The sequence below is a fragment of the Eschrichtius robustus genome, chromosome X (genome assembly GCF_028021215.1).
Source record: "Eschrichtius robustus isolate mEscRob2 chromosome X, mEscRob2.pri, whole genome shotgun sequence".
Taxonomy (NCBI): domain Eukaryota; kingdom Metazoa; phylum Chordata; class Mammalia; order Artiodactyla; family Eschrichtiidae; genus Eschrichtius; species Eschrichtius robustus.
In genome coordinates this window covers 110,665,970-110,738,058 of record NC_090845.1, presented here as the reverse complement: position 1 = coordinate 110,738,058, position 72,089 = coordinate 110,665,970, and positions in this window count along the sequence as shown.

The window sequence follows — 72,089 nt, the reverse complement described above, 5'->3', positions numbered from 1 at the left end:
ACAGAAATGCATCACATTCCCATTCCTAAAACAGTTACTTGACCACGGAAATAAAACCACGATAACTGAGTTAGAGTAATCACGATTCACCCACTCTATCTGGAAAGGGGCCAAACCTTCCCTGAAGGAAATGATCTCTTAGAGAAGGGTGGACAATGTTGGGGTCCATCTAGAAGGAAGAAAGAATGGCTTTTGGTTAGTAAAATCTGTCCAAGGCTTTCTATAGTGCCTGTCCAAGGATTATATGATTAGATGTGTGTTTTGAAATATCAGTCTGGCTGCAGTGCAGAGAACTGTTTGGAGGGGGGGGGTGGTGGGAGGTAGCAGAATGGAAAGAAAATAGATCATTTATTTAACTATTACAGTATTGTAGGCTAGAGAAGATGGTATATTGGACCAGAATGCAGGGCATGGAGAAGAGTGGATGGGTAAAATCTGTTGAATTTGATGATGGATTAAGTATGGGATATGAGTGAATGGGAGGTATTAAGGATGATTCCTAGTTTTCTGGTCTGTGCAACTGGATGGAACACTGAAAGAACACATTTATTGAGGAAAATAATGAGTTTTACCTTGGACATGTTGAGTTTGAGCTTCCACTGAGCTAGCCAATTGGATATATCTGTCAGATGACTGGATATATGAATCTTAAGCTCATATCGGGGATCTAAATCTGGAATAATATATCAAATTATTTATATGGATGGATGGATAGATAGATGGATAAATGAGTCAAACTCAGATGAGAAGTTTGGAATTCTCTGATATCAAATGATCAGAAAAAGATTATGGAGCCTAGAAAGGAGACTGAGAAGGAGCAGTCAGATCTATGGGAGAAAAAGAAAAATAAATAAATAAAAATGGACAGACATGATGTCAAGAAAGAGAAAGGAGTTTTTTGAGACATAGGGCCTAGTTGAAGAAAACATTCCAAATTCTGTTAAGAATACAGAAGAATTTGATGATTATGAAGTGCCATTTCCAGAGAGTGCAGTAAAATGTTTTTGAAAGTAGAAGAGTGAAGAGCTCAGGCAGAGATGTACATGCACATTAGGCATGGAAGTGCAGTAGAGGATTGATGTTTGGGTGGATCACACATTAAACATTGACAACAAGAAAGTGTGGCAGAAAGATTGATGCACTGCTGCAAATTTATGGAATTGTTACCTCTTCATATGCAAAAAAAAAAAACCCCAAAACAAAAAACTTTAGGATACTCATTTAAGGACAAGGGATTAAGCCATTGGTTTATAGTAAACAACCTCTACTGCCACAATCTAATTCCTTCCTGGCTTAGGGTTCTTCAAATAAGTATACATGAGTTCCAATTATGTTGCCCTATTGAGCAGATATAATATGTAGAAGAAGTTGGGTGCTTTATTCAAGAGATCTATAACTGTAAATGTTAAGAAGCCTTGAATATGTGGTTAAATTATTAAGGTGCTTAGTCATTCTTTGCTTTCTGTTATGAAGTAATATTTAGCCTTGGTCAAAAAACTTCAATCTAAAGAAAACTTAATTTACACATTGAAAAAATAGAAAACATTTTCAACATCTCCCCAGAGATTTGGAAAAGCTGGATTTTTTATTAATTCACTTTGCTTAAAGATAAATATTTACACAAAATATTTGTAAAAAACTTCAGTTAAACTTGAAATGTGTGTACCATTTCTGAAGTTACAGTATTCAGTTATTTTACTAAACAAATATTTATTAAGCATCTACCATGTGAAAAACACTTTTCTATGCACTATGATTACAAATAAAGTCACAATATAGTCCATGCCCAAAAGGAGAGCATTTGAAAAATCATACCTGTACATAAACAGTTACAAGGAGTTGAAAGAAGTTGTTATGATGCAATAAGGTGAAATAAATTGCCCATTTATACAACCACTTATATTTTACCTCATGCAATATATAATTTATTTCAGGAGGAGAGGAGAATTTGAATTTGAATTATTCTCTGTGGTTAGCTTTAGTCATCAACTGTTAGCACCAAGCTGTCTACATATCAACCAACAAAGATGTATTAAAAGACTCTTAAGTCTCTGAATCTCTTCCTCTACATTAAACCGAAGGAGGTCAGGCATTTCCAATTCACTCATAGGCCATCTTTTGATCCATGATTCAGCCAACCAACCAAACATGCAGAGCCCTTTCTAACTCCTGGAGCTGCAACATTAAATGCAAAAATCTCTGCTTAGTGATCCCATATCAGTAAATTCAGCCTGATCCAACTTTATGTTCCTTCCAACACTATCCTACACCCTTAGTGTAGGATATCCCTTCCCACACATGTTCCTGGATTTCTTTCTGTATAAATTAGAAAATTCAAGTATTTCTTTTGGAAGGTATCACTCATGGGTCACACTATGTTCCTAACCATTAGGGACCTTCTGGAACTTGAGTCTAATTATAAGTTCAGAAGCAAAGAGGGATGGTGGGGGTAGATCCTGAGAAGAACCAGTATTGTCTTGCATGGCAACTGCCTTCGAGGAGGCCATTAACATTTCCTCAGGAAATGTAGGTTTAACCCTCTCAGAGGGAAGTAGAAAGGCCATACCACTGTGGGTGGGGAGGCCACTATCACTGGGGCTGGAGATGCCACTGACATTTCAGGTAGGGAGGATACTTCCACTGGCAAAGAAGACTCATCAGAATTTAGGGGCTCAATGTCTCCAGCTCCATCAGGCTCTTCCCACACTTCCCCGTCTCAATTAATAGGATCTCATTCTTTGCCAATCAATGTTTTCCCTTTAACAGTAGACACTTTGCAGGACTGAGTTCAACTTGCATTTAATTCAATCACAGGATGAGTTTCTGCATTTCATCTTCAGCAATTTCAGCCCAGCAAGCTACAGGAGATAAGGGTCTTCTTCAGGGCACACATAGATGCTCTTAGATCATTTATGTAGCATTTGAGCTGAGAATTAGAATCCCTGAGCTCATTCTTTTCCTTCACCACTTTGTCCAGAGACATTAGGAGCAACCAACCAATGTCATTATATTCCTTGTTTTTCCAAAAATGTTCAAAAGTATCATATATAGAGTCACTTAGCTCTTTGCTTCTTTGGTTGATTAGGAGTATCCAATGAAGATAGATTGTGAATTCTATAAACAGTGCACTCCATGGACTATCAGTGTTCTCTTTTCTACCGGAAACAGACTCATTAGTGTTTTTCAATCTAATCAGATTAGAGACCCAATTCCAGAAACCAAATCAGAGAAACTCATCCTTAAAATTCTGTTCCAGAACCAGTTTTTGTACCAAAATCTGTTTGTCAGGGTTCTCTAGAGGAACAGAACCAATAGGATATATAATATATATAGTTGATCCTTGAACAATACAGCTTTCAATTGCACAGATCCACTTATACATGGATTTTTTTCAATAGTAAATACAGTACTACCCAATCTGTGGTTGACTGAATCTGTGGATGTGAAACTGCGGATACAGAGGGCCGACTATGGGACCCTCAGGGTCCCTGCAGATTTTTATATCCATGGTGGGTCTTGGAACCAATCCCCCAGGGACACTGAGGGGGATCTCTATCTATCTATCTATCTATCTATCTATCTATCTATAATCTATCTATCCTTTGATTATATATATATACTGTCTTCCGAAAAACAACATATATATATATTCAAACAAAGACAGCAAATTTGCCTTCCTCCACTTTTCTATTCTATTCAGATCATCAACAGATTGGATGATGCCCACAGTCATTGCTGAGGGCAATCTTCTTTATTCAGACTACTGATTCAAATGACAATCTCTTCCAGAAACATCCTCATGGACACACTCAGAAATAAAGTTTTATCAGCTTTCTGGGAGTCCCTTAGTCCAGGCAAGTTGACACATAAAATTAACTATCACAGGCTGGGACATCTCACCTCATCTTCTCCTGCCCTCTGGGATCTACATCATTAGCTCCCTGGTTCTTAGGCTTTTGGACTAGGACTGAATTAAACCACTGGCTTTCCTGGGTCTTCAGCTTGCAGGTGACAGATCATGGGATTTCTCAAACTCCATAATTGTGTGAGCCAATTCCTCATTATAAATCTCCTTTTATATCCTATTGTTTCTGTTTCTCTGGAGAACCCTGACTAATACATCTATTATTTTTCCTTTGTTATTCATGCACTTGGTGTCATATTTAAGAATCCATTGCCAAATCTGAGATCTTGAAGACTTATTGTATGTTTTCTTCTAAGAATTTTATAGTTTTAGGTTTCATATTGTTGACTGAAAAAAAAAGGCACAACCTAAAAGTTGATAATCATATTTTATTTGGTGGACTTACTTGAGACTTAAGCCTGGGTTAGAGACTATCAGATAGTTCTGAGGGACTGTTCCGAAGAGGTAACGGAGGAGCCAAGATATATAGGAGATCAGTAAAAAAAAAAAAAAAGAAAAGAAAAGAAAAGAAAAGAAAAGAAGAAAAACCCAGGGGGCCAGAACACCAAAAGACTACTGTTAATTAAAGAAAACCAGACATCTCAAGTTAATGAATTTAGTGCTTTTCTATGTATAGGAAGACGCAAGAGTCTGGGTTTACTGAAATTATTCCTTTGATATTACACCTTAACTATCTAGAGCCAGTACCCTGGGTTTTTTTGTTGTTTTTTTTCCATTCTGAATCCCCTCAGGGTACACCATTGGTGGCTGCGGAGGCTGACAGCTTGGTGGTAGGCAACCTGTTTTCCTCCATCCGGAATTCCCCTCAGGGTGCATCATCAGGGGCAGCTGCAGTGGCTGGTGGCTTGATAGCCACAGTATCCTTTGTTTACTGAAATAGCAGGTGACCCTCTTTGTCCACAATATTTAGGTCTCTGTCCACTTTTAGTTAAATTTTGTAAGTGGTGTGATGTGATGGTCCAAATTCAATCTTTACGATATGGTCATTCGCTTCTCAAAGTACCATTTGTTGAAAATTCTACTCTTTCTTCACTGAATGGTCTTGGCACCTTTGTTGAAAGACAGTTGGTAACACACCATTGTAAAGCAATTATACTCCAATAAAGATGTGAAAAAAAAAAAAAAGAAAGTTAACGCAGACACATGATTTTAATACTGGACTGTCAATTCTTTTCCATTAATCTTTATGTCTATGTTTATACCAGCACCACATTGTCTTGATTACTGTTTCTTTGTAGCATGTGTTGAAATCGGGAAGTGTGTCTTCCAACTTTACTCTTTTTCAGGCTTGTTTACCTATTTTGATCCCTTGCAGTTCCATATGAATTTACAATCATTTTGTCAATTTTTACAAAGTTTATGCATATTGTAACATGTATCAGTATTTCATTCCTTTTTATTATCGAATAATATACCACTGCATAAATATATCACTTTTGTTTATACATTCATCCATTGATGGACATTGGGTTGTTTTTTACCTTTGGTTATTGTGAATAGTGCTGCAAAGAGTATTCATATCTAAGCATTTGTTTGAATACATATTTTCAATTGTTTTGGCTGTTTATCTTTTGTTATGGAGTTAAAAATGTTCTTTTTGTATTCAAGATACTTGGCCCTTATCAGAGACATATGAATTACAAATATTTTCTCCCATTTTGTGGGTTATTTTGTCCTGTACACAACATACAGTCAGTTCTTGCTTTGGTATCCACTCTTACTACCTCTGTCCTTTATTGAATTGTTTGAACTATTCATATTAATATTATTAATGATATAGTTTGATTTACATCTTTCATTTTAATGTATTTTTCTATATGCATTATCTCTTATTTTTTGTTTATCTATTCCTCTTTTATTGCTTTCTCTTGTATCAAAGAAATATTTTCTAGTGTAAATTTTTCTTTAATTTTCTCTCTGTTCTTTGGATTGCATAATACCTACTGATCTGTCTTCAAGTTCTCCCATTCTTCTGCCAATTACAATTGTAGATGAACCTGTCTAATGTATTTTTCCTTTTAGTTACTGTGATTTTTCAAATGTAGAATTTTCTTTTGGTTCTTTTTTAAAAATAATTTCTATTTTATTATTGATATCTTAAATTAGATGAGACTCTGACTTCATAACTTTATTTTTTAAAGAAATTTTCTTTAGTTCTTTGGGCATACTTACAGTGGTACTTTAAAGTATTTGTTAAATCTGACATCACATTCCTCACATCGACAGTTTTTGTCACTTGCTTTCTTCTCCGTATATATGGATCACATATTCTTATTTCCTTTCATGTCTCATAATTTTTAAGCATGGACATACAAGGTAATGTGCTGTAGTAATTCTGTATACTGATTCCATGCCCCGCCCCCCACCCCCATCCCCCACTATGGGTCTTTTTTCAAAAAAATTTTTTTTGGTTTGCTTAATTGTTTTTTTGACTTGGATAGACTATTTCTGTGAAATCAATTTCCCTTCAGTGTGAGGCCTTTTGTTCCTCAGCCTTGGGTGTGTGCAGTCAAGCTGAATAACAGTGGAGTTCCTTGGGCTCTCTTTGATTGTCCCTTTCTGTGGCCATACCCAGATATTAAGGCTGGCTGATTTCACTATTGTTTTCAACAATACCCTGGGGCATAAATTGCTGAGCAGACCCATCAATTCAAATTCAATCTCTCTGGAAGTGACAATTCCTTAAGTCCGTGTCTGAGATATGTTCTGACCCCTGGATGGTTCTTGCCAGCTGTCTCCTAGGTTTTCTCCTGCAATCTAGTTGGCCTATAGTTTAGCCTATATTTCCAATGCAACTACCAACATCCTTCCAATTACCTTTCACTAAAACCAACACTGTTTTTGAGAATGTCCTTCACGCTTCTCCACATTCTGTTGCAAATGAAGTCATTTCCTTTGGGAGAAGACTGAAGCTCTCTGTCCTTATGGCCATCTGCTTCCCCAGACAAAATCTCTTAATTGGCTCTGGAGATGAGTTTGGGGATAATGGTGCTCTTCTCTCTGAGTGACACCCCCAAATTAAGAGCACTAGTTGGAGAGTGGCAGTAGCAGGAGCTGAGTCAGGGATGATCTTGTATTCCCAGTATTTCCAGTGGTGTTGTTGAAGAGCCTTCCAATGCATAAATGGGGGCTGAGTTAAAGGAGGGAGCTCCTATCTCTCAACCACACTCACCAATACTTAGCCTGAGCCACAGGTATCTGGGGGCAGGGTGAGAAATGCTGACTCCCTACCCTTCCTGGGAAGGTAGCCCTCTGGGAATGAAGGGTAGAAGGAGCCCTGTGTTCTTGGCTGCACTAATCTGGAGTGAAGTTTTCATCTCAAAACACTGAGGAGGGGGAGGAAAGGGGCAGGTCTCAGTTCAAATATCGTAGAATGCTTCCTAGGTGAGCTAAGTTTGGGGCTTATAATATGATTTATCCTAGGCACAACTGTCTTCCTGGGAGGAAGAAAACCCAGAAGAACTTTGGGTAGCTGTAAGAGCTAGCAAGACAATGTAAAATCAAGAGAAGGACAAAACCTTAAAATATTCAATTTTAAAATATTTAATATTTAACCACTGGGTCATTTTTGAGTGTTACAGCAGCATAGGAGGTTAGGTGAGGGGTGTCACTGAAAAAGCAGAGGGTATCTCAAACAGTCTTGAAGTGCTTGGAAGATAGAGTCCCTTTGGAAGCAGAAGCTTGCAAAGATACATCATACATTGGATATCACCACTGAGATTATTGAAACCTGAGGTGGATTGAGTCTAATTAAAGCTGCAATCCAGTCTTTACCCAGATCAGTCCTTGATTTCATTGACGTGATCTGCATCTTAGTTTTTTTGCTTAACAAATGAAAGGGTGAACCCTCTGGGAGACCTCCAGTCTCTACAGATATTGAAATTAACAGACAAGGACTAAAGTAATCATTCATATGTCAAAGATAATAAAGGAAAGATTAACAAAATGGATGAAAATATGAACATTATCATTAGATACTGGGATCTAAAAAAAGTCAAATGGACATTTTAGAAGTTAACAAAGTAATATTGGTAATTAAAAACTCAGATGGGTTTAACAGCAGACTGGACATAGATAAAAACAGAATTCATTATCCCAAAGAAAGGTGAATAGAATGTATCCCAACTAAAGTATATACAGAAAAACAAGCAGACAGAACAGAGCATAAGAAATAGGTGGGACACCATTAATGGTGTAATGTGCATGTAATTAGAGTGACAGAATGGGAGGAGAGAGAGCCTGGGCCAGAAGCAATATGGAGAGACATAATGGTTGAAAATTTGCCAAACTAATTAAAGATATCAACACACAAATTCCAGAAACTCCACGGACCCAAAGAAAGATGAATTCACAGAAAATGACACCAATTTTAAAGTGCTGGAAACCACAAAGAGCTAATGTTAAAAGCAGGCATAAATAAGAACAATTAATTACCTTCAAAGAAGCAATAATAGGACTGATGACTGACTTTTTTAAAAGAAACTGTAGAGTCAGAAGACAATGGGATTGTATATCTAAGTTGCTAAAAGATTTCTTAAAATTCCAACCTAGAATTCTTTATCCATATAAAATTTACTTCAAAAATAAGAGCAAAATAAAGACAAACAAAAGCTGAAATACTAGAATCAGAAAAACTGCATTACCTGATAAACCAAAGGCAGTTTTTCAGGCTGAAGAAAAATGATTGAAGTTGGAAGGAATTTTGAAAGGGATGAAAAGCAGCTTAAAAAGATTTAAGAAAATGTTTTCCATCAACGTCACTTCTATGCAACATTGTACTGAAGTTCATAGCCACGGCAGTAAGGAAGGCCAGGGAAAGAAATAAAGGGAGTGAAGATTAAAAGGAATGGAATAAAACTATCTTTATTCATAGATACTATGATTTCATATGTATACAAATAATGAGAATTAAGAAATGGATCTAGTAAAGTTGCTGGTAAACAGTCAATACACGGTATTAGTTGTATTTCTATATACCTGAAGCCAAAAATGGAAAAATAAAATTGGAAAAAAACCCACTATTTATAGTAGCATTTAAAAAAATCAAATCCCAGAAATAAATCTAATTAGATATGAGCAAAATCTCCATACTGATATCAACAGTTTATTGATGAGATAAAATTAAAGCAAACCAGAAAAATAGAAAAGCTAACCTTTTTCATGTATGGTAAACTCTGTACTTTAAGATTTCACCTCTTCCCAAATTGATCTCTTTATATAACACAATCTGAATTACAATACAAGGAGGGTGTCCAGTGATATTCTCTTCCTTTTATCTGGTTATACGAATGTGTTCATTTTATAATAACGCATCAAGGTGTACATACATAACTTGTGTTCTGTTATATATGTGTGTTAACTGATGAGACCTGTTCACTAAAACACATAAACTATCAAAAAAAAAAAATACAAGGAGATTTTTTTGGTGGAAATCGGCAAATTAGTTATCAAGTATATATGGGAAAGCAAAAGGCCTAGACAAAACAAGAACAAAGTTGGAGGTTTACTGAATGAACTCACATAATAAATATAATCCCTATTAAAGGATACTTTAAAAATGGCTAATTTAAGCTTACTATCAATGTGATAATTATCAATGTGATAAAAGTCAGAATATTGTATACATCTAGTAGGGTACTGAATCTGAAGGGCCCTGAGGAAACTTTTTGGAGTGCTGGGGATGTTCTATAACTTGATTTGGGTGGTGGATTCACGGTTGTATACATATGAAAAAAATAACAAAGATTTCTTATTAAAATTAGTATACTTTACCTAATAAATGTATGCTACACCTGAGTAAAAAAGTATAAAAAACAAATCTGATGTCAGTTAACACATATTTATTGGAATTTGATATTATACTAAGCTAAGAAGAAGCTACAAATGATATGCAGTAGAGCTTATGTTCTAGCCAAAATTTTTTAATATAATTACAAGATAAAATTGGAAAAAAATGCCTAAAAATTACCTAAAGTAATTCAAATTCGTTATCCCTTGGATTAAATTTACTAGAAAACACTAGTTTGAATGATACCCTCTTCTCACCTAAAATTTTCCTCATCAGTAACAGGAGTTTTTAACTCTCCTTAGGGAATTTAATTTCTCATTAGAGAAATCTCTAGGTTACAATGGTGTTTATAATTATCAGTTAATCAAGAGCAATGTTTTTTGAGAAAGTTCACTAATCATTATCCTCTTTCTGCTAATGTCTCTACAGAACTAGCTAATACAGTATTAACACTTTAAGCAATCTTTAGCTATCCCAGAAAATCACTCTGTATCTTCTTCTGATATCACCTAGGAATGGGGATCCAGGTTAGACTGGTGCATTCTAAATATAACTAAAATTTGTTACGTGTCTCACTTTTAACAATATCCACACAATAGAAATTCAGAAGGCCGTGACAATGTCCAACCTTCAAGTCTATCCTCCCCCTTACTCCCATCTGTTGAATTCTTCACAGTGCTTATATGCTAGTAAGAAAAGGGGGGGAGGAAGTAATAAGACAAGTGAATAAAATGATTGATATTCTGGAAGAGACCACAGTCTAGTGGAAAAAATAGATGAATAAGAAAGAATTTTCATGCAGTTTAGAAATTGTTATAATTTTGATATGCCCATAGTACAGTAGCAATAGGAACAGTAACTATTTCTATCGTGGGCAAGGTGTGAGATATTTACTTATTTTGGAAACTTTGCAACTAGCTACTCCTATCAGGTTTCATTTCTCTGTTGTTCCTGATAATAATTTAACAAATTAAACCTTTTCTCTCATCTACTCTCTTTAATCTTGCCAACTTTCGAGTGCTTCTTCCCTTGGAGGGGTATAAGACTGGAGGTGGAGAAGCCAGTTAAGAGATAAGATGACGGTCTAAACTAAGGCAGTAAGGTCAGAGAGGAGACAATTTTTTAACTGATATTTAGAAGTATAAATTGATGACGGTAAATGGGAATGTGAGAGGTAAAGGTAAGGAAGAGGTCAAGGCTGACTATCACGTTTCTAGCTTTAGCATATTTGGGGACTCACAGATCCCTTTGAGAATTTTATGAAACTTGTAGAGCTTTTCTCCCAAGGAAGGAAAATCGATGTACACAGAATTTCACAAGCAATATAAAAAGGTTCAGATTTCTCTGGTCTAGTAGGCATAGTGGGATCATTGGTTCGAGTGTATGGAGCTGTTTTGAAATCCTGAAAAATCTTGATTGATTGAATTTACAAACTCTCATTTAATTAAAATTTATAGAACTAGCCAATAAATCATTCTAAAATATGAATATACATTAAAATGGCTGTTTGCAAATAATACATACTTGGGGTCAATAATTATGACTATGCCAAATTTGAATGAATAAAAAAATCCTAGCCATTCTAACATTTTGGTTTACATTCTACACAGAGACATAAAATATTTTTCTCATACCTAACTAATATTTACTGTTTATTGAATTCCTATTTGCTATTTATTGTAGTCCTAGGTATATTAGATACAACCTCTCAGGAGCACAAAGATTAGTAGAAGATATAATATAAAGCACGCAAATAACTAGAAAATAAAGATCAATATGGTAAATATCATACAAGTGTGGCCATCATAGTTGTTTGGGAATGAAGAGACAGAATCACATACCTGTTTAGTGTCTTAACAGTTTTATATAAGGCCTCAAATGGATGTGTATGGCCATTTTGCCTGTTTTAAATTACAAGTTTTTAGAGGTCAGAGACACTAGATTGCTTCATGTGTCTAATAAAACAAATACTTTTGGAAATGGTAGTGAGGCTTTTTTAAATCTCAAATGTAAGATTATTTACATAGAGGTGTGAGATTCAATTAACTTTTATTCTGTATATTCATTCCTTGCCTGGGATGTCTACTCAAGAAATAAGATGTGTGATAGTGTTTAATTAAAAATGCACATAAAATCATTATTAGTATAATTAAAAGAAGTAGAAAGCAAAGAGACTTTCCGTAAAAAAGTTAAATGGATATGTTTATGCAAACATATCTGTGATGACATTAAGGAAGATATGAGGTATTGAGAAAAATGTATCCCCTCCATTTAATCTATCGGATTGTCAGTCTCTTCCTTCCATATAATAGTACAGACTTGCAACATGATAATTTCTTTTCAATAACCAGCACCTCTGTTTTTTCTCTGTCCTGGTACTTATGGAATGAGAACATCAGTTGGCTGAATGACAAAGAGACAAGCATGAGGAACTGAAAGCATACAACACTTCTAAATACATACTAAATACTCTTTGTAAACCACGTAAACTTGATTTTCTTCCATGTTTTCTATTTTTATCTTTAAATGAGAATAGTGACATTTTACTCATTTAACAATGGTTCTTTACAGAAGTAGAATTCAGATGACCCTATTAACGGGTCAAGATAAGCAACCAAGTGGTTACTACTGTCTTGATTTCCCAGAATACATGTGAGTTTCACTAGCTTATAATTCCTAAAGAGTGAAGATTTTATAGTACGCATGACTGCATATGATATATATTTATTTTTTATATTTTTACCTCTATAGAAAATAAATAATAATTAAAAGCATGAAACAATATGGGCTTGAGAGCTTTGTTGTCCCTAAAACAATATGTGTCGCCCTGGGCTGGTCACAGAAATACATTTACACTTTTATACCTAATGTGAGGTAAAATTTAGAGGGTTTGGAAGTAGATGTAGAAATGGAAAAGGAAAATCACATTATAAAAACAAAATTGGTATGACTTGACAAGATATTAGATATAATGAGTGAAGCAGAGTCACATTTCAAAAAGCTCTCCCCATTCCCACCCCAGCTCATGTCTACACCTTAGTTCTTTAAGATGTGTAGCAGTCAGGATACACTAGGTTATGTTGTAACAGCAATACCAAAATCTCAGTTCTTTAACACTAAACTAGTTTATTTCTTACTCATGCAAATTCTGCTGCAGGTCCCCATGACTTTTCAGGGCAATATTCTCCCTGTGGTGGCTAAGTATTTCAGGTTGCTTCTTTCTATTTTATGGCACAACCGTTTCAACATGATGCTTCAGGGTCCATTTTGGCAGGTGAAGAGAGCATGACACACTGGCTCTTAAGTGTGTCAGCCCTGAAGTGATACATATTACCACCAGTCACAGTCAATTAACCAGCATTAGTCACGTGGCCCCATCCAATTTTCAAGGCTGGGAAATATAGTCTGCTATATGACTAGTAAGCTCAGAGAAGTGGAAATAATGGTGAGCATTAGTAATGTTTAGCTAGAATATAAGGAATTTGGTGGTTCTACACCAAGAACTTGAGTGAAATAAGATCTTGGGTTGGCCAAAAAATTCGTTCGGGTTTTCTGTACCAGCCTACAGAAAACCCAAACGAATTTTTGGGCCAAACCAATAATTACTTCAAAGGGGAAAAAAGATTAAACAATAGATGAAAACAAAATACAAAAGATGTGTAAGGGGATTAAAATGCGGGATACTATATTTTAATAATTTAAGGTAATCAACATTACTATGACACAAAATTTTCTAAGGAAAATGTACAGTGATGATAATTTTGAGTTTTGTCACTGAAAGTGCCATATCAACTTAAGTTGAACATGCCCTTAGGCACAATAATCCTTAAGATTCTTTTGTAAATGTCAATCTTCCTGGTAAATATTTTCTCATGTAAAAATATCAGTATGATTATTTTGACTGTTGCATGATATATTAGCTATATTAGAAATGGAATAGAGCAACTCTTGGATAAACCCTGTGACAATCATCAGATATCAAGAAAGTGAACTTAAACTTCCTGCTTCCTAGTGTCTTCCTCTCAACATTTGTCTCACTATTACAAATCAAAGAATTATGTGAATATCCTCAAATACACTTTCAAATGTTAAATTAACATTCATGGAAGAGGATATTTGCAGAGTATTTTGAGTTACTCAAGCTAAATAATTGCCAATCAACTACATTTTTAAAATTAAAAAGCTAATGAATCTTATGATGCCAGAGCAAAATGAAATATTTGATTCTTTATTTACACTTTTTAATTAAACATTGTCCACCACTTTAAATATGTAGCTTTCTGTGTACCACCCAACAATATCAATAAAAATAATTCCCTCAACAAAGCTAGTAACTGCGCTGTCAAAGATAGGGTAATTGGAACTAAATAAGAGAACTGTGTTTGTTTTGCTACAATTTAATGAATTGCATCGTATATTCTTTAATGCTACCCTAAAAAATGTGAGATAGAAGTGGAAACACAATACCAATTTAAATTATTTTGGACCTTTTCTACATATACCTTCATATAGGTTTTGCATTTATGATCATTCTCATTTATTCCTCTTTCTTTCTTCTTTTGTTTGCACAAAACAAAACAAATACTGGGCATCATCAACCCATATAGGAGCCTTGGAAGTTTTAGTAGCAAAAAAGGCACCAGTGAAAAGCATAGTGGAAAGAACAAGCCAAAGGAAGAGAAATAACAGAATAAAAATAATGATAATTCCATTAAAGGAAAAATAATAGAAAAATAGCACAAAAATAGGATAAATGAAAAAACAAATAATAAGATATATTTAATCTCACATACATAAATATTTACCTTGGAAATGAATGAGCTCTCTGTTTGAGTGAAAATAATCCCAGGTGGAATCAGTGAACTACAGAAAAGAACATAAAGTACCAAAAAAGAATAAATACGTAGTATAAAAATTCCATAGACCACTGAAAGTGACAAAATCAACAATGTCTTGTGGGGTTTATAACATACATAGAAGAAAACTATATAACAACAATAGCACAATGAGTACTGAATGGAGCCAAACTGTTCTAAGTTTCTTGCATTGTTCATTAAGAGGTAATCATTTAAGGTAGGCTATAATAAATTAAGCATGCATATTGTCATCTCTAGATTAACCACTAAAACTATTTTAAAAACTTATATAGCTAAAAATCTAATAGAGAAGGTAAAATGGAATAAATTAAAATAATTGAGTAATTTAAAAAAAAGTAGGAGGATCAACCAAGATGGCGGAGTAGAAAGACGTGCTCTCACTTCCTCTTGCGAGAGCACCAGAATCACAACTGGCTGCTGGACAATCATCGACAGGAAGACACTGGAACTCACCAAGGAGGATACCCCACGTCCAAGGACAGAGGAGAAGCCACAGTGAGATGGTAGGAGGGGCGCAATCAGAATAAAATCAAATCCCATAACTGCTGGGTGGGTGACCCACAGACTGGCGAACACTTATACCACAGAAGTCCACCCACTGGAGTGAATGAAGCTTCTGAGCCCCACGTCAGGCTTCCCAACCTGAGGGTCCGGCAACGGGAGGAGGAATTCCTAGAGAATCAGACTTTGAAGCCTAGTGGGAATTGATTGCAGGACTTTGACAGGACTGGGGGAAACAGAGACCCCACTCTTGGAGGGCACACACAAAGTAGTGTGCGCATCGGGACCCAGGGGAAGGAGCAGTAACCCTGGGGGAGACTGAACCAGACCTACCTGCTGGTGTTGGGGGGTCTCCTGCAGAGGCGGGGGGTGGCTCTGTTTCACCCTGGGGACAAGGACACTGTCAGCGGAGGTTCTGGGAAGTGCTCCTTGGCGTGAGCCCTCCCAGAGTCTGCCATTAACCCCATCAAAGAGCCCAGGTAGGCTCCAGTGTTGGGTTGCCTCAGGCAAAACAACCAACAGGGAGGGAACCCAGCCACACCCATCAACAGTCAAGTGGATTAAAGTGTTACGGAGCTCTGTCCACCACAGCAACAGTCAGCTCTACCCACCACCAGAGCCTCCCATCAAGCCTCTTAGATAGCCTCAACCACCAGAGGACAGACAGCAGAAGCAAGAAAAACTACAATCCTGCAGCCTGCGGACCAAAACCCACAGTTACAGAAAGACAGACAAGATGAAAAGGCAGAGGGCTATATATCAGATGAAGGAACAAGAAAAAACCCCAGAAAAACAACTAAATGAAGTGGAGATAGGCAACCTTCCAGAAAAAGAATTCAGAATAATGATAGTGAAGATGATCCAGGACCTCGGAATAAGAATGGAGGCAAAGATTGAGAAGATGCAAGAAATGATTAACAAAGACCTAGAAGAATTAAAGAACAAACAAACAGAGATGACCAATACAATAACTGAAATGAAAACTACACTAGAAGGAATCAATAGCAGAATAACTGAGGCAGAAGAACGGATAAGTGACCTGGAAGACAGAATGGTGGAATTCACTGCTGCGGAACAGACTAAAGAAAAAAGAATGAAAAGAAGTGAAGACAGCCTAAGAGACCTCTGGGACAACATTAAACGCAACAACATTCGCATTATAGGGGTCCCAGAAGGAGAAGAGAGAGAGAAAGGGCCAGAGAAAATATTTGAAGAGATTATAGTCGAAAACTTCCCTAACATGGCAAGGGAAATAGCCACCCAAGTCCAGGAAGCGCAGAGAGTCCCATACAGGATCAACCCAAGGAGAAACACGCCAAGACACATAGTAATCAAAATGGCAAAAATTAAAGACAAAGAAAAATTATTGAAAGCAGCAAGGGAAAAACAACAAATAACATACAAGGGAACTCCCATAAGGTTAACAGCTGATTTCTCAGCAGAAACTCTGCAAGCCAGAAGGGAGTGGCATGATATACTTAAAGTGATGAAAGGGAAGAACCTACAACCAAGATTACTCTACCTGGCAAGGATCTCATTTAGATTTGATGGAGAAATCAAAAGCTTTACAGGCAAGCAAAAGCTAAGAGAATTCAGCACCACCAAACCAGCTCTACAACAAATGCTAAAGGAACTTCTCTAAGTGGGAAACACAAGAGAAGAAAAGGACCTACAAAAACAAACCCAAAACAATTGAGAAAATGGTCATAGGAACATACATATCGATAATTACCTTAAACGTGAATGGATTAAATGCTCCAACCAAAAGACACAGGCTTGCTGAATGGATACAAAAACAAGACCCATATATATGCTGTCTACAAGAGACCCACTTTAGACCTAGGGACACATACAGACTGAAAGTGAGGGGATGGAAAAAGATATTCCATGCAAATGGAAATCAAAAGAAAGCTGGAGTAGCTATACTCATATCAGATAAAATAGACTTTAAAGTAAAGAATGTTACAAGAGACAAAGAAGGACACTACGTAATGATCAAGGGATCAATCCAAGAAGAAGATATAACAATTATAAATATATATGCACCCAACATAGGAGCACCTCAATACATAAGGCAACTGCTAACAGCCATAAAAGAGGAAATTGACAGTAACACAATCATAGTGGGGGACTTTAACACCTCACTTACACCAATGGACAGATCATCCAAAATGAAAATAAATAAGGAAACAGAAGCTTTAAATGACACAATAGACCAGATAGATTTAACTGATATTTATAGGACATTCCATCCAAAAACAGCAGATTACACGTTCTTCTCAAGTGCGCACGGAACATTCTGCAGGATAGATCACATCTTGGGTCACAAATCAAGCCTTGGTAAATTTAACAAAATTGAAATCATATCAAGCATCTTTTCTGACCACAATGCTATGAGATTAGAAATGAATTACAGGGAAAAAAACGTAAAAAAGACAAACACATGGAGGCTAAACAATACGTTACTAAATAACCCAGAGATCACTGAAGAAATCAAAAAATACCTAGAGACAAATGACAATGAAAACACGACGACCCAAAACCTATGGGATGCAGCAAAAGCAGTTCTAAGAGGGAACTTTATAGCTATACAAGCCTACCTAAAGAAACAAGAAAAATCTCAAGTAAACAATCTAACCTTACACCTAAAGAAACTAGAGAAAGAAGAACAAACAAAACCCAAAGTTAGCAGAAGGAAAGAAATCATAAAGATCAGAGCAGAAATAAATGAAATAGAAACTAAGAAAACAATAGCAAAGATCAATAAAACTAAAAGCTGGTTCTTTGAGAAGATAAACAAAATTGATAAGCCATTAGCCAGACTCATCAAGAAAAAGAGGGAGAGGACTCAAATCAATAAAATCAGAAATGAAAAAGGAGAAGTTACAACAGACACCGCAGAAATACAAAGCATCCTAAGAGACTACTACAAGCAACTGTATGCCAATAAAATGGACAACCTGGAAGAAATGGACAAATTCTTAGAAAGGTATAACCTTCCAAGACTGAACCAGGAAGAAACAGAAAATATGAACAGACCAATCACAAGCAATGAAATTGAAACTGTGATTAAAAATCTTCCAACAAACAAAAGTCCAGGACCAGATGGCTTCACAGGTGAATTGTATCAAACATTTAGAGAAGAGCTAACACCTATCCTTCTCAAACTCTTCCAAAAAATTGCAGAGGAAGGCACACTCCCAAACTCATTCTATGAGGCCACCATCACCCTGATACCAAAACCAGACAAAGACACTACAAAGAAAGAAAATTACAGACCGATATCACTGATGAATATAGATGCAAAAATCCTCAACAAAATACTAGCAAACAGAATCCAACAACACATTAAAAGGATCATACACCACGATCAAGTGGGATTTATCCCAGGGATGCAAGGATTCTTCAATATACGCAAATCAATCAATGTGATACACCATATTAACAAATTGAAGAAGAAAAACCATATGATCATCTCAATAGATGCAGAAAAAGCTTTTGACAAAATTCAACACCCATTTATGATAAAAACTCTCCAGAAAGTGGGCATAGAGGGAACCTACCTCAACATAATAAAGGCCATATACGACAAACCCACAGCAAACATCATTCTCAATGGTGAAAAACTGAAAGCATTTCCTCTAAGATCAGGAACGAGACAAGGATGTCCACTCTCACCACTATTATTCAACATAGTTCTGGAAGTCTTAGCCACGGCAATCAGAGAAGAAAAAGAAATAAAAGGAATACAAATTGGAAAAGAAGAAGTAAAACTGTCACTGTTTGCGGATGACATGATACTATACATAGAGAATCCTAAAACTGCCACCAGAAAACTGCTAGAGCTAATGAATGAATATGGTAAAGTTGCAGGATACAAAATTAATGCACAGAAATCTCTTGCATTCCTACACACTAATGATGAAAAATCTGAAAGAGAAATTATGGAAACACTCCCATTTACCATTGCAACCAAAAGAATAAAATACCTAGGAATAAACCTACCTAGGGAGACAAAGGACCTGTATGCAGAAAACTATAAGAAACTGATGAAAGAAATTAAAGATGATACCAACAGATGGAGAGATATACCATGTTCTTGGATTGGAAGAATCAACATTGTGAAAATGACTATACTACCCAAAGCAATCTACAGATTCAATGCAATCCCTATCCAATTACCAATGGCATTTTTTACGGAACTAGAACAAATCATCTTAAAATTTGTATGGAGACACAAAAGACCCTGAATAGCCAAAGCAGTCTTGAGGGAAAAAAACAGAGCTGGAGGAATCAGACTCCCTGACTTCAGACTATACTACAAAGCTACAGTAATCAAGACAATATAGTACTGGCACAAAAACAGAAACATAGATCAATGGAACAAGATAGAAAGCCCAGAGATAAACCCATGCACCTATGGTCAACTAATCTATGAAAAAGGAGGCAAAGATATACAATGGAGAAAAGACAGTCTCTTCTATAAGTGGTGCTGGGAAAACTGGACAGCTACATATAAAAGAATGAAATTAGGATACTCCCTAACACCATACACAAAAATAAACTCAAAATGGATTCGAGACCTAAATGTAAGGCTGGACACTATAAAACTCTTAGAAGAAAACATAGGAAGAACACTCTTTGACATAAATCACAGCAAGATCTTTTTTGATCCACCTCCTAGAGTAATGGAAATAAAAACAAAAATAAACAAATGGGACCTAATGAAACTTCAAAGCTTTTGCACACCAAAGGAAACCATAAACAAGACGAAAAGACAACCCTCAGAATGGGAGAAAATATTTGCAAACGAATCAACGGACAAAGGATTAATCTCCAAAATATATAAAGAGCTCATTCAGCTCAATATTAAAGAAACAAACAACCCAATCCAAAAATGGGCAGAAGACCTAAATAAACATTTCTCCAAAGAAGACATACAGACGGCCACGAAGCACATGAAAAGATGCTCAACATCACTAATTATTAGAGAAATGCAAATCAAAACTACAATGAGGTATCACCTCACACCAGTTAGAATGGGCATCATCAGAAAATCTACAAACAACAAATGCTGGAGAGGGTGTGGAGAAAAGGGAACCCTCTTGCACTGTTGGTGGGAATGTAAATTGATACAGCCACTATGGAGAACAATATGGAGGTTCCTTAAAAAACTAAAAATAGAATTACCATATGACCCAGCAATCCCACTACTGGGCATATACCCAGAGAAAACCGTAATTCAAAAAGACACATGCACCCGAATGTTCATTGCAGCACTATTTACAATAGCCAGGTCATGGAAGCAACCTAAATGCCCATCAACAGACGAATGGATAAAGAGGTAGTGGTACATATATACAATGGAATATTACTCAGCCATAAAAAGGAACGAAATTGAGTCATTTGTTGAGACGTGGATGGATCTAGAGACTGTCATACAGAGTGAAGTAAGTCAGAAAGAGAAAAACAAATATCGTATATTAACGCATGTATGTGGAACCTAGAAAAATGGTACAGATGAGCCAGTTTGCAGGGCAGAGGTTGAGACACAGATGTAGAGAACGGACATATGGACACCAAGGGGGGAAAACTGCGGTGGGGTGGGGATGGTGTTGTGCTGAATTGGGCGATTGGGATTGACATGTATACACTGATGTGTATAAAATCGATGCCTAATAAGAACCTGCAGTATAAAAAAACAAACAAACAAAACAACTAATACTAAACTTTCATTGGGTTATTTGTATGGAAATATATTAATATAAATGTTTCAGACATTACATGAAATTTCTAAAAATCTTATATGTTCTGGTATAATGTTATAAGTCATAATCCTAGTTATTACCTTAAAATGTATATCTCAGAAATAACTAATTTTCTTGTCAACTGCATTATTATGAACTTTCATCAAATTTTTAACTGTGGTCAAAAAACAAAAACAAACAAACAAAAAAGTAGGCAAATTGAAACAAAGGGACTAAGAGTAGATGGGAAATTTACAAAGGAATAGCAAGATGGCAGATGTAAATATAATTATAATAATAATTGCACTGAATATAAATGAGCTAAACACCAATTCTCTGACTGAATTTTAAAAACAACTATATGCTGTTTAAAAAAGAAATATTTTAATATAAAGATGAAACAGGTTAAAAGTAAAAAGATGGAGATATTTAATTCCACATATGAAGGACTTTTACAGGAATTGTCTTCCAACTGTAAACAATGTGGGACTTAGGTAAAATACATGAAAAATCTGTTTTTGACATTTGACCATAGGGAGCACAAACAGTGACCTCTAGAAGAAGGAAACAAAGGAGTACAGCACTATAATTTCCCTGAGTAACTTCCTGGAGGCAATTTCCAAGTTGAAGTGCAGGGAGCTGAAACCAAAACAGGGCCCTGAAGTCTTGCTGAGTTGAAAAGACTGAGATCAAAACATGGAGGATTGCAAGACAGAATTTCTGAAGCACGTTTTAGAAGAGGGTGTTCCACAGAGAGAAGAAGAGAGTTCTCAAGATATACAGAGGGGTTCCCTCAAATCTTTGGCTGAATACTGGTCTAGGCTTGTACGTGTTGGATCTCCATAAGGATGAAGAAACAATCAGTGAAGTGTAGGCTGCACATTTTCTGAAGCTCATACAAAGCCTGGAAGTAGTTTGTGTTCCCACAAGCCAGAGTAGCGAGGCCTCATACACAGGGCATCAGGTAGAGTTCTCAGAAAGTTATTGCCTTAGAGTGGGGATAAATTAGCTCTATACTAAAGGTAACCCTGGGTATTCCCTAAAATAGTATACAAATAAGCCTTGAAAATATAAAACTTCCTGACAAATATAACTGCCTGCCAGAATAAAACCCTATGCTCTATAGAGGAATTTAACAAAATCCACAACCAACAATGTAAAAATCACATTTGGTATCCAATTCAAAAAATGCCAGGCATTCAAGAAAAGAGAAAGTATAATCCAAAGAACAATCAATAAAAACAGTGCCAGAAATGAGAGAAATGATACATGTAGCAGACAAAAAGCCATTGCAAATATGCTTCATACATCCAAGAATGTAGAAGAAAATGCAAACATGATGAATAAAGAAATGTAAGCTTTTAAAAAGACCAAAATGAAACTTTTAAATGCAGTATCTGAAATAAAATAAATATACTGGGTGGGATTAGCAGTAAATTACATAAAAGTAAAGATTAGCAAACTTGTTGAAGACAACAATATATATAACCTATATTTAAAGAAGCATAGAGATAGAAAAAGACAGATACAAAAAGATACAAAAAGGAAAAAGCAAGCAGAGCATCAGTAACTTGTGGGATGATAACAGATGGTTTAACATTCATGTAATTGGAGCCTGAGTAAGGGATGTGCATGGGAAAGAAGGTTGCAGAAAAAAAAAATTGAAGAAATAATTTTTTTCCAAATATGATTAAAATAATAAGCTCCAAATCCAAGTTTCTTAAAGAACCTCATATAGACTAAATATAAAGAAAATCATACCAATACATTTGATAATTAAATTGCTAAAAAAGAAGCAATAAAAATAAAATCTTAAAGGCAGCTAATTTTTTAAAAATTACATGGAGGGTAACAACAATAAGAATAACAGCAAACTTCTCATAAAAAACTTTGCAAGCCAGAAGACAATGGAGAAACATTATCAAAATACTGAAAGAAAAAAATCAACCTAAATTTATATACTTACCAAAAATATATCTTAAAACTATGAAGGTAAAATATAGATTTTTCAGACAAACAAAAGCTGACAGAATTAATTGCCAATAGATGCCATTATAAGAATTATTAAAGAAAATTCTTCAAGCAGAAGGAAAATAATAGTAAATGGAAATTTGATCAAAACAATAAGTACCTATCAATACTAAAATAGTATGTAGATAGTAAAAATGCCTCCAAATACATGAAAACATATGACTGAAATGGTAAATAGAAATATCCTCAATTATAGTTAAAAATTTTACCATGTCAATATTAGTATTTGATAGAAAAATTAGAAGACTTGAACAACACTACCAAAAGATTTATCTAATTGATATTTATAGAATATTTCACTCAACAACAGCAGAATACATATTGTTTTCAAGTACAAATAGAATATTCTGCAAGACAGGCCATATTCTGGAACATTAAAGTTAACTTGACTTTAAAAGAATTAAAATCATATAAATAATATTCCCTGACCACACTTGGACAAAATAAGGAAATAACAACAGAAGGAAAATTCCTAAATATTTGGAATTTAAACAACACACTTCCATATAGTCTCTGAATCAAAGAAGAAATAACTAGGGAAATTAGAAAATATTTTGAACTGAATGAAAATGAAAACACAGCTTATCAAAATTTCTGAGATGCAGTACTCAGAAATAAATTAGTAGCATTAACAGCTCCTATCAAGCAAGAATAAAGTAATAAATCAATTACCAAAGCTTTCACCTTAAGAAACTAGAAAGAGAAAAGAAACTGAAGCCAAATAAAGCAGATGTGAAGAAAAAAAATATAATAAAGGCAGAAATAAATGAAATAGTAAATGGACATACAATAGAGGAAATCAATGAATCAAAAAACTGATTCCTTGACAAGATCAATAAATTTGATAAACTTCTAGCCAGAATTATGAAGGAAAGAAATACAAATCACCAAAATCTGGTTGAAAGAGGGGATATTAATATAGACACTGTAGAGATCAAAAGGAAAATTAGGGAATATAAGGAAAAATTTATAACAGTAAATACAACGACTTAGGTGAAGTAGACAAATTCCTTGAAATACACAAATTAAAAGGTCATTCAGATAAAATAGAAAACCTGAATTTATATGTATAAAATTAATAGAATACATCATAAAAAATAACTTTCCACAAATTATACTCCAGGGTATTATGCTACACTGGTGATCTATTGAACATTTAAGGAAGAAATAATACCCATTCTACACAAAGTCTTCCAGAAAATACAAGAGGAGAGAAAACATCTCAAATCATTTTATGAAGCCAGCAATAACCTAAAACTAGGTATTGCATTACAAGAAAAGAAGCTATAAACAATATCTCTTTTGAATACAGATTCAAAATTATTTAATGAAACTAATAGACTGAATCTACCATTATATAAAGGAGGTAACACATCATGACTCATTAGAAATTATGTCACAAATTCAAGGTTAACTTTCAAATTTTAATCAATTCTCCAAGTTAAAAGAATTGAGGAGAAAATCATATGCTCATCAAAGTATATGGAGAAAAGTTATTTGAAAATTTCGACACCAATACACGATTTAAAATTTTTTCAGCAAATTGGGAATACAAGAGACTTTTCTCAATGCCATAAAAGACAATTATGAAAAATGTACAGGCTACATGTATGTTGTGGAAAGAATTAATGCTTTCACTCTAAGTTTAGAGTGAGAACAAGAGAAGGATATCTGATCTTATCACCTCTTTACAACATTATATTGTCTGTCCTATCCCGTTGAACAGGAAAAAAATACTAAAACATTCAGATTGGAAAAGGTACAAAACTCTCCATTTCCACTCAACAAACCCACAAAGAAATATTAAGGAATCTATGACAATGCTACTAGGAAAAATTAATGAGCTTAGCACAGTCACAGGATAAAAAGCATGCAAAAATGAATTCTATAATATTTCTATATACTAGCAACAAACAATTAGGAAGTGAATGTTTAAAATACACCATTTATAATACCATTGAAAAAACATACAATATTGGGAATGAATTTAACACAATAAGTGCAAAACCTCTACACTAGATGATATAAATTATTGCTAACAGAAATTAAAGTAGACCTAAATAAATGGAGGAATATACTGTGTTTATGAATCAAAAGATTCAAGGTTATTAAGATATCAGTCATTCTCAAGTTAAATCTATAGGTTTAAAACAATAGTAATGAAAATTAGAATAGAAAAACTTTTTTGAGAACATGGTGAACATATTCTACAATTTATATGGAAATGTAAAGGACCTGGAAGAGCCAAATGCAATTTTGAAAAAGAGCAAAGAGAATTTACACTTTCTGATTTCAAGACTTATTACCAAGCTTCAGGAATCAAGACAGTGTAGAACTGGTGTAAATATAGACATGCAGATCAATGGAACAGAATACAGAGTCCAGAAAAAGACCTACTCTATATTATCAATTGAATTTTGACAAAAGTGCTAGATAACTCAAAGGGGGAAGGACAATCTTTTCAACAAATGATGCTAGAACAATTGTTTATCACATCAGAAAAAAATGGACATCAACCTTTATCTTGCATCATGAACAAATATTAACTCAAAATGGATGGTAGACCCAAACATAAGAGCCAGAAATATAAAACTTCTAGAAGTAAATTAAAGAGAATACCCTTGTGACTTTAGGTTAGGAAAATAGTATATAAGACACTAAAGCATAAACAACAAACATTTTAAAAAATAAACTGGATTTCATTAAAATTTTAAGCTTTTGTTCTTCAAAAGACACTTTAAAAAAATGAAAAGGCAAGACACAGATTGGGAGAAAATATTTGCAAAACATGTCTGATAAAGGACTTGTATCCAGGCAGGACTGGCAACATAATATGTGGGTCCAAGTGCAAAATGGAAATGTGGAGCCCTTAATCAAAAAGCAAGAGAAATATGTGATTAAAGGTACAAATATATAAAGTTTATTCCTGTAAAAAATATTTTATTACTTATTAAATATAATAGGGACAATTGTGGTTCTAAGTAGAACAAATCAAATTTTTAAATTATAAGAACAAATTTTATCATTCATCATTCATTTTATATTATGCAATGCCAGTTTTAAATGCAAACATAAGAGCATTACTTTTTTATATGAAATCATTGATATTTTATAGCTTATACATGTATAAATATTTGTTCTTATCAGAACAGCAGAAACGCTGCCTAAATTAAGAATTTTCATTATACTTATTGCCATGTGCATGCTCTACCAACACTCTCTACCTTCAACTTATTGATGAGTAAAAAGACCCTAAAGGGAAAAGAATGATGAGTTGGGAAACCATACTTCTTTTCCTTCTATAATCCTTTTCAGAGTAAGTGATAAACACAAAAAATAAATACATAAAAATGCTCAACACCATTCTTTAGTCATAGAGAAATATAAATTAAAACCCACTTTGAGCAATCACACTCTAGAATGGATAAAGTCTTTTTATTTATTTATTTATTTACTTATTGGCTGCGTTGGGTCTTCGTTGCTGTGTGTGGGCTTTCTCTAGTTGCGGCGAGCGGGGGCTACTCTTCGTTGCGGTACACAGACTTCTCGTTGCCGTGGCTTCTCTTGTTGTGGAGCACAGGCTCTAGGTGCGCAGGCTCAGTAGTTGTGGCACACGGGCTTAGTTGCTCCGTGGCATGTGGGATCTTTCCGGACCAGGGTTCGAATCCGTGTCCCCTGCATTGGCAGGTGGATTCTTAACCTCTGCACCACCAGGGAAGCCCCTGGCTAAAGTCTTAAAGACTGACAAAACTAAATATTGGTAAATATGTAGAATGAATAGAACTCTCATACATTGTTCATGAGAATGCAAAATGGTAGAGCCACTTTGTAAAACAGGATCACTCTACAGGAAGATATAATAATTCTAAATTTGTATGCAACAAATGACAAATCTTCCTTAAAATATATTAAGCAAATGTCGACAGAACAGAAAGGAGAAATAGATCAATCCACAATTTCCATAGGAGAGTGTAATCTAATTATATTTTAGATAGCAAAATATACAAAAAAAATTTAGACAGGATATAGAAGTTTTGAGCAACATGGTTAATAAACTTCATGTTAATGTTATTATAGATCATCGTACTCAACAACTGCAGAATGCATGCCCATTTCTAGCACCCATAGAATAGATATCAAAATTGAACATGCATTATTAGGCCATTGGCAAATTTCAATTTTCAACAGAGTTTGTTGTCTGACCATAGCAAAAATTAGGCTAGAGGTCAAGAAGAAAACAATGCTCAGAAATTCTTATATGTGTGAGAATTACAAAATGCATATCAAAATAACACATAGGTCAAAGAATAAATCATACTGAATATTAGATAATACTTCCAGCTAAATGAAAATTAAAATAATATAGAATAAAACATGTGAGATCCAGTTAAATACATGCTCAAACTGAAATATTTAATTTAAAATAATATTTTAGAAAATAAAAAACCTAAGAGGTGATCTCAATAATTAAAAAATAACAACAAATTAAACTCAATGACAGTATAAGAAAAAAATAAAGATTACACCAAAAATAAAAAGAGGAAAGAAATTTAAAATTGAGATCGACATAGTCAAAGGTTTTTTGTTTTTTTTAAAGCTATTAAAGTGTATAGGATCTGATGAGACTAATCAAGACTAATATGGAGAAGGCACACATAAACAATATAACAAATACAAAAGGGGACTTTACTACAAATCTCGTAGTTATTAAAAAATCATAATGTAATATTGTGAACAACTTCATGCCAGTACTTAAAACGTTTTGATGAGATGGACTAAGTGTCAGGCAAATACATTATAAAATGGATGCAAGAATAAATAGAAATTACAAATATTGTAATACATATTGACAGAATTGTTATATAACTTGAAACCTTTCCCACAAAGAAAATTCCAGGCCTAGATGAATGACATGATGAAATTTATCAGATATTTAAGGAAGAAATTATTTTGATCTTACACAAATTCTTATGGGGAATAAAAAATGAAGAACCTCTCTCCCAACTTATTATATTATGCCAGCATCATCTTGATAACAAAATATGACAAGCAAATCACAAGTAAGGATGAATTATATACCTCTGTCTCTCAGAAACATTAATGCAAAGATTCTAAACAACATTTAACAAAATGAATTCAGTAATATATAAAAAGTATAATACCTCATAACCAAATTGTTTTCTTCCAGGAATCTAAGATTGATTAAACATTTAAAAACCAATGTAATATACCACAATAACACTTTAAAGGAGAAAATCACATGACCATCTTAATGAATGCTGAAAATATTTAACAAAATATTACACTTATTTGTGGTTTTAAAAAATTCTTGAACCAGGAATTGAATAGAACTTCTTTAATCTTATAAAGGGAAGCTTCCAAAACTTACAGCAAACACTATACTTAATACTGAGATGATTAATGTTTACCTTTGTGATCTAGAAAATACAAGCATACCTGTAACAACTACTAATGCTCTTTTTTTTTTAAAGATGGACATTCCAAAATATATGAAGTTAAAGTAAATAGACACATTTTTAACTGTACTAAGATATTAAGGACTCTGCTCCCAGAGCATTCCCTTAGTCAACTATACTAATCTTGAACAGCAAATTGAAGGTCCTAACCAATGCAATAAGGAAAGGAAAAGAAATAATATTAAGTAACCAGAAAGGAAGAAATAAAACTCTCATGCTCTATGCTAACAATGAATATGTGGTAAATGCAAAATAATCCACAAATTAGTCATTGGAAGCACACTTATGGTTTCTGCATACAGTGCAATTTTTAAAAATTTAATTCTACATAGAACCACAAAACAGAAAACTTTGTATAGAGATATGAGAGAGATGATTTACCATCACATCAAAAAAGATCAAATATCTTGGGGAAAAGAACCATTGAAAACTGTGGAAGACTTCTATGCAGAAATCCATAAAGTGTTATGAAGATAAATCAAAGAAAACCTAAATATATGGAGGGATATCATGTGCTCACGAATTGGAAGATGCAATATTTCAAAGATGTCAATTCTTCCTGTATTGATCTATAGATTCATTACACTTGCAAAGAAAATCTCAATAGGGAGACTGTGGAAATTAACTTGCTTCTAAAATTCAAATGGATATGTAAAAGACCAAGAACAGCCAAAGACCAATCAAAAAAGAAGACCAAGTTTGAAGAATTTGCACTGCAGGATAATGAGATTTACTGAAAGCTGCATCAATTACAATTTTGTGGTATTGTTGCAAGTATAGACAAATAGGCCAATGGAGCAGAGTAGAGCCTAAAACTAGACCTGAATATATATGGACAATTGATTTATGACAAAACTGACACTATTGATAAAGGGAAATCTTTTAAACAAGTGGTGCTATGTTAATAAGATATTCATAAGGAAAAAATGAAATTTAACATCCAAATCTCAAACTGTAGACAAAACTCAATACCAAATGGATTGTATATCTAAATGTGAAAGGCAAACAAGAAACTTCTGGAAGATAACAGGAGTAAATATCTTCAGGTATTGAGATAGGGTAATATTTTCAATTCATACACACATACATACACACAAGAATATATATTAAAAGAACAGTCCTTTGATGCACATTTTAAATTTATACATAGTCCAATTTTATTTTTTGTCTTATTGCCAGTGCCTTTGGTGGCAGATCCAAGAAATCATTGCCAAATCCAATGTCATAAAGCTTTCCCTGTATTCTTCTAAGAGTATTATAGTTTGAGCCCTTATATTTAGGTATTTGACACATTTTGAGTTAATTTTTGTGTATGGTGCAAGGTAAGGTTCAACTTCATGCTTTTGCATGTGGATATGCCATTTTCCCAACACAATTACCTGGAAAAACGCTCCTTTTTGCCACTCTTGGCACCTTTGTGGTCAGAACAATTAAGATCTAGTTTCTTAACAACTTCGAGGCTTATAATACAGTATTGTTGACTATAATCACTAGGCAGTACATTAGATCTCCAGGTCTTACTTATCTACTGGTTGCAAGTTTGTAACCTTAAACAAAATCTCACCAATCCCCCCACCCACCAGTCACTGGTAACCACCATAGAATGTTTTTACAAGTTTGGCTTTTTTAGATTCCATGTGTAAGTGATGTCATACAGTATTTGTCTTTCTCTCTCTGACTTAATCTCACTTAGCATAATGCCCTCAAGGTCCTACTTTTTGTTGAGTTGAGCTACACTTTCCATGAACCCTGTGCATTTCTATTTATTCTGATGATAACTGAAGAATCAAGATTCTGTATTTTTAAACAAACTGTAGAAATTACAATGCTGATGACTATCTACCCCTGAAAAGCCAGGCAGTCTAATATCCTCATCATTTATACTTATTCAAGTTAAAGAGAATATTTTACATAGAAATATTTTCTTGTCATGAATGAAGAGGTACAGAGATATGATTAAAAGCTGAACAACTACATTTTATTACAGCTACCCAATGTGGCCATTTCTGTAAGCTTCTCCAGAATTATGGAAGATCTGAAACACATATAAATGCGTACACACACACACACACACACACACACACACAGCATTTTTCAGTTGGTCTGTTGAGAAGTGAAATGCTTTGGGATTAGGGGGAGATGAAAATTCAAAGGAAGGTAACATTGCAATATCTCAGGCAACTTGTTCATGCATTTGATAAGACTGATGTCTTGCGGAAGCTGAGAATAGGACTACTGTATAACTTGATTACTCAAACTGATTCATGGATTGAGCAATGTTGCCAGGGCACATACTTTTCTGTGTGATGCTTATTAGATATTCCAAAATCCATTCCACTTGTGAAGCAGAAGCCACACTTTACTGTGCTTTCTGAATAGATAAAAATTACTAATGTCAGTGGTTGAGTTGGTATATTTGAATAATGATCACACCAAGAGGTTTGAGGTACATCAGTCTATTATGATAGTATCATCTTCATGACCATGCTGTGATGTGTAAAACAACAGAGAAGACAGTCTCATATATTTGAAAGCCATGGTAAGAGGGAACATGGCATAGTCACCAAATCTCAGAGCATGCAACTCAGCCCTTCTTTACTTCCTCAGACACTTGGGTTTTAGAAGACATGGGTTTAGGTTATTATAGGACCTAAGTTTTTCACTAAGATTCTAATCCTAAATTTGTATACCTTTATGCTGCACACTAGATAAATTAATAAAAAGGAATCAGTTCAAGCCTCCCAATTTGTTCAAAGCAGTGGATACCAACCACAAATTAGCTAGCTGTGCTTGGGAACAATGACTGATCATCAAGGTCAGAAAAGAGAACTGACATTAATATGACAAGATGGTCACACAAGTGAACAACAGCACATGTGTGGTGAGGGTCAAAGCAGTAATTCCTACTTTGGAGGCTTTCTCTTCCAAAGGGGACAATAACGTGCAAATAAGTAACAAACCTGCATAGCTCACAAATCATAGGTTGGGTTGATTATGTGTACAAAACTTCCACAAAAGTAAACAAAAGCTTTTTAGAGGTAATAAGACCGCTGTCTCCAATATTTTGCATTGTCCCTGGACTGACCATAAAAGCTTGCGACTACAGAGGAAATGGTTTGGGTTGTTGGTATAGCAATCTTTTATTGAGTGGCCAATTATATTTTAGGCAGTGAATATGTTAGCACACTGACTCCAGGTAAGTGGATTTGATTAATTCTGGTTTGGCAAATCTGAGAGAGCTTTAGAAAGGAGTTGACATTTGTGCTGAGCCTTAAAGTATAGGCAGGGATTTCAGGGAGTGGTTTCCCAAGCAAATGGCATATCTTTAGAAAAGACAGAGTTGGGAAACAATGAGCGTATTCAGGAGAGGGGTGTGACCAGAACTGTGTCTTCAGGGGTTAACTTTGAAGGAATATGAAGGGTAGAGGAAGAAATTAAAGACCATGAAACTACGTTTTTTAGGTATTAAACATTTTGAACAGTCTACAATATTTTCATTGAGCTTTTACTATATCTACAGATGATAGATTCATATTATGTCAAGAAGAGAGGATTTTAGCATTCCTATAATCTTGAGACTGATCTATTAATGGTCATAGAGAATTAGTATAATCTTTTTCTACAAAATTTTCTTTGATGTCATGTCACAAGACTAACAAACGTTTGCTGGGCCATGCAGAGACAATGGGACATAGGGGAATTTTAACAAACAGACTTTGCTAGGCTCCTCCTTGTCTACCACACCTAGTTCATAGTATAGTTACCTATGGTGATAGCTCCCTTTCTGGAACAGGTCCTCTATCTACATTCTTTGAGGCAGTTAGGGGGAAGGTCAAAGGTTCTTCCTGAGTATTTTGGGCCTTGATTGTTTTCAGCTCAAAATAATCCACAGGCCAAAGAGACATTTTGGGGTGGCAAATTTTGCTCCCCTACATGGGCATAGGAAACTGAGCAGGTATTTTTCAGAAAAGAAAGAGATATGATTTATCTTACACTACCTAATAAAAACCAAATTAATAAAATGAATGTATCCAGGCTGGTGGAACAATGTATTGAATCATAATGTTATCAAGCTTGGTCAAACCTGCATGGGTGGTTTATAGCTGTGGTTTCCCAGCTACAGGCAACTATGCCCTATTATTCATTGCTGAATGTTACACCTCAAGAGTATCTTTAACCAGCACCTTCTGCACTACCTTTCACTTTATCTTCTGTAGACTGTAGTAAGTGCTAGGATTCATGTAAGCAGGAAACCTATGGAGGGAGCCAATGGAACAGAGTCATCTAGCCTGTTTGCCGGTCCTGCCCCTAATGTTTGTGAGGCCCAGAGTAAAAGTAAAGGTGGAAGCACATATAACATATACCTAGATATTTAAAATATATAAATCAAGATACTAAAATATCAAATATTAAATAAAGTATGTTGTACTCCCCTATGTTGACAAATACACCTGCATAAAGATCTGGAAGAACAGGCTCAAACAGAATTTTTGGACTCCTTGGAGTTCCATGTAAGAATGTGCCAGTGTGGGTGAAAAATTTTCATGTTCATCTTCCCACCACCAGCTATATCCAGCACTTAAGGGTCCTCACACGTGACAGTCTAAATATACAAACAGACAATGGCCAGACCATACATGGCAGTAGAACACTAATCCACAGCCTCTGCAGCAGTCAGCCCAGAATGGTCAGTACTTGATTAATAACTGCCAGCTTTCCTAAGTTTTGTCTCCACTTCTTATTCAGGACCAGTTAGAGAAAGCCAAATATGCTCCCCAAGCCAATCACATTGGATGCCCTGCTTCTAATTAACACATCTAACACTTTCTCATACCAATAACCTCCCATCAGAGCACACCTGAAATCTTCCTTTTTTTCAGAGATAAAGCATTGCCACTTCTTTGCCTGTCTTTAAGTTACTGCCAAACATTAGTGAAGGTAGGTGATGCCCTTGCTATAGCAGGTGCTGAATAAACAGCCTCCGTTCTCACTTGAGTTATCTTCATTTATTTTCACATGTGTGTATGAGTGAGGACACTCCAGCCTGCAAAACAAAGCTTTACCTATACCTCCCACAAACAGTGGCCTTGTAGCCGCTGCTTGGGCCTCAGAAAGACCCAAGAAAAGAAGCCTGATTAGATTATGAAAGTGGATTGAGTACCATTGGAGCAAGGAATTCTAGGGTCTTGAGTAACCTGAACAGTCTAGAAAGAGACGGTACATATTCCAAGTGAATACACAGTTGGTTCTGCAGACCTCTCACCCCATGGAAAGAGGTGCAGCTAGAGTAGGGCCAGGGCAGGGTCCTGAATCCAGGGCAGGGGGCTCCTTTTGCTAAGTCTAAGGATGATACTGGCATAATACCAACTATTTTGAGCCAAGGTCTCAACTTGAAATCTATCTAAATTTTTAAAAATATGACTCCTCCCAAATAGGAGTTAGAAAACCTCCTTAGTGCTCTCTTGGTGTCCTGTGCTACTCTAGAGTCACAGCATTTATACTCTTTTGTAAATTGCATTTGCTTGCCTTATATACCTTTAAGGCAGGCATCTCATTCACCTGTGTGCCCTGAGGGCTAACATAGAGTCAGAATTCAATTAATTATTATTTGTTCATGAAAAATGATCAACTATAAGTAAAAGCACAACAATTTTTCCTCTCCTAATTCAAAGAATGAGATGGCTAAATATTTATTTGGCTTTACTAGATTCAAAGTCTTACTCCCTACGTTGGAGAGAAACTGGCAATTTTAAATGACTCCTTTACTGCCATAAATTCTAATATTCAAAGCTTGTTGCAAAATATGTCTGTGTTTTGAGCGGGAAAATGTTTTCCATTGTTTTTCTCTGGCTGGAGAGTTAGGGGAAAGTCTGAGAATTCTGAAAGGGGTGATATAATCACAGTTCTGAGGACTTTTTACTTTAGCTGTTAGTTTTAAATTGCATTTTTATATTGTAAGGCACCTAGGGAAGAATTGGCCTGATAGATGCAATATAAGTGAGAAATATTTTAAAAATACAGTTCTGGAGCCTGATAACAGGATTTCTACTATATTGTTGTTGTTGTTTGGTTTTGTGTTGTTTTGTTGTTGTTCTCATTGTTTTCAGTAGGGATTATCTTCAGGACAATTTAAATCTAATTTTTATTGAGGCACTAAGTACACCAAAGCTCTTCTGCAGACCAATTGATTAAAAGTTAATTTTACATTTTCCCAGAAAGTAGGGCAGGTACCTCCTAAGGAATAGCAGCAGGCTTTCACTTTAATCACCCGTGAGCACTTCCCATGGCTCCATTTGGAATTTTATGGAGAATTACAAAAGTCCTGGCAATGATATCCCCATGGGAATAGAGAAAGATGAAACTACCCTTGCCAATTTTGAATCTTGGCTGGAGCTAAGACATTAGCGTTTGAAATCAATGGTATAGCATGAAGGAGAAAAAAATGCCTGATAAGCAGCTTCCCATTATTCCAGAATCATTGTGAACAGAAAATACAGAAAATTCCAAGTGAATGGATTGGAATGTTCTTGCAGAAATAATGTTTCTGTGGGTTATTTCCTTTTTCAAAAGGTGTCAAAAGTGTACCTGGACCTTGCTGATTAGGAAAGAACTTCCACAGAAAGAAAAAACACCTCTTCTATGCTCCGTAAAATATGCATGCTAGGTCTTCATTTATTTTGAAAAATAAATCTTCTCCTCTTAACTGGTAAAGAAACATGGATTCCCTCCTTTATTGAACTCCCTGAATTGAAAGCAAGCCCACCTATCTACAACTATAATATATAGCCTCAAACGGTCATTCAGTGTAAAGGATAATTGTAGCTTCATAAAATAGTTATTTACTAAGCTGTATACTAAGAGATCATAGCAATGCTTACTAAAAGGAAAAGATTTCTTCATCTCTCTCTTCCCCAGTATCTCACCCTTCCTATAGATGAAATATCTGTCACTAAGAGAATATGTAATTTCCTTAGCATTGAATTTCCAGACTTTAGCCGTCCATGTGATTGCTCGATTCTTCTTGAAAGCAGGTGAAAATATTCATTGTAATAGAAAAAACTTCCTCAATAACTGAAAAAAAAATAATTGCAAATGATGTTTAAGAGAAGGGAACCATGTTGGCCCACTGATTTGTTGAAAAAATGGAAGACTTTAATAAATAGATCTGGCTTTTTGTGCTAACGCTGATGCCATATAACTATGTGACCCTGGGAAAAATCATGTACTTTCTGTTTCTCAGTTTCTCTATTTTTGAAACCTTGACAATACAAAATTGTCAAGGTTTCAAAAAATTTAGAGTGTAGTTATAAGGAGACATGAAATAAAATTATTATTGTTGTTTGCCTTCCTCTCAAGAAAACACTATGCAAATCCAAAGAATCAGTAGAATATAAAGAATGACGTGCTGAATCAAACCAAGAATCTCTGTAATAATTCTCTACAGTGCCAAAGAGACATGCTTCTCCCATACAACCAGATAAGAACACCAACACGTGTTATCCTAAATATCATTATTTTTCCATTAATAGCCTATAATGAATCTATCATTTGATATTCTTTCTAAACCACCTTGATTTATTTCCTTTCTTTTTTTCCTTCCTTCTTTCCTTCTTTTCTTCTTTCCTTCCTCCCTCCTTCCCTCCCTCCCTTCCTTCCTTCCTTCCTTCTATTCTTTTGCTATTCCTATATCCCTTCCTTCCAACATTTACTGAGGACCCAGTATTATTCGAGGCAATAGAAAAATACAGAGGAGAAAAAAATGGAATTCTAGAAGGCTTAAAGAAAATGAAATATGTTACAATAGGAAGCTACAAGTATTTTCACTTGACTGTATCTAAGGGTATAAAAGGAAGAGTGATAAGAAATGAAGCTGGAGAAATAGGCAGGGGCAGATCAAGGAGGACCTTAGGTACTCTCTACAGGGGTTTCTATTTTATCCTATAGGTGATATAGAGCTAGTGAAGAATTTAATATTTTTGAACATTTTTATTCTGTCAACTGTGAGGGGAAAGGTAAGGTAAGTAAAAACTTTTGGTAGGAAAATCAGTTATGAGAGTGTTTCAAGAACATTGTTGAAAGATGCTAAGAGTGTGAAACCAAGATCGCTGCACTGGAGATGGTGAAGAGGGGGCAGAGTTGAGATACATAGAAGGAAGAACAGAAGGGATGGATTGACTGTACGTAGGATGTGAGAAAAAGGGAGAATTAGGATGATTATAAGGAGAAGGTGCAGTTTGGGGAGACAACGAGTTCACTTTTAGACATGTGTAATTTGATTGTGAGCCCTTTGTAAGGAGAGAGCCTGTAGGGAGATAATATCTCAGTGTTTTCACATATGCTGTTTCCTCACCCTGAACATTAATTTTTTTTTTTTTTTTTTTTTTTTGGCTGTGCCAAGCGGCCTGTGGGATCTTAGTTCCCTGACCAGGGGTCGAACCTGCACCCCCTGCAGTGGAAGTGCAGAGTCTTACCACTGGACCACCAGGGAAGTCCCCTGAACATTAATTCTTAATCTCTTGGTTTGGTTAATTCTTCTTTATCTTTTAGGTCTTATCTTAAATATTATTGCTCAAAGAGGTTAAGTGCTCATTTATTTGCTATCACAGCATTCTGTAATTTTCACTCCTAGAACTCCTAATTCTTCATTTATATTTATATTTATCTGTATCAATATTTAACATTCATCTCTTCCAGGAAATGGTAGAATCCATGAGAACAAAGGTAATGCATCTGTATTCTTTTCTGCTATATCCCCAGAGCATAGAACAGTGCCTGATGAAGATAAATGATTCTTTTTGTTTTGTTTTGTGTTTTACTTTTTTTTAATTTTAATTTTTATTTTTTAAACATCTTTATTAGAGTATAATTGCTTTACAATGGTGTGATAAATGATTCTTAAATGACTAAGTCTGAGCTTGGCTTTAGAGGAGAGCTCTGCCTAAAGGCAGAGTTGTATAAGGTATTAACATAATTACTGATAGGAGGTTGACCAAACAAAGCCATGAGGGTGGATGGAATTGCCTAAATATTGTGCATAGAATGGCACAAGCATACAGTATGAAGGAAATTAGAAAGTAAGTTCCATGAGATAGGAACATTGACTTGTTCACTTCTGTATCTACAGAGTTTACAACAGGATCTGGGATATATAGAGCAGTCACATATTTGTTGAATGAAAGAATGAAAACATGAATGAAAAACATCTATATTTAAAGGCCTGAGAGCTCTTCACATATGTGGACTTAGTTATGATGCTTCCCTTACATCTCCTTTCTCTGTGCAAAAATTCCCTGGCTTCCTCTACCACCCTTCCCATATAGTTTACAGATCTTTTACTTCCTCATCCCCTCTCCTGTCAAAAGACCACATCACTCTTAAAAGGCATTTCTCCAACAAGTGAACCCAACATTCACAATGTGGTCTGACCATTGGAAGAAAGTAAACTCCTTTTTTGTGGACCTTACACCTAGGTGAATGCAGACTAGTTCACAATTTTCATAGCAACAATACATCTCTCACATTCACTCTGAGTCAACAGAAGCATCTGTTTAACATAAGCAGCTCTTAAGGAGTTTTACCCTTCTCCTACACTTTGCAGTAAATTTTTACTATCTAGTAGAATTCATCACTGTAGCTTTGATTTCTCATTTCAGCCTGTCAGATTTTTTTCTATTAAATCTTGGTTCTTTATTAGTATTCTGTCAAGCTATGTCATCCACAAATTTGATAAGCTTATCTATGTTCTTTGTCTTAATTAAATTTTTTGATAAAAATGGAAATGATTAAGTTCAATATCCAAGCGCTATAATTCTCCACTAGGGACAAACCCTCCAGATACAGATCCCATCTATGAACCAATACTCTTCATGTATATTATGAAGTCTCCTAACTCACATCTCTTTAACTCCACACTTCTCTGCATTGTAATTCCATTCAATTTCTATGTAATAAACAACTATTATTTGCAAAACAATATGATGGCCAGGATATTATACCAGGATAGTATGTGAATTTTTCTTCAAAATGTAGCTGAAATCCTGATTCATTATGTCTATGGCATCTTCTTAATCTACAAACCCCAAAATAATGGCATATTTAGTTGCACTTATAAGACCCTAAACTCTATCACTTGAAAATCTTGGATCTTCAGTTAAGTATTGCTATCAACATATGCCACATATACATACAGCATGTGCTCTGAGGAGAGAACACATATAATATAATAAAGCTTAATTGATTGAGGTGTATTTCACCTTTTTTTTTTCCCATGTCAGGATCATGACACTCTAGTGAAGTAGTTAAAAAAAAAAAAAGTCAATAGGGCTCAGAAAGGAAAGTAAAAGAATAAAGATGAACAATCACCTACTGTATTGTGTTGTCTAGGATCTGCCCTGAGTTACACAGAGTCAAACCAAAAGGATGGCCATCGAGGAGAAGTCCTTTGCTGAAAACAGACCTCTAAATTTAATAGAGTCCATTAGAGTATCTGGGTAGATTTATCTCAAAGGATGGATATTTCAGAAAGTTCCTCTATGTACTGCTTTTCAGAAGAGTAAAGGCTATCCTTTGCAACGTTGGACCTTTTTTTAAAGAAGCTTTATGGCATGGTCTTAGTTACATATTCTTTTTTTTTTAATGTCACTGAAGCAGTATTACAGGTCTGATAATGAAAGAAAATAATTAATGGTTTTAGAAAGTACTAAGGAATTAGAGGAGAAACGATATTAAAGAGGAAGCTGTCTATTTCAGTAGAGCTTACCACTTCAGTTTAGATATAATGTTTAAAATATTTGTCAATTAGTTGACAATAACGTAGAATAGAGAATGTTCCAGAACTTCTAGGTAGTGAAAAGAACCAAACTTTATCTTTCTCACCTCCCGCCTAAAAAACTTGGTTCAGCCCTTTGCCATTACTAATTAGTTTTATGATGAAAACAGAAACCAAAACTGTTGTAGAAGCAGAAAACTTACTTTTATGCTTGAATGATCATCTCTAATGATTATGCAAATAAAATGACAAATCTGCCATTTTTATTACTCTAGCTGTACCTCGAATCTGCAAGATTGTTTCCCAGATGAGAGTTTAATGGCAACTCAGGTTACACCCACTTTCCTTGTAGCATGTAAGAAGGAGTCCTGTATTGGGAAGTGTGAAACCTAGGTTCTACCTCCTCAGGTCATAAGGTCATGACTCTGAAGATGTTTAAAGCAAAGACCTCAACAGAGATCATTCTTCACATAGCTGAATGCAAGAAAGGGCCTCCACCCAAGAACTCTAAAGACTTTCAATATCTATGTCGAAAATACCTTTGACACATAGGTCTAACTTACTCTTTTAAAATGAAACAAACAAACAAGTATTATAAAAAGTGTTCTATTGAAACTATGTGTGAAACAATACTAAGATCTACTACTTACATGTAGTGTTTAGTATGTCAAGCACTGCACATATGTTAGCTCTTCTAGTTCTCACAGTAGTTCTATAATCATTCTCTTATCACAGACAAGGAATGTGAGACATAGAAAAGTTATTCAGTTTTCCTAGGATCACATAGTCTGTAAGTGTCCGAGTCAGGCTATAATCAAGGCAAAACTGACTTTAGACCCCATGTTCTAAAACTACTAAACTATATTGCCTCTTAATGTGTGACTTAGAAAAAGATTAGGCCTCATTAAAATCAACCACTAAAATACTGTCAACTATTAAATAAGTTGTAACATAATTGCTGATGGGAGGAGAACTGGAACTTTCTACAGTAGGTAGTAGTCACAGGAAAACTGATGTTTTGTGTTGTTTTCTGTTCTGACAGTGGAAGATATATATGTGTTTACCTTGGCTTCATTCATATATACAATGTCACTTGGCTTCTTTCTATATATAGGCCATGCCACTGAAGATGTTTTCTATGTATAGAAGGAAGCCAAGTGATATTGTAAAATCTAATTGGAGAAGGCCAGGTTGAGCTAACCAAGTTCTTGACTATGTAAAGAGAAGGCAGCAACTCAATTAATATAAAAGAAAGAATGTTAGGACTGATGTTTAATGTATACGTGTGACTGTGGAGAAACATTTTCGAAATTGGATAATTTCCTCAGAATATCTAATTGATAATAGTTTTATTTTCAGAAGGCCCATGTCTGTGCATAGGCATTCTCTTTCTTTGAAATTTGTTACGTATCTGTGCTTATCTACTTTTAAAATTTAAATATATTTGACATATAACATTGTGTAAGCCTAAAGTGTACAACATGTTTATTTGATACATTTATATACTGCAGTATGATTGCCATTGTAGTGTTGGCTAACACCTCTATTATGTTACATAATTATCATTTCTTTTTTGTGGTGGGAATAATTAAGGTCTAGTCTCTTAGCAAGTTTGATGTTTATAATACAATATGCACTGTTGCCTATAATCACTATGCTATGCATTAGATGCCCAGAACTTATTTATCTACTAGTTGCAGTTTTGTACCCTTAAACATCCTTCTCATCCCCCCAACCCCAGACCCTGGTAACTACCATTCTACTCTCTGTTTTTACAAGTTTGGTTTTTTTTAGATTCTACATACAAGTGAGATCATATAAAATTTGTCTTTCTCTGACATCTCATGTCTTATTAAGCATAGTTATAGGTCTCAGAGAAAAAGTCTAATTGGTAAGACTAAATTTCAAATCTCTGAGAAATTAGTTTCTATTCAAACTCCTAACTGGCAGCAATTTCCAGACCTGTGATCATAGTGTTCAAAGATGAAAGAATCATCTTCTAGGGGGCATAGAGTGCAAAACCCACCCATTTCAATAACAACAATTATCACACTATTGTGTTAACACCACTGCTACTTTATATTCCCCTTTAATCATTATCCACAAGGATGAATCAATCTACTGCAATAGGATATGACTGACCAAAGTTTCAAAGCCTATGAAACACTGACAAATCTGAATGGATTTGAAATCTTTCATTTTAGTTTCAGGTTAATTATTTTCCTCTGCTACTGTCCCCATTCGGCTTCTTTCTAGCATTATTTAGGTAATTAGTGCCTATCTCCTTTTAATAATAGTTTTTCAATAGGCATTGTTGAGATTCTATTTCAAAGGTACTTTGAAAACCATACTTTAGTGTATTGATTGAAAGTGAAATACTAATGTTGATAAAAAGACTTATTTAACTATTGTTCTTTCTTTACTTTTATATAAATGAAGGGTATGGACAGTGAGCAAAACATATTTAACTTGAGGATGGTCACTTAGTGCACATTCTATTACTACATCGATAAAAAAGCCAGACCGGCTAGTTGTACTCCTACACACACACACACACACACACACACACACAAACACAACAAACAAAATAATTTAGCAAAAGAAGAAAAAGAAGGAAAAAAATAACCATAGAAGACTACGGTTCATCACTGATTACCTAAACTGTGTACTTAGCAAAGTAATGCCTCAAAAGTAATTTAAAGGATATCTTCATAGACAGATAAAATCATTCTGATATAGGAAAAAGAAAGAAACAAAATTAATTAACAAGTTGCAAGCTTTGGTTGACAGACTCTCTCAGTTTTATTTTCTATTATAGATAAATAGTATCCTAACAAAGAGAATCACTTTCTTCCCAGGTTACGAAAGTAGACCTAGGAGGTTGAGGACCTTCAAAATAACAATTGAATTTAAACCCCCTTTCCTGTTACTATATTGATTATACTCAGGTGAAAGTTAATATTTAAGCTAAAATCAGTTATTGGTTTATATATTCCAATTCAAAGACAAAACACAACATTTTCACGAGTACATATTCTATCTAATTCTATCTAGGTTTCAAACTGTGATGGACAGTGCCTAGAAGTTCCAGAAATATTTGACCTAAATTTTATTTGTCTTTATTTGTCTTAATGAATTTACCACTTAATAGAAAATGCACACTCTAATATGTAACACAACACATTTTAACTTCTTGCTGAGACCCCTATCCCATTAACTCATGCTATCAAATTACCACATTTTTCTGTAGACCTGGGAATAAAACAGCTCCTGACATTTCTAGAACATACTTGAGAATCTTTTAGGTATGCCATTGATTAAGTTTACAGGGCTAAACTGGTCTTTAAAAAATACCCAATCCATGATTATGAAAGTAAATTGTATAGGCCAATCTGACTATAGTGTATCCAAACCACACTCAGTTAGATGCCCAGCAAGGCATAGAAACATCTGCTCAGCACATTTGATTCATTAGTAATTTCTGTAGTCAAAAAGGAAAAAAACTATGACATCGTATTGGTTTTAGTACTTATTGAAAATGTTATTGCTTTCTTGTCCAATTTAAATACTTGTGCAAGAAATCAAATCAGTTGAAATTGATACTTAAGACTGCAAGACAAGTTGTTTAAAAAAAAAGCTGTTATCATTTCATCTTCTTAGATGAGTAAATCAGAATTTTCTGTTTTTAACCAAAACAGAGACAGAGGTAAATTAGATGCTGAGGCATGAAAACAGCCTAATTGTTCTCACCAAATGTATTTATAATTAATGTTATAATAATTATATACTAATATATGTATGTGTTTTCACATTTTCTTTATATTTATGTTCTTAACTATATATATATATATATACATATAACTTTGTGGATCATTGTAACATTTAATTTGAAAAAAAGTTCCAATGCCAAGCATTTGTAAAGCACTTCCTTTAATAAAAATAAAACTGGAATTAAAATTTATTTATCAGATGCTAAGAAGAAGGAGCAATAGCAACAACATATTTCAGTCTCTCCATATACTCTATAAAAAGAGAGAGAAGAACGAGATAACAGAACTAAATACCTATGAACCACACTTACAACAGAATATAAGCAGGTGATAAAAATTAGCTGATACCAGATCTGTATGGTATCAAGAAAGCAATAAGGGTGGTATCCAATGAACTTGAGAATGGAGAATCTGAAATAGCTAAGAAATAGTTAAGAGATATTCATTAGAAAGTACAGTGGGCCAATGTGATAACAGCAGCTGAAAATGGAAGGGATTTTTCCCTCTCCAATAGCAGATGAATGTAAGAAGCCCATAGTAAGAAGAATTGAAGCAGCAATATTAGTCTAACTCCTATGAACATTCACATATGCCCCACTCTAGAACACTCTAGCTCACGTCTAGAACAGACCCTATGGTGAGGAGAAACTTTTGGGAGTAGAATAAAAATTGAGCAAGATAGGGACAATAGAGAAAGAGAAGCTATTCAAGGTGGGGGAAGAAAATAGAGCTAGGAAGTCTCAGACAGCAAACAGTAATATTTTGGAACACTATGAAAAAAACAACAGGAGAAGGAAACCTGTTAAGTTTATAAGAACTTTCCTAAATCCTGCCTGTTTAAAAAAAAAAAAAATCAAGAAAACTAACTACAAATAAAAGTAAGCAAGAGAAAATTATCAAAATCATTTCATATCGTATCAAAATGAAACTATATTCACAAGTTGCACAAGAGTGAATAAATAAAACAGTTAATTTCTTAAGAAAAATAAAAGAAAAAAAGTAAATTTTTAAAATAAAGATAAAGATTTGAAAGAAAGTAAAAAATAATAAAAATAGAGAGAATGGACATACAGATATTATCCTTGATGAAGAAAAGCAAAGTAAGGAAACAGAACAAAAACTAAAAAAACCTAATTCAATCAAATGTCCCTCAAAAAATTAATAAAAGATTTGAAACTGCATAATGAAAGAGCATACTATGTACATGAGAATACTGACACAGAAGTACAATCACCATGATATATTTTATTAAAATTACAGGATTTAAAAGAAAATAATATCCTTTTTGCAACTAGAAAGAAAAGTACTATAAAGGAAGGAAAATTAAATTACCATCAGACTTTTTTGACAGCAATGATTTATGCCAGATGAAACTAGTAACATTTTAAAATACTCAAGGAAAGAAATGTGTGCAAATGGTTTTTATATTCAGCAAAACTAACTTTCAGCTTTAAAGTGCATAAGCTTTTATCAAAATACAAGAATTCAGCTAGTACTGTGCCCATGAATCCTTCCTGAGGAATCTAATAGCAAACAAGCTTCACACACAAAATGACTAGAGAGACCTTAATATAAGAATAGCTTGTAAGCATTAAATATTTAGTTACCTGCAGAATTAAGGGTAAATGAGGTACTAAGAGGGAGAGAGGATATTATGTGATGGTTATATGTTTTGACAATAAAGATACAATACAACCATTTTAAAAATAGATGAAAAATAGAGTACATGTAAAAATATTTTAACATTTCAGTAATCATATTGGAGGTAATAATAGTATTGTTATTCTGAGATTAATGTGTATGGAATTAGAGATTTTAAAAGTGAGTAGTTATACCATAGTCTAATTTTGTCATCCCCATGCTATGCCCTTAAGGAGCAGAATTTTCAGTGTAGAAGAAAGGAGATATAAATTTTACAGAAAGGAAGCTAATTAAAACTGTAAACTTGAATGTAAATAGGATATATATATACATTATATATATATATTAATATACATTCTCCTTAAGAATCCATATTGATTCTCCTATCACATTCATGGATACAGATGTATACATGCTTAAGAATCTTGAAAGTGGCCAAGATGGGAGAGTAGGAAAACCCTGAACTCACCTCCTCCCGTGGGCACACCAAAATTATAATTAATTACAGAGTAACTATCAATGAGAATTACCTAAAGACTAGCACAAAAGCTTTTCCACAACTAAAGATATAAAGAAGGAACCACAATGAGACGGCTGGCGAGGCAGAGATGCAGTATAATCAAGACCCATACTCCTGGGTGGGTGACTGACAAACTGCAGAATGATTACAGTTGCAGAGGTTCCCCCCAAGAAGCAAGGGGTCCAAGCCCCACATCGGGCTCCCCAGCCTAGGCATCCTGCACCAAGAAGACGAGCCCCCAGAATGTTTGGCATTGAAGGCCAGTGGGGCTTACTTTCAGGAGAGCCAGAGGGCTGTAGGAAATAGAGACTCCACTCTTAAAGGGGACATACAAATTCTCATATGCTCCGGGGTTGAGGGCAGAAGCAGTAATTTGAAAGAAGCCTGGGTCAGACCCACTGGCTGATCTTGGCAAGCCACCCAGAGAGGCAGGAGGCATTTGGGACTCACCCTGGGGACACAGATGACGGCAGCAGCCTTTTGGGGAACTCATCCTGCCAGGCAGATGCTGGTGCTGGCAAGTACCATTTTAGAATCCTCCCTCTAGCTTATTAGTGCTAGATCCAGCCCTGCCCTTCAGATGGTCAGCACCAGTCCTGTGATGTCCCAGGCCAAGCAGCTAGCTGGGTGAGGACACAGCCACACCCACCAGCAGACTGGCTGCTGAAGGACCACCTGAGCCCCCAGTTACCCCTGGGCCTGGCCCAGTGCAGCAGAGGGCCCAGGACGTAGCCCTACTCACCAACAGGCCAGCACTAGCCCTAGTACCCAGCCTCACCTGCAAGGGGGTGAGCACCAGCACCAGGACCTCTTGTTCCCCAGCCCCACCCATCTGTGGGCCGACACCAACCCCAGATCCCCAGGGCACTACAGTCAGAGACCTCGGGACACAGCTCCATCTGCCAGTGAGTTGGTACTACCCCTGGAACCTGGCTTTACCAACCAGGGATGGCATCAGGCCCAGGACATACTGAGGCTGCCCACCAGCAGGCTGACACTAGATTCAGGACCCATGGGCACCACAGGAAGAGACCCCGGTACCTGGCTCTGCCCACCGGTGAGTGGGCACAGATATAGAGACTAAAAAAAAATAGGAAAGATCAATGAAACTAAGAGCTGGTTCTTTGAAAAGATAAACAAAATTGATAAACCTTTAGCCAGACTCATCAAGAAAAAAAGATTGAGGGCCCAAATAAACAAACTGAAATAGAAGTTACAACCAACACCACAGAAATACAAAGAATCATAAGAGAATACTATGAACAATTATGCACCAATAAAGTGGACAACCTAGAAGAAATGGACAAATTCCTAGAAATGTACAATCTTCCAAGACTGAATCAGGAAGAAATAGAAAATATGAACAGACTAATTATCAGTAACGAACTTGAATCAGTAATCAAAAAGCTACCAACAAACAAAAGTCCAGAACTGGATGGCTTCACAGGTAAATTCTACTAAACATTTAAAGAAGAGTTAATACCTATCCTTCTCAAACTATCCCAAAAAATTGCAGAGGAAGGAACACTTCTGAACTCATTCTATAAGGCCAGCATCACACTAACACCAAAACCAGACAAAGATGACAAATAAAGAAAATTATAGGCCAATATCACTGAAGAATATAGATGCAAAAATTCTCAAAACAAATATTAGCAAACTGAACTCAACAAGATATTAAAAGGATCATACAGCATGAACAAGTGGAATTTATCCCAGGGATGCAAGGATGTTTCAACATCTACAAATCAATCAACATCATACACCATATTAACAAATTGAAGAAGAAAAATCACAAGATCATCTCAATAGATGCAGAAAAAGATTCTGACAAAATTCAACACCCATTTATGATACAAACTCTCAACAAAGTGCATATAGAGGGAACATACCTTAACATAATAAAGGCCATATATGACAAGCTCACAGCCAACATCATACTTAACAGTGAAAAGCTAAAAGCATTTTCTCTAAGATCAGGAACAAGATAAGGATGTCCACTCTCACCACTTTTATTCAACATAGTACCAGAAGTCCTAGCCACAGTAATCAGACAAGAAAAAGAAATGAAAGAAATCCAAGCTGGAAAAGAAGAAGTAAAACTGTCACTAGTAGCAGATACTATACACAGAAAATCCTAAAGACACCACCAAAAAACTACTGGAAATCATCTATTAATTCAGTAAAGTTGCAGGATACAAAATTAATATACAGAAATCTATGGTGTTACGGCCCAGCAATCCCACTACTGGGCATATACCCTGAGAAAACCATAATTCAAAGAGTTATGTACCACAGTGTTCATTGCAGCTCTATTTACAATAGCCAGGACATGGAAGCAACCTAAGTGTCCATCGACAGATGAATGGATAAAGAAGATGTGGCACATATATACAATGGAATATTACTCAGCCATAAAAAGAAACGAAATTGAGCTATTTGTAGTGAGGTGGATGGACCTAGAGTCTGTCATACAGAGTGAAGTAAGTCAGAAAGAAAAACAAATACCGTATGCTAACACATATATATGGAATCTAAAAAAAAAAAAAAAGAGGTTATGAAGAATGTAGGGGCAGCACAGGAATCAAGACGCAGGGGTACAGAATGGACTTGAGGACATGGGGAGGGGGATGGCCTGGGACAAAGTGAGGGGGTGGCATGGACTTATATATACTACTGGGTGTAGGGTAGATGGCTGGTGGGAAGCAGCCACGTGGTGCAGGGAGATCAGCTCGGTGCTTTGTGACTGCCCAGAGGGGTGGGATGGGGAGGGTGGGAGGCAGATGCAGAAGGGAGGAGATGTGGGGATGTATGTATGTGTGTGGCTGATTCACTTTGTCATGAAGCAGAGACTAACACACCATTGTAAAGCAATTATACTCCAATAAAGATGTTAAAAAAAAAAATCTATGATGTTTCTCTACACAAAGAACACACTATCAGAAAGAGAAATAAAGAAAACAATCCCATTTGCAATCACATCAAAAAGAATAAAATACCTGGGAATAAATCTAACCAAGGAGGCAAAAGACCTATACTCAGAAACTACAAGACACTGATAAAAGAAACTGAAGATGACACAAACAAATGGACAGATATACCGTGTTCATGGATTGGAAGAATTAATATTGTTAAAATGACCTATAACTTAAGGCAATCTATAGATTCAATACAATCCCTATCAAAATACCAATGACATTTTTCATAGAAGTACAATAAATAATTCTAAAGTTTTTATGGAAACACAGAAGACCACACATAGCCAAAACAATATCAAGAAAGAAGTACAAAACTGAAAGTATCATGCTCCCTGACTTCAAACTGTACTAGAAAGCTACAGTCATCAAAACTGTATGGTATGGGTACAGAAACAGACATGTAGGTCAATGAAACAGGACACAGAGTCCAGAAATGAGCCCACGCTTATATGCGCAATTAATCTACAACAAAGGAGGCAAGAATATACAATGGGGAAAAGACAGCCCCTTCAATAAATGGTGTTGGGAGAACTGGACAGCTACATGCAAAAGAATCGAATGGGACTACTTTCTCACACCATATACAATAATTAATTCAAAGGGGATTAAGAATTAAATGTAAGACCTGAAACCATAAAATTTCTAGAAAAATCATAGGCAGTATCCTCTTTGTCATAGGTCTTAGCAATATTTTTTTGGATATGTCTCCTCAGGCAAGGGAAACAAGATAAAAAATAAACAAATGCGACTACATCAAACTAAAATGCCTTTGCACAAGGAAGGAAACTTCAACAAAATGAAAAGGCCACCTACTGAATGGGAGAAGATACTTGCCTACGATATATTCACCTAGGGGTTTACATTCAAAATACATAAAGAACTCATACAACTCAACATCAAAAATACAACAACTCAATTAAAATAAGGGCAGAGGACCTGAATAGACATTTTTCCAAAGAAGATATACAGATGGTCAACATACATGTGAAAAGATGCTCAACATCACTAATCATCAGGGAAATGCAAATTAAAACCCCAATAAGATATCACCTCACACTTGTCAGAATGGCTATTATGAAAAAGACAACAAGTAACAAGTGTTGGTGAGGATGCGAAGAAAAGGTAACCCTTGTGCACTGTTGGTGGGAATGTAAATTGGTGCCGCCACTATGGAAAACAGTATGGAGAGTCTTCAAAAACTTAAAAATAGAACTACCACATGATCCACCAATTCCACTCCTGGATATATATCCAAAGAAAACGAAAACACTAACCTGAAAAGACATATGCACCCTAATGTTCATAGTAGCATAATTTACAACAGCCAAGCTATGGAAGCAACCCAAGTGTCCATCAATATATGAGTGGATAAAGAAGATGTGGTATATATATGCAATGGGATATTACTCAACAATAAAAAGGAATGTAATCTTGCCATTTGCAACGACTGAGATGGACCTAGAGAGTATTATGATAAGTGAAATAAGTCACACACAGAAAGACAAATTCTGTATGCACTTATATGTGGAATCTAAAAAACAAATGAACAGACATAAGTAAATAGAAACAGAGTCATAGATACAGAGAACAAACAGGTGGTTGCCAGAGAGAAAGGGGGTGAGGGGAAAGGAGAGGAATAGGTGAGGGAGATTAAGAGGCACGAATTTTCAGTTACAAAATAAATGAGTCACAGGTATGAAATGTACCATGTGGGGAATATAGTCAATAATTATGCAATATTTTTGTACGGTAACTAGACTTAACCGTGGTGAGCATTTTGAAAGTATAGAAATATCAAATCACTATGTTGTGTACCAGGAAATAATATAGTGCTGTAAGTCAATTATACTTCAAAAACAAAACAAACAACTCATAGAAAAAGGGATCAGATTTGTGGTTACCAGAGGTGGGGCTTGGGGAGAGGGGGAATTCGATGAAGGTAGTCAAAAGGTACAGACTTCCAGTAATAAGATAAATAAGTACTAGGGATGTAACATACAACATGATAAATATAACGAACACTGCTGTGTGTTATATATGCAAGTTGTTAAGAGAGTAAATCATAAGCGTTCTCATCACAAGGAAATTTTTTTAAATATCTTTAATATTGTATCTATATGAGGTAACAGATGTTCACTAAACTTATTGTGGTCATCATTTCATTATATATGTAAGTCACATCATTATACTGTACACCCTAAACTTATACAGTGCTGTATGTCAATTATATCTCAATAAAACTAGAAGAAAATAATTTTTAAATAAAGAATCTTCTAGGTTAGTTGACTAAAAGAACTAGGTACAATCCCAACTCAGTAACAACGAGCAAGCCTATTGTCCAGATGGTAGTCTTGAAATATCATTTACCACTACCCAAAACCAGGGCTTCTTGGAGAAATGGCTGATTCCATGTTTAGGCTAAAAAATATATACACAAAATAAGCCTGGAAATTCTTGTAATGACAGTAAGGAAGCTACCAAATAGGCATAGGTCAGATGGACATAGGAACCCACTTGAAAAGACTCCCATTGGCCAAAGAGGGGATAACACAAACTTTGGTAATAATAATACTTACAAAGGGTTGAACCCCATAAAATATGTTTAAATCCGTGAGTTATACTGATTTTTTTTAAAAAATCAGTCACTTTTAGAAGATGATAGGGAAACAACTCATTAGCTTAAAAACTGGTAAATAAAGGGAAAGAATCAAGCATTTCCTTTAGGTACTATACCACTGGGTAAACAAATAGCAAATGACGGGAGTTATCTCTTTAAAAAAGTATCCAAAAGTTGAATAAGGAATAACATTAGACTATTTCTATTTTTCAAGCCACAATGAATGAACAGATATAGGCATTAAGTATCAATGACTGCTAACATTACAAAAAGAAAGACAACCAGACATTTTGTGCCTCCTATATTCTTGCCATGCACTATCTATTCACTTGCAAAAGTGATAAAAGTCTAAGTCTGATACAGTCTCCAGATCCAGCTGCCAATTTACAAGAAAGTCAAAGGACACAGTAACATGATGACTTTACCATGAGTATGCAAAACAAGGCTCTAGTACCTAGAGATGCACACCTGGGTGATAAAATTATTTGAAAACATTAAGAATTGATTGCTCTCTCCTACTGGACTTGAGCAAGGATGATTATCTCTGACTTTGTTAGGCACTTATCCTGCTACAACTAGGAGAGTAGGTATTAGGATGGAACTCAGGTTGAGGATTGCTGAGCAGAAAGATGAAAAGAAATTGGGTCTTTGAAGATATGACTGAGAAGCTGGATCCGTCAACCATGAAACTACCATTCCTTGAGACTGTATGGGTTCTGAGGGCCAATAAATCTTGACTGGTTAAGCCAAAAAATAAAAAATAAAAAAAAAAGAATTGATTGCTAAAATGGAAATAATAAGTCCTTACAAAGCAATAATTACTTTAAATGTATATGGATTAAATTCTCCAATCAAAAGACATAGAATGGCACTGCCACCCTCAATTATTGCAATAGCCTCCTAATTGAGCTCCTTAGCTAGGACTTTTGGTACCCCTGAAGTCTATATTCTAGACAACAGTCAGAGTGATCCTGTTAAAACACATTTCTTACCATACTTCTACTCAAAACTTTTCAGTGGCTTCCCATCTCTCTCTGAGCTGAAGCTAAATTTGTTATGATGGTTACTCTGCCCTATTTGATCTGGTCCATTTGCCTCTCTGATGGTATTTCTTTCCACTCTCCTCCTTTATTTGTTCTATTCAAGCCATATGGCCTTCATGTTATTCATATAATACACTAGACATGTCACAGCCTCTGGATCTCTTACTGTTCCTTCTGCCTGGAATGTTTTTCTCCAGGAATGCTTTTTCCCTCAACTTCTTTTATCAATGCCAACTTTTTCAGTATGATCTCCTTTGTCTGCTCTATTTAAAACTGCAATCAATCTTGAATGTTATCTCTTTCCTATCTTGAATGTAATTTCTCTCAGGGCAGGGATTTTTTGTTTTGTCCTGTGTTATTTACTGTTTGCCACTGGCACCTAGAACACTGCCTGGCACATAGTAGGTACTCAAAAAAGTATTAAACTAATGAATGATACTAATATTTGATAATGAGAGATTGAATATACAAACAGACAACAGCTAGACCATATAGACAAATAAAACTCTGAGCTACAACCTCCGTAGCAGTCAATTCAGAAAGATCAGGACTTGGTCAGCGATGGCCAGCTTTCCTAATTTTGCCTTCTTTCAATTCAGGACCAACCAGAGAGAGCAAAATGTGTACCCCAAACCAATCACATAGGATGCTCCACTTCTGGAAAGCACATGTGCAGCTGCCCGATACCAACAGCCTCCAATCACAGCATAAATGAAGCATTCTCCTTTTTTCACTATAGCTTTCCTACTTCTTATCTGCCTTTGAGTCTCTGGCAAAGCTAAGGTATGGTGACTGACTCTCTTGCTGAAGAAGCTCTGAATAAATATATTTTATTTATTCTCATTTGGTTTGTCTCTATTTCCACAATAATGGCGATAGGTAGTTTCTCACCATTATGTTAAGCATAAAGAAAAACATATTTTAAGACATCAATTTAAAAAATCTGTAATATACAATCTAATAGAGGCAGTGTGCTTGCCCTGCCAAAACAAGCACCTTACCTCCCCTTTGAGACAGAGTGCTTCTCCTTAAACCACTCCTATACAGAAAGTCTGGAGTTACTACTCTAGCTTTCTCTAGAGAGACATTTTATTCCCAAAGACAGTACTTTGTGAAAAGTAGACCGCCCGATGTCAAGTTGAGAACAAATTTCAGGTGCTGAGCAGCTAACTAGGCTCAATCACGTGTTAAGTGACTTTTTCCATTCCACCAAATTTATACCATGTGGTTAAAGTATTTGTTTTAGTTGAATTAAAAATCACTATATGACATGTACATTTGGTGTTGCTGTAAGTTAATTATAGCTATAAAGGTCGATACAGGCAAAAACCGATCTTATCTTACCCACAATACTCTAAAATCCATGAGGGGCAGGATCCCTATCTGATTAGTTGCATACTATGCACACAGTAGGTACATAATAAATATACCTTTAATAAACGATTAACAAATTAACACATTTTCTCTATATGAAAATAACTACTACATGAAGCAATTAAAAGTGCATTAGGTGGAATTTTTTTTATAACTAAGTTCTACAAATTGTGTTCAAATAAATATAATTACCAAGAAGGTGATCAAACTTATTCTGATATCTAAAATTTGGCCCATTTGGAAAATTCAATACGATTTGAGAAATTTTTGTCTGAAAGAAATTCTTACAGCCCAGATAAACAGAGCTAAAACTCTTCCCAGCAAATGCACTGTATAGGGTCACTATCCATGCAAAGTCTACTCTTATACTGTTAAGTTTTAAATAATTATGCTAGGCCCAAGATGGAGTTACTCATGCGAAGCCACCCCCTGCCCCGCTCCACGGAGTGACAAGCCAAAACTGAGCTTCCTTTTCTTGAGCGTGCTGACTCTAAATGTAACTTAAATTGACCCATCAGAACCTGTCTGCTCAACTTAAATTACACAACCAGGCTCCAAGGTTCCTTTGTACACCAAATAAGGGAAATAACCTTGTATTAGCCAATCAAATCAGATTTCCCCAGTAGAGCTTCCTCATTCCTGTGTGTCTCCGTCTATAAAACACCTTTGATTTGTATAGCTCTTTGGAGCTCCTTTTTATTTCCTGGACTGGATGCTGCCTGATTCATGAATCACTGAATAAAGCTAGTAAGATCTTAATAACATATTGTTGGTGAATTTTTCTTTTCATGATACTAAAGAACTTAATTCTTATGTCTTAGGTCTGAATTTTATTGCTTTTTATCAAAGGCCATTGCAAAACTGACAGAGTAAGAAGTAGATTTTAACATAATCTTTAAAGTAAAAGATCAAGATTGAAATGCAACAAAAAATAGGAGATTGGGTGAGTATGAATAGGTAATATTTTATTCGTGTTTCCAAAAATGGAATCATCAGCCCAATCCATCTGTATTGTTTGAGAGGCGCATATCTATAGCCACTTTAGTTCTGATTTTTAAAGTGGCAAGTGAAAATAGAGACTTAATAGCTATATCTGTGTCTGTGACAGACAGAAAATAACAACTTTTCTGATCTTGTTCTCAAATGAATGCAAGTTAAAAATAAACTCAGAGAGTTTATCTGATGAGTTTTCTGACAGGGTTCTAAATACATCCTAGTGAGGGGAAGGTGAAACTGGACATTTTTCTCAGGCCGTTTGGGGAGTTTAAATGACAAAGGGCGGCTCTCCACTTGTACTTGGCTTTGCATGTGATTAGAATCAAATTGCTGAAGAATTTTGTTTGAGCTAAGAAAAATAAGATTGACTGAGTAGTGGGATTTACTTTTAACTATCCTATACCATTCTTTTAAAAATGTTTCTTTTTTAAAAAGCCAGTTTGCTAAGACATACTTTCTTTATTATTCAGCAGCATGGATTAATAGCTGCTTAAAATGAGAGTTTGAGAGATGTAGCATGAAACAGTAGAAACAGCAGGAGCTTCAGGTCAAACTGAACTAAACTGAATTCTGTCTCCTATGTGCCTTGGGAAAGTTACTTAAGCAATTTCCTCTCAGTTTCTTCATTTGTTAAATGCAGAGAATGCATTGCAAATTTATTGTATGCAAAATACCTAGCAAGGCAGCCCACATAATATATGTTCAATAAATTATAGTTATTGTCATTACCTTTATTTTGTGTAGTTTGCCTTAAAGGTAAAACAGAGACATCCAAGATAATTACATAACTTTAAATCATCCCAGCAAAAGGCAATTACTCTTCAAATTGCCCTCCTCTCTTTCCTCAATCACCCCAATCACCAAAATAAAACACAACTCTGTTTCTCAAATAACTTCCACAAACAAAAACATTATACAAAGAATTCTATAACTGGGAGAGTGTTGTAAGTAAATAGTATAATAGTTTCCTCTTTTCTTCGTTTAAGTCTAAACGGCCTGTTCTCCCGTGGACTGGGAGAATTGTGGATTTTAAGTTTTATTCAGGGACCTTACTGAGGACTATAGCCCAGGAAACAGCCTCTCAGTAGCTCTGAGGCGACTGCTCCAAAGAGGTAGGGAAGAAGCCAGTATATATATTCAATATATGATTTTTGGCAAGGGAATTCGTGCAGTTAAGCATACATCTTGGTAAAAGGTGACTGCTAGTCACAAGGATGAGATATCTCAGTTAATGATTCTAGTGCTTTTGTATGTATAGGAAGATGCATGAATCTGGGTTCATTAAAATTTTTTCCTGAGATATCTCTATCTAAGGGGCCTGTTTTTTGTCCTGGATTCCTTTCAGGGTATACTGTCAGTCGGCGACTGCAGTGGCTAGTGACTTGATCCTTGTAGAACTGGATGGTGGGCAACATTATTTTATACTCCCTTGCTACTGACAGACTGGGCTTCCTCTCTGATACTGCAAACCTATAGACTGATCACAAGCAGTTTATTCATTTCAGTATTCATTCCTAGCAACATACTAGAAATACTGACTTTTTAATAAAAGAATGTATATGATCATATGCATTTATACATACAAGATATTCATCAGTTGTGCTGAAATGAATACCTGTAACTAGGAAGAACAGTGAACTATGGAGTCACAACCAAACAAAATCACAGATTATTTTTTGGGGGGAGGCAAATAAGGGATATATCTCAAATATACCAGCAAATATATTAACCAGTTAAGTTTATCCCTTACCTTTAAAAGTTGAGCCATCCTACATTAGAATCTGCCACGTGTTCATGATAAAATTCTTTAGCGAGCATTCCAGAGCTTAATAAATTCCGTATCTGCACTATAAAAAACACAAAGTAAGAATAAAGTATGATTTAATAAAATATTTCTTCGGATGGTTAGAAGATAAGAAGATCCAAACTTTTGAGCATGCTACAATTATTTTCTAGAATTTCTAATGTGAAAATAAAAACCATTCTTTTCAAAAGGCACATATGGTACCTCAAAGGTATTAATTATCTTAAATTTGCAAGAATTAAGAACACAGTTAGATGCCAAGTTGCTATCAGGTGCTTCAAACTATCTGTCATACTGCTAACAAAAGAACTATTTTTATGATACACATTTTTTTTTTGTTTCTGCAAAGTTGTACCATTCAACAAAGGAAAAGCATCTAATAAACTTTCCTAAACTTTTACAGTTAGTATTGAAGAAATATGAAGAGCAAACTCATCCTTAATATCTGCATATTTAAAATAATTATACATATCTGGTAAAATTTCTTGGCTTGTTATTTCAGTTTTTTGTTTTTCCTGGAGGGTAAAAGAGGCTTGGCTGCCTACTGCTTGTTACACCTTGTAGCTTTCCAGCTCTTGCAATTATAGAGTTCCTGACCTGCTAATAATAATAATAATTTTTAAAAGCCCATTCATTATAAGGACTTGTAAGCTGCTAAGTGACAGGTGAAAGTTTAACGGGATCCTATTATTTAATCTCTGCTCTTATTGCCTTATTTTTTTTTTCATGGAAAGGCATTTTATTTTAAATATAGCAGTGTGTACATGTTAATCCCAATTTAATAAAAGTATTTAAATTTACTGTTTTAAAGTTGTTTTTTAAAATTATTCTTACTCTTAGCTTTTAGTCCTGTCTTCTTATTCTTGATTTTCAATCACATGTTTTAAATTTGTTCACTTTATTCTAATTCTTTATTTTCTTTTATAATTTTTATCTTGTTATCTGACCTATATCCTTTATCTGAAATTTTATTATTTTATTATTTCAAATGTTTTGACTTTTATCTTCACTGGGCCTTAAAGTTCCTTTTTAATATACTACTTTTTTAACTTAAATATTTTAAATTTCCCATTTATTCTTTTTTTAGATTAACTCATTTATTTTATTTTAATAATATATCATTTTGCTTTCATTTTACTATATTAATTTATCCCCATTATGATTTGATTTTATAATAAATAGAAAGTGGGAACATAGAAGTAGGATTCGTGGGTATAGCCCACATGATAAATAGGAAAGAATTTTCTACTTTTTCCTCTAAACTACCTCGGAAACTATTTCTCTGGCTCCCAGAATGAACAGCCTATCCTTTTAAAGATTACTTATCGAAAACTTCACCAAGGTTTATGGACACCCACAAGTTAACCTTCTCCAGGACAATTACTTTGCTCTCTGTACGTATAGCAATGGAACAGTACTACATACTTAAAATCTCAAACCATCTAGGCTTTATATGAGGACTGTGTTACTACGAGATGCATGGCCTCCAATTTATTTATTCCTTGAACAAATGTGAGCTCAGGCCTAACCTTTAAAAGAAAATATATAGTGTTATATGTCAAAGAGATATTTATGGAACATAGCAATACACTGACCTGCTTCTAATATATTTCCGGTTTGGTTAACCTCACTTCTCATCAGGGTCATAGCAAAGGTGATATTCAAAATATTTAACAAGCAGTACAGCACAGGCATCAGTAAATCGGGCTTGGGTACTGGACTATCGGAAGAGCTGCCGGATTAAACAATTAGTATACCTTTACCAGTGTGTACAGGCTCCCCTAGACCCTATATCCTCCTTGTGAGGACAAAGGAAAAACTGGCTTAGAAATTTGGGGGAGGAGGGAATATAATCTCCGTCTCTGCTGAAAGCTATATTAATTTATGAATACTGTTACTAGATAACCTGAGTTAATCTAGAATCTGGTCAACTGTAAGAAAGAAAGGCCTGTTTCCACAATCATGCAATTTTGGGCATATCTTCAGGGAATGTCTTAGGGTGACAGAAGAGAAATTAGACCTGTCTTTTCCAATCTTTTGGTTCTTTAAGGAAGAAGTTGCTGTCCCAGGAATATTGAAGTCCATGAAGAGTCATAATGGCAATATCTTAGGATGTTACAAATATTTTATGAAGACCCTAATTCAACTATTACTCAATCATACTGAAGTTATACCCACTATCCAGCACCACAAAATACCATCTTCTATAGTCTTCCCATGAGGGACACCAACTATTTACATAAGTGAGAATCTCTGAAAATCTTCCTTGTCTGAACTTCTTCCAGGAAGCTCACCCACTGCCCTATTCCTGGAACTCTGATGAACTCTAATGAGTCCCCCAACTTTGCAGATTTATCCTGTAACACATGTAATGTTTGTGTGTCTCTTTAAATAATTTTGGGGAATATTATGGGAAATAAATAGTAAATTATTCAATCCACTCTTCTACAATATATTATATATGAAATTACAAGCATAGTCATCCTTAATTTAATCTTGATGTTACCAGGGAAGGGGAAATTTCCCCCTCCTGAGTTCTCCTGGCTGGAGTAATAATAAAACTGACACAAGACAGATTAACAGGAGAAAAAGAAACAAATTTTAATTCATGCGTATGGAGGTCTCATAGAAATGGGACCTAAGAAGTGGCCGACACAGGAAGCTTTTATACTTTTTAGGCAAAGAAACAATAAATTTGAGAGGAATTGACAGGACAAAGAAACTTAGGTTTTGGGTGTCCAATTAGCGAAGAATCTAAACAGAATCTAGGCTAGGGGTAGTAAATTAAAGAAGAAACAAGATTTGTTTATATAGGCGTCCAGGCCCTAAATTCCCTATCTTTGGCGATAAGGGCATCCTTCTACCTCCAGAGGCAGGGAGTTAGCCTTTTACATAGGAGATTTGTTTCCTGCTTTCAGGGTAGCAGAGAAGAGGGTCAGAGTATCCTTCTTGCATTGGCCATTTCTTAAGTAACTTTAATTCAAAATAATCTATATACCATTGAGGCACATTTTGGGGCAGTCTGCCCTGGGCCCCAACAATGTATAGCTAAATACAAAAAGTTCCTACTTTTTCCCCTTCTAACAATAGAGTTCACCATTTTGCCTATTTTTAATACCTCATGGAGCTCACTTCAACTAGAGAATATTCTGGCGTGGGTTTAGCAACATTTACGTTGAGATGTACTTCAATGGAACTGTTTGAGAAGGGACTAGAGAAGCCTATACTCTGAGTTTACTTAGAAATATTTGCGAGTTGCTTTTGCTTGTTAAAGAATCTTAAATTACTTATGTAAGATTAATATTATATTAAAGAGTCAAATGATATGAACATTAGTTGTGCAGCTAGCAATTTCATAGAATATCTCAAGCTGGAGAGACACTCAGGATTCTACTGAAATATAAAATTCCTTATCTCTGCAATAAAATGTCTCAGGTAGAAATAACCCTGAAACTAAGCTTTCAATAGCTCTGATTTAGTTAATATAGAAGTGAAATGGATCTAGATGTCCCCATAGCTTTAAATTCCTAGTTATACATACAGTGGGTAATTTAAAAAGCTGAATACGTACAAGGTTATAGTAATATATTTTATAATCTTAAAGATCATTTGCTTTCTGTTTATGGAGTACTGCTTAAATAACATGTAGAGATTATTGTTCAAAATCAGTCATTTTATTTGCTGAATGCTATGCTAGTTAGATTTGGGTAGAATCTGGAAATGTACTAGGATTTACAAAAAGAACTAACATTCTGTAAGTAACCCTTTCCCCTCTCTGAGCTTCAGCATGCTACAAAATAAGAACAATGCATCTAGATGATTTCTAAGGTCCATTGCCCTCTAACATTCAATATGTCTATGATCCTACATATGAAGTTTTCAGAAGATAAAAAGAATATATGAGTTGTAGTCCATAAGCAGAAACTGCGTTTAGAGTTTGTTTTTCACCTCTTTGTAAACTAATCAAACCCTTTTGCCTAGATGAAGACAAAGTTACATGAAGCCAATTTAAGAACAACAGAAATAGTCTGAAATATCTCAATTGGGTTTAGTCATTGAATGTTTCTGTAAATTAGGTGAAAGAGGTAACAAAATAAGCACTTAATGACCATGGTTTTCTTTGAGCCAAATTAGTTTGTCAAATTAGTCTAAAAGACATTTTACTAGAGATTTAATAGGATGGACCTTCAGGGGGGATGGAATATCCTGGAACACTGTCCTCAAATGTGATAGTCACAACATAATCACTTGATCATCTTGTTTTTCTTTTTTTTCTCATGGTAAGGCATTTTATTTTAAATATAACAGCATGTACATGTCAATCTCAAACTCCCAATCTATCCCTCCCCCCACCCATCCCCCCAGTAACCATCTTGTTAAACATACAGATTCCTAGGTACCAATGTGAAAGATTTTATTTCAGTATCTCAGAGTTAAGACCTGAGACTTTGTAGTTTAGTTGGTGCTGGAAGTGACTCTGATGTGGCCAATATATTGACTACCCATGAATACTACTGATAGGGAGCCTGGGGGGCTGACAGAGTACAAGACCTGACTTAAAATCAACCATTACTAAAAGCCTCTCCACCAGGGTTTGTTGAAGACAATTATAGAAAAGTGTTTTAACGTCATGTTTTCCTGAGGCAGTGGTTAACAGTTGGGGCAAGCAGTGAACTAATCCAACACCTTAAAAGGAAAAGATGAGGAAAGAGATGTTCATAAGGGCTTTGAAAAGTTCCAACATATTCTAGAATCTAGGAATCTAGGAATCTAATCTGGGAACCTAGAAAGTGACATGTCTGCCCATGCCGTGAAAACAGCTAGGGTTATGCACCCACTCAGAAAAGTCCTGAAAAGGCTTTAAACTCTTACTGCTGGATGACCTAAAGGCTCTGTGCAACCTTAAAGTGGAAGCTAAGTTACAGTTGTCAATTAACTGGTAGACTGTGGAAGGAATTCTCTAAAATGAATCCAGAGTCCCTCAGCAAAGACCGTGAGACTTATTGGTTCCAACTGTCTAAAGAAATCTCCGTCAAATTATTAGCTGGCCACTAAGCTAAATGAAAATTATATTCAGTGGCCACATATAACAAAGAATATGGACTTTGCAGAATTATTTCAGAAAGGTCACACAAAATCAAACAATAATAATTACAAGCAGCAGTAACCACAAATGCTTGAAGGACAGAGAATCTGATTTCCAGAGTTGCCACATTATATTATATAAAATGCTCAGTGTTCTACTGTACAACAAAAAAAAATTATGAGACATGCAAATAAATAAGAAATTGTGATCATTACACAGGGGGAGAAATTATTCAATAGAAACTGTTCCTGAAGAATCCAAGATGTTGGATTTACTATGTAGACTTCACAGCTATTTAAATTATACTTAAGAACTAAGTAGAGTCATATCTAAAGAACTGAAGGAAAGTATGAGAGTGTCTCATCAAAAAGAAAATTTCAATAAAAAGATAAAACCAAATAGAAATTCTAAAATTGAGAATTATAATAACTGAAATGAAAATTTCACCAGAAGGGTTCAAGTGCAGATTTGATCAGGCAGAAGAAAGAACCAGTGAACTTGAAGATGAATCAACTGAGATTATCAAATCTGAGGAAAAAAAGATGAAAGAATTAAGAAAAATAAACAGAGCCTCAGAGCTCTGTGGAACATCATCAGGAATACCAACATAGGCATAACTGGAGTCACAGAAGTATAGGAAAGAGATAAAGGGGCAGAAAGCATATTTGATGAATTACTAGCTGAAAATTTCCTAAACTTCATGAAAAACATTAATTTACACCTTCAAGAAGCTCAATTAATTCTAAGTAGGAGAAACTCAGAGATCCATACCAAGATACATCATAATCAACTGTCAAGCAAAGACAAAGAAAGAGTCTTGAAAGCAGGAATAGAAAAGGAACTTATCATGTACAAGAAATTCTCAATAAGATTAACAACTAAAATATTAAAAAACAGAGTCCAGAAAATAGTGGGATGACATATTCAAAGTGATGAAAGGAAGAAAATATCAACTAAAAATCTATATCTTTAAAAATAAAGAAAAATTAAAACTTTCCATATTTTAAAAAATAGAGAGAGTTCATCACTAGTAGACCTGTCCTACAGACTACAGGCCTTCAGTATTACATGAAAGGACACTAGATAGTAACTTGATTCTATGTGAAAAAATAAAGAGCACTCAAAGTTAACTACATAGGTTAAAAAAAAAAGTGTAAATGTATTTTTTGTTTGCAAGTTGTTTTTTTTCCTATCCAATTTAGAAGTCAGAAAGCAGTGTGTTCCAGGGACTGGAGAGAGGAGAAAATGGGGACTGTCTACTGACAAGTATGGGGGGGGTGGTGGTGGTATGATGAAATGTTCTGGAAATAGGTAGTGGTGATGGTTGCCTGACTTTGTGAATACTGTAAAAACCACTCTATTGTATGTTATAAAAAAGAGAGAAACTGCTGAATTATACACTTTAAAAAACAAATATGAGAGAGCTCAGGAAACTATATTAACTTTTGCATGTCTGTACTGGGAGCACAAAGGTGGGGGAGGTGGTGACAGAATCCTCAGTGAGGATTGAGATGTAGCCAGATCAGAATGTACCTTAGCATAAGGCATTTGGAATTTACCCCAAAGGCAACGGGAGCAACTGAAGAACTTTTATCAGAGTTAGAAAGTATTTGCATTTTGAGAAAAATTATTCTACAACAATATTCTCCTAAATTAATTTATGACAAAGCCCTTCTTAAATAATAATGCACTGACAGAATACCAAAGAGATAGTGAACTGAAGTAGATGCTTAGCTTAAAGCAAATAACAAGACAATCGCAAAATAGTTTGTTGCATGAAATGATGAAAATATGATCCATAATGATTTTAAAAGAGAATGTTAGATACTGTAATGTTATTATATTTAAAATGAAAATACTATTGAGATAATATTCAGAATACTTTATTTTATATTTTATTATAAATATGGCATGAAAATTCCAATAACTGAACTACAGGAACTGAGCTTTGTGACTATCAACCCCTTTTATGGGAAATCGATTATTGAGATTTTGAGTCTTATCCTCACATGAGCACATCATATACATTAATATATTTTGTTTTCCTTGCAGAGTAATATGAAAATTCCATTTACTACCTATTTACTACCTGTACATTGTGACCAAGGGAAAATCTTAAGCTCTATGTTCTGCATTATCCAGTTACTCTTGGGTTAGGCTGCTCAAAAAACCATTAATTACTTTATCTTGAGCTACTCATCTGCTGACTTTTTTGAAATAAAGTATCCAATTTATGGTATTCTAGCTTTTTGCTTATTTGATCTAGATATAATCTACATGGAAATAGTTTTCCAATCTATATGGAAATTTGTGTGATTAATGTATTTAGAATATAGTAAATATTGAATAACACAAATATATGTTGAAATGATTAGATATAAATACATAGCATAGATAAACCTCCATCAAAGAGACAAATCATTAATATGAAAGTTAGCAAAAAGTTTATCTATGTGTAGAGTGACTATCATTACATTTAGCCATCATTCATTCTTAGGTAGTACTTAGAGGTAAATTATCAAATAACACAAATACTGTATTTTAAAATGCTTAGTATTTTGCTTGGCTATATATTTAATATAAATTTGAGAAGAGGGAATTTCCTGGTGGTCCAGTGGTTAGGACTCCACGCTTTCACTGCTGAGGGCCCGGGTTCAATCCCTGGTGGGGGAACTAAGATCCTGCAAGGTGTGGGGTGTGGCCAAAAAAAAAAAAAAAAGTGTTTAAAAAAATTTGAGAAGAAAAATATCATTAAAATCAGCTTTTTTGCAGGAAAAAATATTATAACCATCTTGTAGCATGTTATTCTTTCTTATAGCATGCTTGAAATAACTTTATTTAGAATGATCCTCAGTTTCTGGTTTGGGTGACTGAGTAGATAGTTTTGTCATTTACTGAAAAAAGGAAAACCAGAAGAAGAAGAAATCTTAAAGCAAGGAGTTCAGCTCAGTTCTTGACATGGGTTTGATGTCGGTGTAAGACATCCACATGGATATATTCAGTAGGCAGTTGGATATGCATATATTGAATTCAGGACACAGATTTGAGCTGGATTCATAGATTTTGGAGTCATTAGCATATAAATGTTAATTGAAATCATAAGAGTGGATGCAGTCAGAAGGAGTGTACAGTCAGAAAAGCAGACCTAGAAAAGAACACTGAATAATGCTAAGATTGATACTGAATATATGTCTTCATAAAAAAACAAGCAACAACAACAAAAAACAGTGGGGTAATCAGAGAGGTAGGTCAATAGCTAACTATTATTATTAAGAGAAGCAATGAACTGGTTTTCACGACTGACTGAAAGTGAGAAGTAAGAAAGATAGATTAACTCCAAGATGACTCACAAGTTTCTAACTTAGGCAACTGTTTGGGAAGGGAGGGCATGTTGGTATGATTCCTTGAGACATGGAGGAGGAATAGTTTTTTAAAGGAAATTCTTAACTTCTGAATATACTGAAGTATATGAAAGCTTTCATAAGTAGATGGGGATTAATGAAAAAGATGATGTTCATTTGGTATTCAGTTGTTTTCTGCATAGTGAAGCTTATATCTTGAATGTTCCTAACTGTAAAGGAGAAGATAGAATAGATAACGCTATTGTGTCTTCTTCCATGGGTGCATGAATCATGGGCTAACTTTGCCTCATGGCAGGGAGGAAAGTCAGAATATTTCATCTCTTATGGGGTTTCTATTAACTCCTTAAGGTATCACCTGATTTATCCTGGTTCTCCCCAGCATCTTATTTTTCCATGATATCCATGATATCTGTTATAACATTCTTATGCTTTCAAATGTATCTACTTATCCTATTTTGTATTTACCTAAGTTATTACATGCCCTCTTCTTGACTTACATTAAAAAAGACTTATTATGATTTATTCTGAAGGGAGTTCTGCTGCTATGAATTAGGCCCTGTGTTCTCAATTGGGCCATTAATTTGTCAAATCCTCCTGTATTTTTCCACAAATCAAAAAATTTTTATACCTAAAGCAAGAAGTTAGAACATGCACTATACTGTCTCTCAGGCTTCATATTATCTGGCTAGAATGAAGATGATAGTCTGAAAGTCCCAGTTAAATGCTAACATTTGAAGCTGATTTATTTTTATTCAAGGGAAGTTTTATCCAAACCAATGAAAGATGCATGAGTTATACTTATATATACATGTATGCCCTACTGACTTGAACTTTACATTTAATTATTTTGTAGTTTTTAAAAATAAGAGCAGTCTAAGTTTGTGTGTGTGTGTGTGTGTGTTTATGTGTGTGTGTGTATGTGTTTGCCAATAGACCTATTCAAGAAGCTGCACATACATAACCTGGTTCATTTACAAGTCATCTAGTCTCTTCTCACTTCTGTATAGCTAGTTCCACTGTCGTGTATAGTGATCATTGTTGTTAAAAACAGTAATGACCTTTGAGCCCTTGCAAGATTCTAAATCAACAATTCCACTATGATTGTTTGACTATAAACATATAGAATTAAACTAATACTTAAACTGTTTTTCAACAAGATTTAAAATAATTACTTAACCCTCCTTTAAAGATGTTCACTCATAATCCCAATTTCCTTATAACCCTGGTCAATTTCAGACAGTAAATCTCATGATAATTTCCAGTGTCAGGGATATCTCTTTGTCTTAAAGGAATATGCTCTCACACGCCATTATGTGCACACAAGCAATACATTGACCTGTAGTGTACCTGAATATATGGTAAAATGTAATGCTTTAAAACAAAAGTAAACTCCTCAGCATAAAATATCTATTATAATCGATATTTGTCATTTGATTGCTTTATGGAGTGAATAATTTAAATAATGTTTATCTGCCACAATCTCTACTTCAGAACATTCTGTACTTGTGGACTAAGAAAATAGAACAATATAAAACAGACCCCATGACGAGAGGACAGGGAGTACTGGAAATAAATGAACCATGCTAAGCCCAGTGATATTCATCTGCAACAGAAAATGTTAATAGCTAATGGTTGTGATTTGAACTTATCATTGATTTTCATTTCTTTGCCATAAATTGCCCACATGCTATTAGCAGCAGGCCAAGCTGGTTGCTACAATGCTCTTCTCCAAAGCCTGTAAATTATAAGCCTTAAATCAAAAAGTGCTCCAGTGGCACTTGAAGGTTATATCATTCTAGTTCTGTTGATGAACTGAACTTTCTAAGACCACGAAGCATCTTCAAGTTAAACTCAGTGAGAACAATGAACATAATGTCCAATTTTTAAAAACTATCTAACCATGCTTTGTGTTCTAATATTTAATGATAGCATCAATACCCAAAATTCTGAGCTGACTCTCTAGATAGTAGAGTTTTAATAAAAAATTAACTTTTCTCCAACTATTCCACTAAACTTGAAATAGAAGGCATCACAAGCACTCTCAAAGTAAGTCTTAATTATACTTGTATTTTGATCCATTCAGTTGGTTGTTTGGTTTTCTAACTGCATAAAAACTCATAATGGTAAACAAACTGTGAGCTGAAATAGACATTACAGTTGAGCACACTTTCTTAGTCAACATATTCTCTTCCAGAATAGAAAGTGTTCTTCAGTTAATGCAGATGAAATTGAAATTGGTAAAAGATTTTATTGACCATCAGGGAGATAAAAAGCAAGAATGAGTTAGTAAGGATGATTTTGATAGTACAATCCTGAAGAATTCAAGGAGAGAATAAACAATCCTAGGTTTTGCAAATTTTAAATACTCATTTACCTTAGAGCAAGGGGACATATGAGATGTTTTCTGAGAACCATGTGTCATGTAATTTCTGAGACATGGTGTGGTAATCAGCTTCCAACATGACCACACTGTCTGGTACTCTTGCTCCCTTCCTCCCATGGTCTTTTGGATCTCTGCTATATTGAGTAGCCCTCACAATGGGGAGGTCCACGACTAGAGACATTAGTCAATTAACGTCTTTGGCCAACAGCTCTCAAAGAACAGAGGCTTGTCAACAACCATGTTATAAGCTTAGAAGTAGATTCTCTGACCTTGAGATGACTACAGCCCCAGACAACAGTCTGACTATAATCTCATGAAAGACTCTGAGCTAGAACAACCCAGCTAAGCTGCTCCCAAATTCCTGACCCTCAGAAAGTATTATGACAATAAATATTTGCTTTATTAAACTGTCTAGATTTGGGGTAATGTGCTACACAGCAATACATAACTAAAACACTCTGCATACCACCTTTTTACATACTGTATTTCATGATACATTATAACATGTAGAGCTTTGAATGGAGAAGTACATGACATTTGAAACACTGTATATTATCCCCCAAAAATGGCAGACTGCTTTAAGAGTCTGAATCTTCAAAATAAAAAGTTAATTTCTTTTTACTGGGTGGCCTTTGAGATTGTCTATGTTCAATAAAGTAGTAATTATTTCATTTCACAGAAGTCTTGAGAGAAGGTCCATCTCATGGTTTTTCTTCGATAAAGAACAGTTTAGAAATAATGTAATCTTGCTGTCAGTAAAAGTCACTTGATATATTTATTACAATGATGCAATCAATAGCAAGGTTTAAGGGTGATAAGAGTGATATCTGAATGTTTTAAAAAGGGATTATCAAATGTTAGGCCAAGAAAATATTTTTTAAATTTATAAATCAATTCCCAAATAGATTTTTAAAACAGAGCCCTTATATATCATCTGGGTAAAAGCAATGAATGGGCAGTTTGAATCTTCGGTAGATAGCAGAAAATATTTCCTTGTTGCAGTACTGTAAAGCACTGCCAAAGAACCTGAGAACAGTTTGAAAACCACTGGTTAAAAAGGTACATGCCGAAATTAAGAAAACACTCCCATTTACCATTGCAACAAAAAGAATAAAATATCTAGGAATAAACCTACCTAAGGAGACAAAAGACCTGTATGCAGAAAATTATGACACTGATGAAAGAAATTAAAGATGATACAAATAGATGGAGAGATATACCATGTTCTTGGATTAGAAGAATCAACATTGTGAAAATGACTATACTACCCAAAGCAATCTACAGATTCAGTGCAATCCCTATCAAACTACCAATGGCACTTTTCACAGAACTAGAACAAAACATTTCACAATTTGTATGGAAACACAAAAGACCCCGAATAGCCAAAGCAATCTTGAGAAAGAAAAACGGAGCTGGAGGAATCAGACTCCCTGACTTCAGACTATACTACAAAGCTACAGTAATCAAGAGAGTATGGTACTGGCACAAAAACAGAAATATAGATCAATGGAACAGGAGAGAAAGCCCAGAGATAAACCCACACACATATGGTCACCTTATCTTTGATAAAGGAGGCAAGAATATACAGTGGAGAAAAGACAGCCTGTTCAATAAGTGATGCTGTGAAAAGTGGACAGCTACATGTAGAAGAATGAAATTAGAACACTCCCCAACACCATACACAAAAATAAACTCAAAATGGATTAAAGACCTAAATGTAAGACCAGACACTATCAAACTCTTAGAGGAAAACATAGGCAGAACACTGTATGACATAAATCACAGCAAGATCCTTTTTGACCCACCTCCTAGAGAAATGGAAATAAAAACAAAAATAAACAAATGGGACCTAATGAAACTTAAAAGCTTTTGCACAGCAAAGGAAACCATAAACAAGATGAAAAGACAACCCTCAGAATGGGAGAAAATATTTGCAAATGAAGCAACTGACAAAGGATTAATCTCCAAAATTTACAAGCAGCTCATGCAGCTCCAAATCAAAAAAACAAACAACCCAATCCAAAAATGGGCAGAAGACCTAAATAGACATTTCTCCAAAGAAGATATACAGATTGCCAACAAACACATGAAAGGATGCTCAACATCACTAATTATTAGAGAAATGCAAATCAAAACTACAATGCGATATCACCTCACACAGGTAGAATGGCCATCATCAAAAAAACTACAAACAATAAATGCTGGAAAGGGTGTGGAGAAAAGGGAACACTCTTGCACTGTTGGTGGGAATGTAAGTTGATACAGCCACTATGGAGAACAGTATGGAGGTTCCTTAAAAACCTAAAAATAGAACTACCATACGAGCCAGCAATCCCACTCCTGGGCATATACCCTGAGAAAACCATAATTCAAAAAGAGTCATGTACCACAATGTTCATTGTAGCTCTATTTACAATAGCCAGGACATGGAAGCAACCTAAGTGTCCATCAACAGATGAATGGATAAAGAAGGTGTGGCACATATATACAATGGAATATTACTCAGCCATAAAAAGAAATGAAATGGAGGTATTTGTAGTGAGGTGGATGGACCTAGAGTCTGTCATACAGAGTGAAGGAAGTCAGAAAGAGAAAAACAAATACCGTATGCTAACACATATATATGGAGTCTAAAAAACAAACAAAAAATGGTCAGGAAGAACCTAGGGGCAAGACGGGAATAAAGACGCAGACCTACTAGAGAATGGACTTGAGGACACGGGGAGGGGGAAGGGTAAGCTGGGACAAAGTGAGAGAGTGGCATGGACATATATACACTACCAAATGTAAAACCGATAGCTAGTGGGAAGCAGCCGCATAGCACAGGGAGATCAGCTCGGTGCTTTGTGACCACCTAGAGGGGTGGGATAGGGAGGGTGGGAGGGAGACGCAAGAGGGAGGAGATATAGGGATATATGTATATGTATAGCTGATTCACTTTGTTATAAAGCAGAAACTAACACACCATTGTAAAGCAATTATACTCCAATAAAGATGTTAAAAAAAAAAGGTACATGTCTACCTAGAATTATATGTTTTGATTGTAAAGTTTAGTTTTTATAATGAGGTGAAGTTATAATCAGTAGTTTGGCTGCATATACAAGAACAGATTTTTTTAGCTCACTTTTTTAACACTTCTATTTCTCATTTTTAAAATATTTTCTATTCTTTAGCATCAGGTACCATATGCAAGTTTGCCCTGATTGCTGACATCACCTATCATTAGTAAATTAGGTACAATTACATGCTAATATGGTAGGCAATTTTGAAACCACCTTTATTTCTGTCAGCCCAGATATATGTAAATGTGAATGATTAGTTTTTTTTGTTATATCTGCTTTAAAGATATTATAATAGGAACAGCTAAGATAACACTTATATGATGCTTACTATTTATCAAGCTGTTTTCTAAGCACTTGTAGTACTCAAAACTCTATGACTTTGGTATTACTGTTATCTACAGTTTATTGATGGGGAAGTAAGGAATAGAGAGCTTCAGTAACTTGCCCTGGGTCATAGAGCTAGTAAGTGATGGAGCTGAATCCAGATAGTCTGGCTTCAGAGACATTGTGCTTATCCACTAGGCTGCATTCACTCAGAAGCAGTTAATCCACAGTTCCTGGTTAGCTGCAGCACACTCCAGAGGTTAGAGAGTTAAAATTCAGTTCAGATACTTTCCTTCCACTCAGAAGTCTTCCTTTGCCTCCCTCAAACTACCCTTTCTGTTCTACTTCCATAAAATGAGTGTATCTCTGCCATTGCATGTATCTTTCTGTATTAGAATTGCCCATTTATGTGTCTGTATTATTATAGACAGTGATATCTTTGAAGACAAAAATCATGTCTTATTTATCTTTATATTACCAGAGTTTTGTTTAGCACAGGGTCTGATGCTCTGTAGATACTTAATGTTTGGTGGACTAAGCTGAGCTGAATGCTAGTGCATATGTCATGAAAAATTACTATTACTCCACCCAACGTGTAAAACAATGACCTATCAAATGCTTACGATATGCAAGATACTATACTATACATTTTATACACATATTATTTCATTTTATTCTTACAATGGTACCTGTGAGGCAAATATAACTATCATCATTTTACTCATAAAGAGACTGAGGCTCAAAAAGGTTAAGTGACTGTTTGCCTAAGCTCACAGCTGTTAAGTGGTAGACTCAGTTCCCCCAAACCCTAGTCTATCAGGCTCATAAAGCCTTTGCTCTTTACCTACTATTATACTGCTTCCAAGAGGCAATTTCAGTGGGAATTCTTCCCTGATTCCTGAGCCTAAATTTTTGAAAATCCAAAGTTATATCCAGACTTCTAGATATTGTATATTACCTTAACAACTAAGAAATTGAGGCTAGTTAGAGGATCAGGTATTTTCAAATAGTGGAGTAGGTCCAGAGAGGGCCATATTGAAGCCGTTAGAACAGTGCATATATGGACCTTCAGAGCTGTGAAATACACTTATAGGTAAAGTGATAGCCCCCTTTTCCATCCAGCTTTTGTCCGTTTATCATCATTGCAATTATAGGTAAAGTGTACTCATTCCTGCTAAGGATAGGAAAACTTGTATTTCATCCACAGTAAATCAAGGGGGAAAAAAGTCATTTACCTAAGACGTCGTTTGAGTTGGAGAGGCAGGGGAAATATATTTTGTGTTTGACACTCATTGGGAAACGTGAGAGTAATGAAAGATTCGAACTACCCCTTTTCCTTACTAGAGCTAAGGAAAAGGTTGTATTTAGAACCTTATAAAATATTTTATGCATAAATTCTGTGTGCATGTATTTTACACAGATTGTACATATGTACAAATAATACCATATAGACAAACATTATTATGAGAGCTGAAAAACAATGTTAATCTCCTAAAAGTAAACCTATAAAACTGAAGCTTACTTGAATAAAGGTTGCTAAATACTTAACATAGTTTTAATTGAATTTTACATCACACAGAAGAAAATGAGAAAAGAAAAATCATATTCTTAGTAAAACTTCAAAGGTCAATAAACTTTCTCTAAACACAGCAGATTTCCAATGACAAATTTTATAACGCGGGACCTTTTCAGTTCAAAGCTGAAGAAGTGTTATGAAGTGTAGTGGTTATGGCAAGATCTGAACATTTATCCATCCATTATAGGTTCACCAGGAGGACTGAACAAACACTTATATTTTATAATAAGCTAAGAGAACAAGCAGTTGAAGGAAGAAAATGTTCAAGTGAAATTTCATGACAAGAAATCCTTGATGGTTTGATATTGCTTCATCTACCTCAGAAAAATCAACAGCTGTATACTCCACTGGGGAATTCCTAACAAGCAATGATGATGAGTAGAGAGGAAAAAAAAAAAAGTGAGAGAAGGTAAGGCAGTCCTTTACTTTGAAGAAATTT